We start from the raw sequence: 72,089 nt of genomic DNA, 5'->3' as shown, positions 1-72,089 counted from the left end.
AAATAAAATTCAGTTTCATGGCGCAAACACATGGAGTAGAAATGCCTAGGGCTTCTCCTGTCTTCCAGCAGTCCCAGAGGGGCTGTAAACAGCAGGATATCCCTTCAACCAGATGGGCTGCTGAGCTTGGAGAGCCAGGCAGATGCAGAGAATAGAGAAATCAGTTGCAGAAACGAGGAAAGTCTGGTTGCTGTGTTGTTGGTTTATTCTCTAGGCTGAATATAGCCAGCCTGGAGGCCACGGAGAAGAGGAAGAAGATCAATCATGCTGAGAGGCTCTCTAACAGGAGCTGGTAGGCTGTGACGTGCCGAGTCACAGTTCAGGGTCTGATGGGAAAATGGCCCATTGAGCTAACTTTGGATGCAAGACCTTGAGAGCCGGGCTAGCTTCAGGGCACACTAGGACAGGGCAGGGTTAGCTGGTACTCCATCCCCCTTTGGTGGCTTTGCCTCATTTTTCTTGGTGCTGGGAACAGCCTTGGCTATCCAGGGTTTCTTGCTGCCTCCAGAGCCCTTCCCACCATGCCTTACCTAAGACAGCCTTGATTTATTCAGTGACACTCTTGCTTTCAATGTTTTTTCCTGCCCCCTTCCTTTCACTGTCAATTTTATTAAAATTTTCCTTGGGGGATAGCATGGTGGAGTAGAAAGAGTCATGGATTCAGTCTTGGATGGTGAGCTTGGTCCTTTTGTTCATAACAATGGAAGCTTGGGTGAGTTACTTGATTTCCTTCAGCCTCAGTTTTCTCACCTTTGAGATGGGTATAGTAATATGTAACGTATAGCATGGTTGGGAGAATTAAATGAAACACAAATGTTACCTCAAAAACAAAAACAAAAACACCCCAAACACCAAACCACAAGAAATGTTATTTCTTCCTTTGTATTCCATCTTATACTTCCTGCACATTAGACTCTGCAGAATTAAAAAAATATACTGATGTCGGAGATCCACCCCATCCTCCATGGGGAATCAGTGCTCTTTAAGAGCTCCTCAGATGACGGTGTGCAGCCTGGGGTGAGACCCACAGCCCTCCGGCACTGCTGATTAAGGGTTTGCTACTCTATACTCAGTGCTGCTTCTATTCCTGTCCCATTGGACCTGACTCCTGACCCACCTGGAGGTTATCTGCATACAATTCCCATACAGCCCAAATCTTTCTGCATTTTTCTGCCTGAGGGTGTTCTCGGGCCATGGGAGCTTGGCCCTCACTTGGTGGCAAGATGGATGTATTGGGAAATTAATGGCTTTGGGGACACGTTCCCATGAAAGGATGCAGTTCGTGGATGAATGCCCCATCCTCCCTGCCCTTTGGTGGGACAGTCCTGAAGCATGTTCTGCACAGTTTCTCAGAAGGTCTGCTGTGTGACCGAGTCCCAGATGCCCAGTGACAACACCCTCATCACGAATCCTTTGCTGGCCTTCCTCCCTTTCCCATCTCACTTTCCCACTCCCTCCTTGTCCTTCCTGGGATCACTTCACAAATAAGCTACTTGCACCCCCTTCTTTGTCTCAGGGTCTGATTCTATGGGAAAATATGTATCTTTTGTCAGCCTTTTCTTATTCACGGGAGTTTTACATCTCTGTTCACACATCTGTCTGGTGAGATGGATGGGTTAATATTCTCTGGAGAGACATTATAGAGCTCACCACTTTACGCCTTCACTGTTTCACACGTCTTTCCTTCTGGAGTCTTCCTGGATAGGGAGAGGAAGGAAATCATGGCAAGGGCAGTCCTTTTCAATCTGCAGGTTCTGACCCATAAGGTACTTATAAAATCCATTTTTTAAAAATGAAAGGAAATGAGTGTGACCTATCAGACTCTACTACACATTGTAAGGGCAGATACTGTTATATGAAAATTTCATTTCCGTCATATGTGCATACACTTACATGTTGGTGAAATAGATATTTTAACATGGATTATGGTAAAAAATTTTGGAAGTCATTGCATTAGTGAGCATCTATGTTATTTTTAGTCTTCCCAGGATCAATTCTTCCCATTTCCCTCCAGTAATAGCACCTGATATTCCATTCAACAAGGAAAGGAGACTATGCCCCTAATTGGACATAGTCTTGGTGGGGCTGTGAATGAAGGTTCCCTCATTCCTTGGTCAAAAGACGTTCACATGACCTACGATGGGTCAACCAGATGGTTGCTCCAGGAACTTGAACCTAGAGAGAGCACAAGCAAGGGCTGAAAATTGTTGAAGATGTTTCATTCAAAGGGGGTGTCTGGAAGTTAACATCTCTGTTTTTCCTGCTAGCTAGACCTTTGTACTTCCTTGACTTTTTTCCTTCCAAGATATGGTGGTTCAGCCATAGGGTTGATTCTGTGAAATACCTGTGGACCCCTTCTCTGTTTTTTTACCACTTAGGTAGATTGAACTGTTTCCTGTTGCTAGAAACCAAAGAACCCTCCCATACCTGAGGGCTTTAGAGAACCCCAACTCTACTACTTCCTGCCTGTGTGACTGGAAAATTGCTTAACTTTTCTAAGCTTCAGGTTCCTCTTCTAGGAAACAAGGGTGGTAATGCCAGATTGGAGGGTATAGATAATATTTACATGGCCACTGGCCTAGACCCTCAATTAGTGGCAGCTACGATTGTGGACCAAATTGTAATCATCTTTGTTTTACTGGTGATGACTTTCCACTTATTAAATGTCTGTGGAGTGAATGAGTGAATGATTACACAGAACAATGGGGATTTCCACAACTAAAACCCACAGCTGAACTTCTTTATATAGGTACAACTCCTTGGGTGTTAAATGTGTGATTTATGGTTCAAGAACTTAACATGAGAAAATGTCCATGACCTGGAGTTAGGCAAAAGAGTTCTTACTAATGTTAACAAAAGTGTAATTTTATCAAAGTGACTTACACTTTGATAAAAAAATTGATAAATTGGACATCATCAAAACTTTTACTCTGTGAAAGACAATGTTAAGAAAATGGAAAAAAACCTAGAGACTGGGAGAAAATATTTTGCATATCACATATCCGACAAAGGACTTGTATCTAGAATATATAAAACTTTTAAAACATACAATCTAATTTAAAAACAGGCAAAAGATTTAAACAGACATATAACCAAAGAAGACATAGGGAAGGCAAAGAAGCACATTAAAAGATGCTCGGCATCATTAATCGTTAGGGAAAAACAAATTAAAAGTATAATGAGATACAACTACATATGTATCAGAATAGCTAAATAAAAATACTGACAATACCAAGTGCTGATAAGGATGCACAACAACTGGAACCCTTCCACATTGTTGGTGGGAATAAAAAATGGTTCAACTCCTCTGGAAGACATTTTGATAGTTTCTTATGAAGCTAAACATTCGCTTACCACGTGACCCAACAAGCTCACTCCTGAGAAATGAAATGAAAACTGGTTCACATAAAACCTCTACACGTGTTTATAACAACTCTCATCATAATCATCCCAAACTAGAAACAAGTCAAAGGTATTTCAGCAGTTGAATGGATATACAAACTGTGGTACATCCATACAATGTAATAAAACAACAGTAAATAGGAATGAACTATTGATGCACGTAACAAATTTGGATGAGTCTCAAAGGCATTATGCTGAGTAAAAGAAGCCAATGTTAGAAGGTTACATACTATATGATTCCATTTGCGCAAACATTAGGGGAGGGTGGACAGTGTGATAGTAGAGAGATAGCACCAAGGAGTCCTTTGGGGGTGATGGAAGAGCTCTGTAGTCCAATTATGGTGGTGGTTACATTAATCTATACATGTGTTAAAATTCATAGAACTGTTGTACATCAAAAAAATCCATGATAATGAAAAAAAGCCTTTTCATCTTGTAGACTGAGGTGTTATTCATTTGGATATTTTGGTATCCTATCCAATACAGTAGCCACCAGCCACGTGTGACTAGGCTGGTCCAAATGGCGGTGTGGAGCAAGCATAAAGTGCATCTGGATTTCAAAGACTTAGTACGAAAAGAAAGAACATATGCTATCTCAATAATCTTTTATGTTGATTATATATTGAAACAATACTATTTTAGATGGCTGGGTTGAATAAAACATATTAACTTCAGCTCTTTGTTTTTACTTTTAAAACTGTGGTTACTAGAAAGTTGTAATTACGAGATGTACCTGGGGCTATGTTTTTATTGAAGAGTACTGCTCTGCATGACATACTTAGGGAGGAATGGGGAGGTCTGGATTGTTCTCTCTCCATCTGGATGGGCAGGTGTAAGATTGCCCCACGCAAGGCTGAACAAGACCCACCCAGTCTCCTGCATTTGGGCCCAGGCTGTCTGAGAGGTGCATGCCGCTCTCCACATCTGCTTTGTGTCCTGTCTCTCTGGTTTTTCCTAACCTCTGGAGGAGAAGAAGGAGAGGGCAGGGTGAGGCACACTGTCCCAGGGGAGGGCTAGGGCGATGGATTAGACGTGCATGAGATTCGGCTCTTGTCAGACTTGAGCTTGAATTCCATTGTAACCACTAGTTAGCTGTGTAGCTCTCCATGTCTCTTTACCCCAGTTTCAGTTTCTTCATGTGCCAGAGAGAACAATAGTTCCCCCAGAGGTTTCCTTACCCCAGAGGGCTGTGATGAGGGCAAAGAGGGAGCCGTGGAAAGCACTCAGTGGGCCTTCCGAGGATGAGAATTCTGCTATTGCTCGTACTGCTTCGTGCTGTGTTCGCTGCCCCACCTCAGGCTCTGTTTTTTCTCTCTCAGTTGAACCCCGTAGGCGTTCTGCCCGACTTTTCTCCCTGATTCAGCACCGAGAAATGCCGAGGCAAGCTTTCCCATGAAGCTGCTTGTCAGCAAACGCCCACTCCTGTCTCTGCACTCCCCCCTGTGTCAGAGATGGGCCTGAACTCCACGCGAGGCCCAGGGTCCTGCCAGCTCCGGGGTTGACTGACACACACCCTGCTTCCCAGGCTTCAGGGCTCTGTTCCCACCCTGGGGGAGTAGCAATTGGAGGCTCCCAAACAGTTCAGCAGTGAAGAGGGAAAAGTCCTCCAACTGGCTACAGGGGCTACAGCAATTTTCCTGGATTCCGTTTCAAAAGCATCAAAGCCTTGGTTTCAAACATTGAGTCGTTGCGCCGTCTGCCTTTTCCACTTTCTCCCCTTTGCCTTTAAGTTTCCGTCGAGCGTTTACTATGTTATTCTTGCTGCTTGCCCCCCTGTCGCTCGGTGTTACCATCAAACATTAGGTAGGTACAGAATAACTTGATCAGCTCCATAGATTTTCTTTTTTTTGTTTTGTTTGTTTGTGTTTGCGGTACGCGGGCCTCTCACCGTTGTGGCCTCTCCCGTTGCGGAGCACAGGCTCCGGACGCGCAGGCTCAGCGGCCATGGCTCACGGGCCCAGCCGCTCCGCGGCATGTGGGATCTTCCCGGACAGGGACACAAACCCGCGTCCCCTGCATCGGCAGGCGGACGCTCAACCACTGCGCCACCACGGAAGACCAGCTACATAGATTTTCATCAAAAGAGCTTGTTAAATTCCTGTCTGGGCGTGGCAAGGGATGAGGCTCAGTGGAAGGGAAGTTAAACAGACATGAGTGGTCTCTTGGGCCTCATGCAGGATGGTGGTCACGGTTGCTACCTGGTAGGGCTGCCTTGATCACTGCCAGGACTTTGAGAGCTGTGAGGTCCTGACAGATCCCAAGTTCACAGGGCCGTGGTTTAAAAACCTCAGACGCAGGCCTGGGGTGGGACCTCGAGCCACCAAAAGAGGCCCTGTTTCAGGAGTGGCAGTGGTCAACCACCTGGGTTTTGGAATCTGGCAGCTGTAGGTTTACGTATGGCCTCTCCCGCTCAGGAGCATCCAGGGTGCAGGGCCTAGTCTGCTTCTGTGGCCTGGGATCACAGTACCAGTCTCCCAGCTGGTTGTAAGAATGTAACATCTGCCATTTATTGAGCTGCTGCTGTGTGTCAGGCACCGTGCTAAATGCTCTACAAGGATCTTCACATTTAATTCTTAATTCTATGAAACAGGCATTGTTTTTACCTTCATTTTACAGATGAGGATATGGAAGCTTAGAGGGGTTAAACAATACGCCCATTATAACATTTGCCGACTGTATATGATTATACAGTCGGCCAATGTAGGGGAGGCATTTCAGTTCTAGCACTCTGCCCCACGTACCGCCCCTGCCCTGACCTCCATGCCTGTGCTCAGGAGGGGACAGGGAAGGGGGTCTGGAGCAGGCGCTTTGCCGAGAGTCCTTGGGAAGCAGGGGATGGCAGGAGTTGGGGCTGTGTGTGGGGTAAGGCTCTAGGCCTCTGAAGCAAGATCCACTGTCCCTTCTGGCTTCACTTACAAAACACAAATGCTAAGGGAAAGTTTGATAATTTCAAGGTGGTGACTTCAGAGCCTGAGACCCCAAGTATGGGGCCTTCTGAGTGCCCAGCCCTGTGTGACTACACTGGTCAGACGCTCATGAGGCTGACACTATTTAAAATGCTTTTAATGGCATAAACTTTTCTAAAGTGAGAAATAAATGCTTCCTGCTTTTGGTTTTTGTTTTTTTTGGCTTTTGCTCTTGGGAGTGGATGCGTCTGCATGGATGTGTATTTTAAATTTTAAAACGCCCGGCACCCGCTCAGCCTGTGTCACTCGGGGAAGATGTGTCTGGGCAGTCTGCTTTATGTAGTATCTCTGCTGTCCCTTGGGTGGTCATAGTAAGGACTCCTGGGTTTGCAGTGCTCCTCCCTGCCCAGTTCAAAGAGTGTTTAATTCACACCTTCCGTGGGAGGTAGAATAGAGCTGTGGCTAATGGCTTTGATTCCAAATACTTGCATTTAATATTCCCAAAGGAGTCCAAATACTTGGGGTTATTGACTAAGCTCCTCCACTTTCTAGCGATTTGACCTTGGGCCAGTTACTTAACCCTTTTGAACCTCAGTTTTGCTCTCTGTAAAATAGGCATATGGTACCCATCTCCTGTGACTCTTTGAGAATTATAAGTGACAATGGTGTGACAAGCACCCAGCACAGTGCCTGGCATGTATTGACCATTCAGTAGCTGTTGACAACTGTAATTATTCCTGAGCTTAAGAACAGCAACAGAACTCAAGAATTGTGTTCATGTGTTAATTGTCTCAGGTACTAGGACAGTACCTGAGAATGAATTCTGAATGAATGGTTTATCATCCAATAATAATGCTTGAGATGTGTTAATCATTTTATGGTTCACAACCACTTTCTTACACATAATTCCATTCTAGCCCCCTAAGAGCCTGGAAAAGTAAAAGAGCAAGAAATTTATTATCCTGTTTCACAGATTGGGCAAATAGAGGCTCAGAGATTAATGACTGATCATTTCTTCAACAGTCATTTATGAGCACTTACTTTGTGCAAGACACTATGTTAGGATAAAAATGAATGAGATTTTTTCCCTGACCTTTTGAAGACATTATTGTGCGTCAGGGTATCTGGAGCAGGCTGGATGCAGGTGATGTTGGAGAAACAACGACAAATTTCAGTGGCTTAAAAAAACACAGATTCATTTCTCATTCGTGCTATTGGTTCCTCATGGGTCAGTTAGTGGCTCTGCTCTACCCAGTTTTCACTCCAAACCAGACAGATGGAACAGCTGCAGGTTGGAACATCACTGATTTTTGTGATGGGAGGAAGCAGATCTGAGACTGGGAGGGTCTCCCACCAGCAATCAAATTCTGCTCTCATGAACCAGACTTTTAATATGGTCCCACCCAACCACAGGGGGCAGGGCAGGAAATAAAATTCTACTATGTACCTACAAGGCAGAGAGCTGGGCATATTTGGTGAACAGATTAATGACTATTCCAGCTGGGCAGGTTCTGAAGGATGGGTAGGAATCCGGTGGGGTGGGATTGTGTGGGGAGAGTGGAAGAAGGATGACAATGAAGAGGAGACTTAAAGAGATGGAGGATGGGGGATGGGAAACAATGGGAGAGACAGGAGGCAGAAATGTGCGAGACACTGGGGAGAGGAAGAGTGAGTCTGCCAGTCTGTCTGGAAGAGTTTGATTCAACAGTTTAACAAATACTGACTCAGCACCTATTGTGTATTAAGTGCTGGGGATTCAAAGAAGACTAAAACATGGTACCTACCTTGCAGTCCAGTGAGAGAGTTAGATTTTGCACAGAGAACAAAGGGAATCAAAATATAAGCAATAGTAGACAATGCTTATGTTTGCAAGGCACTCTTCCAAGATCTGCACATACTTAACTCATTTAATCATCATTGTAGCTCCATGGGGTAATTGCTGTTATTCTTACCCATTTTACAGGTGGAAAAACTGAGGCATGGCATGGCTGTGCATAACAGAGGTGGGCTTCAAATCTGGGCACTCTGAGTCCAGGGTCTGTGCTTTTGATTATCACTATAGTGCTTTTTGCTTGATAATTTCTGAGTTGGGGCTGTGCCTATGATCTTGGATGGCAAGTAGTTTTGCCTTGAGATCCAAAATGATAGATTGTTATTGGTTGCGTGGAGCTCCATATTGGGAAGGTTTCCAAGACCAAGCTGGGACTAGGGAGGAAAGAATGATGTGAGTAATTAGTAATGCCTGCCATGGGCATTGGAGGTGGTATTGTTAGCACAGTATATTTGGCAACCCTGGTCTATTTAATGCCTACAGGAAAGTGGATTTTTATCAATTTATGAACAAACAAAGAAGTCAAAACCAAACAACTCATTCATTGACTGTTTTCCTCACTTTTCAATCTCTTTTTTTTTTTTTTTTTAACTTTAAGGCTTTATCACCTTTATAGCAGCGTAGGTACTCCTTGTTTGAAAAGCTACATTTCCTTTCTGGATATTAATGTTTAAAATAACAAAATTGCAGCTCCCTCAGGCAAGTATACACCTTAGTTGTCAAAACAATAAAAATATCAGCCATGGCACATGCTCATTCCATTGCACCCCTGGTGCAGTCATCAGCTGGGATGCTATGGCAATGATAATAATAAAAAAGGATTCTAATTGCGGAATCCAAGTACTGTACAAGGAAGACTCCATCAGCTGACTTGGGGAATTTAGCTGTAAGAGAATCCAGCTGTAGCATGTATCATTAGTGGAATTTCCTGTCCTGAAATGTTGTAGGCTTTCCTCTACAGGGAAGGTTCTACATTTTCTCCCCCACTCCCTTCTACAGTCTCTTTCCTTGTCTTTTCTTTCCTGGGTACCACTTCTCCCTATGCTCAGACTTTTGTTTCTTTCATATTCTTTCCCATACATTTCTAGGAATGGAGCCCAAATTTAGTCGCATAGAGAAATAGATACCAACTAGGAGCTTAGAGCTTAGGTGATAGATAGTCGTCCTCTCCTGAGTCAGCTCTGATCAATTGCTTGTGGCTACTGAAATGCTGAGTCAAGAAGGTTTGCAGTGCACTCAGGCTGAAAGCATTTGGGATTGATTAGTGATGTCTGCCATAGGTATATGCTAGGGACAATTATTTGTGTAGGCTCCCACTGGCTCTGTCATGGCGGAAAGCCTGCACTGCTCTTACAGCTGTGATGTTAGTGAATCAACTTGGGGTTTGGTCCTAGGAGATGCTAGTTCAAGTCCCATCTTTTCTCTTTGTGAATCTTGGCTGTGTTGCTTATCTTCTCTCTGTCTTAGCAAAACTTGTATAAAACTAATCCTCCTTGTGGAGTCGTTGTAAATATTGTAGAGATGATGCACATTCATTCATTCATTCATTCAACAAATATTGGGTTGGCCAAAAAGTTCATTTGGGTTTTTCCATAATGGAACTTTTTGGCCAACCCAATATTTGTTGAGCACAGTGTGAGGTGCTGGGGATACAATGGGGGATACACTATGGATGTGGTTTCTGCCCACACAGAGCTTACAGTCTACTGGGGGGATTTGTTAGTTTTCTATTGCTGTGTAACAAAGTACTGTGAATTTAGAGGCTTAAGACAACCCACATTTTGATGTCACACTTTCTGTGGGTCAGAAGTCCAGGCATGGCTTAGCTGGCTCCCTGCTCAGAGTCTTATAAGGTTGTAGTCAAGAGGTTCACTGAGCTGTGTTCTCATCTGGAAAATGACTGGGGGGAAAGCTGCTTGCAGTCTCATTGAGTTTGTTGGAAGAATTCACTTTCTTACCATGGTGAGACTGTGGGCCCTGGTTCTGGCTGGCTGTTGGCTGGATTCCACCTGCAGGTCCTAGAGGCCGCCTGCAGTTCCTCGTCTCATGGGCTTTCTCATGGCCAGTTACTTTATCAAGTCAGTGAGGAAGGTCTCTCACTCCAGTGTGCTGAGTTGGAGTCTTATGTAACCATGGAGGTGGCACCCCATCACTTTGCTGTATTCTATTGATTAGAAGCAAGTCACAGGTCCCGCCCATACTCAAGGGGAGGGGGTTATACCAAGGCTTTCTTTTGTTCTACTATGGTATGATGTGCAAGTTATATTCTTTGGGGGAAAATGGCAAGTTACCAGGACAATTTTTTATACTCTGCTACTATTTGTGTAAAAAAATATATGGGTATGGATTATTTCTGGAATAATACATAAAAAAGTGGTAAGTCACTATTGTTGGCTCCAGAGAGGGAAACTGGGTGGCTGGGGAACAGTGGAAAATTTTTACTTAATACCCTATATTAGCTTTCACATTTTAAAACATGTGGGTGCTCCAATTCAATGGGAAGTAAGTGCTGCCTGTTGCTTACCTGGGAAACTCCACATCCTTGAGCCTGATCTGGCCTCAGCCTTCATTTTCAGGCTTATTATTCTCTCCTCCTATTTTACATTAAAAACTAGTGTGGTAAGCAGAATGATACCCCCCCTCCCACCCTCAAGATGTGCATGTCGTAATCCCTGGAACCTGTGCGTATTACCTAATATGGCAAAAGGGACTTTGCTGATGTGATTCAGTGAGGATCTTGAAATGGGGAGGTTATCCTGGATTATTTGTGGAACTAATGCAATCAGTCCCAAGAGTCCTGTGAGTGAAAGAGGGAAATAGAAGTGTCAGAGTCAGATTAGGAGATTTGAGGATGAAAGTATAGGTTGGAGTGATGTGATTGCTGACTCTGAAGATGAAAGGGGCCGTGAGCCTCTGGAAGCTGGAAAAGGCAAGGAAACAGCTTCTTTCCTGGAGCCTTCAGAAAGCACACAGCCCTGCCACACCTTGATTTTAGCCAAGTGAGACCCATTTCAGACTTGTGACCTCCAGAAACTGTAGGAGAATAAATTTATGTTATTTTTAGCCATTACATTTGTGGTAATTTGTTACAGTGGCCATAGGAAGCTAACGTGGTGGTGCTTCTCAGATGGTGTTTCAAGAGATGAGCCTGGGCTTCCCTGGTGGCGTGGTGGTTGGGAGTCCGCCTGCTGATGCAGGGGATGCAGGTTCGTGCCCCGGTCCGGGAAGATCCCACATGCTGTGGAGCGGCTGGGCCCGTGAGCCATGGCCACTGAGCCTGCGCGTCCGGAGCCTGTGCTCCGCAACGGGAGAGGCCACAGCAGTGAGAGGCCCACATACCGCAAAGGAGAAAAAAAAAAAAAAAAATGAGCCTTTGGGATATTAATGAAAAAAATTCTCCAAAGTCAAATAAAAATCAAATTATTATAATTACTAATTACATTAAATGAGGTATAATTTACACACAACAAAATATACATTATGTGTACTGTCCAACGAATTTTTATTTTTTATATCTTTATTGGAGTATAATTGATTTACAATGTTGTGTTAGTTTCTGTACAACAAAGTGAATGAGCTATATGGATACATATATCCCCATATCCCATCCCTCTTGAGCCTCCCTCCCACCCTCCCTATCCCACCCCTCTAGGTCATCACAAAGCATCGAGCTGATCTCCCTGCGCTATGCAGCAGCTTCCCACTAGCCATCCATTTTACTGTCCAATGAATTCGGACATATGTATACATCCATGTTTCCCACTATCCCAATCAACGTATAGAATATGTCCATTACCCCAGAATATTTCCCTGTGCCCCTTCGCAGTCAATCCTCCTATCTCTACCTCCAGCCCCAGGCAGCCACAGATTTGCTTTGTGTCACTATACAAATTATTTTAAGCTGCAGGCCTTCTCAGGACCTTTATGATACTTAGAGTATTGTGAATGACCAAGGGGAGGTGCTATATAGCAGGTTGCACCTCCAGGTTTACCTGACCATGGGTCCTTTAATGCCAGAGCATCTCACAGTACGAGGGGCTCTCAGAGCACACCTGAGTCATACTCTCCTGCTCACCTGTCTCAGCTCAGGCATACGCCCCTCTTGGAGTGCCCATCTCTACCCTTGAAAAATGTGCTCACCCTTTAAGACCCAGCTCAAAAATGAGCTCCTCCATGAAGTAGAGCCTTTCCTCTGCTAAGTCTCATATTCTTTGTTTTATATCTCTTGCAGCCCATAAATTGCACAATGGTTAACATTATAGCAATACATGCCCTATTTGCATTATAGATACATAGTCTTGATGTCTTTTCTGAGAACAATGAGTGACTATTTGCTTTGCTATTACATGATTGCCAGGAAATGCTCAAGTGTTCCTCAGGGAGTTAAAGAAAATATACTTCAAGGTAACTTTTGAGCTGCCCTAGACTTGGGGACCTCTCGTGCTAAAACATTTTAAATCTCCACCGTAGCAGTCCACAGCTGTGTGAGTTTACTAGGCTGATAGTGAATGAACCTGTCATCTTCCTACCCCGCATCCAGCCTGACACACCACTTAGTCCTGTGGATTTTACTTCTGAGCCACCTTGCCCATCTGTAGTTTTCTTTCTATCCCCTCTGCCAATACCCTTGTTCAGGTTCTTATGACGTCTCACGTGCATTATTACAACAGCCTCTTAAGTGGTCTCCCCCCTCTTCAGTCTTGTGCCTCTTCCGACCTGCTTCCCATTCTAATGCCAAGATCCTGACCCTGTTGTTCTTCTGCCTAAAAACCTGAACACCACTGCCCACTGCTCATAAGATCAAGTTGGAAGGGCTGGCATGCCAAATGTGCCCTCCCCACAGGGGACCCTGTGTCTCTCAAGCTTCACCTCCTTTCTGCTTTTCTCTGCAACCCCTGTTCCAATCGCTGTGGTTCCCTGAAGTTTCATGGGCACACCCCACCTTTCAAGGCGCCATGTTGTTCCTTCACCCTGGGACATCCTTCCCCGTCTCCATTTGGCAAATTCCTAGTCATTGGAAGACCTTTTCAAATATCACCCTAGGAAACCTTCTCATCTTCCTAGGGCATGATAAACTCCTTCACTTTGTCACGTTCCAGTAGTGTTTATATAAATTTCTTTGGAATAGCTCTTGTCTAATTGCATTACAATCATAATGTTTAATTGTTTTTTATCATTGTATCCCCAGCACTTAGCACAGCACCTGGCAAAACATATTTGTGATTAATAATGACTAACATTTATTGAACTCTTACTATGTGCTGGTCACTGAACTACATACCGTGTGGGTTAGCCCGATTATTTTATTATTCCTCACACAGCCCTATGAAAAATGTTTTGTTAATGTCTATGTTTGCAGGAGAGAAAACCAAGCCTTGGCTAGGTTAAGGGAATTTCTAAGGACATACCACTGGTAAGTGGTGGAACTTGTATTTAAACCCTCGTTTATCCAATTTGTTCTCTTAATATTAGTTATTAGTATTTCTTGAAAAAAATGAATGAATACATGAAGGAATGCATGAACACAGTCAGTTATTTGAATAGTTAAAGTGTGTATCGTCAAGCAGCAGACCACAGTCATCCCCTTGGCTTGGAAAAGGGAGAGGAGACTTCTAGGTAGAGGTCATAGTATAAAAGATAAGTAGGAAAGCCTGAAGATAGGGGGCTGGAGACTCAGAGAAGTGAAAAGACTTGCCCCAGGGTGCAGGGTTGTAAGTGACAGAGTCATGATTTGAACTCAGATAGGTTTCTACTGCAGGGGCCCTGAAGCTTGGTTCCTGCTTCCAGCAGCCTCCTTTTCCAGAGAAGTTCCAACACTCAGGTTTCTAGTTGCAGGTTTAAGAAGTCAAGAGGGTTGGGAATTCCCTGGTGGTCCAGTAGTTAGGACTCAGTTCTTTCACTGCCAGGGCCCGGGTTCAATCCCTGGTCAGGGTACTAAGATCTCACAAGCCACAGGGCACAGCCGAAAAGGGGGGAGAAAGAGGGAGCTCCACATTCTCTGGGGAAGGCCACCCTTCCCAGGCCTCCTCCCCTACTGCCAGCAACCAAGAGGTGCCCAACCTCTGGGTCCTTTCCTGGCCTCCATATGACCTGAGGAGGAAGTGAAGGGGATATTCCAGAATTCTTTGTGCTCCTGGCAAGAGCCCTCTTTCTCCTTCAACACTCACAGTTTCTCCCATTTATTGCTTTGGGGCCAACAGGATCAATCTCGCTGTGTTATCGCTGTTTACACCAGTCCCCACACACAGCCCAGGTTCCCAGGACACCCGTCATCTCTCTGACCTTCATCCCCATACAGCTCTGCACTTCCCCTTCCACGAGCTTATCGCATACAGCTCCCTGTCTCCTGAAACTCTTTTGTTATCACTCTGGGACCCGTGGTCAGCCACCAGCACAATCTCTTGTATCCTCAACCATCTTCTTTGAATATTCTCTTCACCTTCTCCCTCCTACAGACTGGATCTCACCTGAGGGCATGGTTTTCCCTGTAGCCCTTTCCCATGGTCCTCTGGGCACACTAGTCTAGATATGGGGTAGGTACCCTGTTTGCTCCCTTATGGCCCTTCTAGACAATTTTACTGTTTCCTCGTTAAAAGAGCAAAACAAAATTTCCCCAGTAACACTTGGGGGGACCCTACTCTCTCTAACACTTTGAAGATTTTAGCTCCTGGCTCATTGTCACTCTCTCCAAAATGACCCCTGTCCCAGTTCTTGGTGATTTCAGTATCTGTGTAGATGGTCCAGGACTCTCCAATAGTCTTGCCCATCATCTTATCTTAGCCATGAACTCCCATGGTCACGCCCTAGAACAGTACTGCCCGATAGAATTGTCTGGGTTGATGGAAATACTCTTTATCTGTCCTGTCTGATAAGCCACTAGCCACACGTGGCCATTGGGTACTTGAAATGTAGCTAGTGCAATTAAAGAACTGGATTTTAAGCTTTAATTTTAATAATTAAAATTTAAATAGCCACGTGTAGTTAGTGGCTACCATATTGGATAACACAACCTGGACCATGGAATCAGCACTAATTGTACCCCCTTCATAAACCCAGTTGCAAGAACCCCATTCTCTATTACCATCTAACTTACCAGTTTAATTCTTCTAGTTTCTGACCCTAATGCTTGCTTGACTTTACTGGAACCTGCAATCCAGTGATCCTATTACTTTTTCACAGTCCCTTATTTTTTTGTGTGTGTCCTCATGTCCTTTTAATCGAGCTTAAATTCCATGATCCTTCATTATCGTCACTCTCTTGCATATGGCCTCAGCAAATTTGGCCCTTTCTCCTTCATTGTAGGTGCCTGGCTAAACCTTATCTCTTGTTAAATCCAACTCTCTGCTCTCTCCTTGAATCTGAACTTGACGCTGAATGTGACTGGGGAAGAAGAAAAGGATGCTGATGTGTCACACAGGTGGAATCAATGCTGCTTAACAAGCATCTCTTTTCTAGACAGCTATTTCAGACCTTATTCTCTCTCCTCATATCTCTAAGACTCTCCTTCCCCTCTCTTTCAATGGATAAACGTGATTCATATTTAAAGGAGAAATCTTAAACAAAACAAGAGGAATCTTCCAAAACTTCCACCACTTTTTCTAGCAGTTTACTCACATCTGGGCACATATGATCCACTTTCCTTAATATTATTGGTTGAACTGTTCATGCTCCTCTTTTGGGCTGACTTCTCTTGTGTGCTAGATTTCATCTCCTTCCACTTATCAAGGACATTATCACAATTCTTTCCTCTCCCTCAAGCAACCATCAACTCATTCTCATCAGTGTACACACGTGCTATAATTTCCCCTCCTCAGGGCTTAGCATTTGCTGTTCCCTTCACCTACCATGCTGTTCCAGTCAATATTCACAAAACTTGTCTCTTCATTTCCTTTGGGTCTTTGAGCAAATATCACCTGCTGAGTATACTATTTAAAATTGCAAAAACTTTCCCTTCCATATCTCATTTTAAATTTTCTTCATGGTACTTACTGCCACCTGACATGCTATAGACTATTCATTTGATCCTCAAGAGCAGTGATTTTTCATTTCTTTTTTTTTTTCATTGTTGTATATCAGCACCTGGAATAGTATCTGGCACATAATGGGTCCTGATGAATGTCTGTAGAAAGAACTATACAGTGACTTACCATTTCTGACATTCCTACTGGTTTGTAGAGATGGTGGGACATTTATTCAGAATGCTGTTACCACCCACTGCTCTCACTCAGAAGTTTTTAGGGCTGAGCTTCTCAAACTTTAATGTGCATTTGAATTTCCTAGGGATCTTCTTAAAATATGGCTTCTGATTCAGCAGGTCTGGGGTGGGGCCCGAGATTCTGCATTTCTGCCAAGTTCCCAGGTCATATAGATGCTGCTGATCGAGACCACAGTTTGGGTAGAAGCCTGCTTGAATCATCTTAAGCCTTGTTCTTCTTTCTTTTTTAATAAAATAGAGCGAGCATAAATATTTACATGGCACATTTACATACTTACAGTGTAAACATGACCCTGAGTTCAAGCAGTTCTGTGGTTAGCGCCTCTGTAGCTGCAGGTTACAACGTTTGGATGGAGAGCTTCATCCATCATTATATATGCCAGGGGAGGAAATATTGGCTGGTTAAGCTGTTACATGATGACCGTCCATTTTTCTAGGAAGAATTTATATGTGTGTGTGTGTGTGTGTGTGTGTGTGTGTGTGTGAGTAAGAATATTATTATTGATGCTAATAAGTTTCTTAGCAATTGTCTAATGCAATTTGCCATGTTTTGGCATGAAATCAATACAAAGACAAGTCCTACCTTTCTGTTCAGGTTATCATTACATCACTCTGCTTCTGTCTAGAAAACAATGTGGAGTGTTTTATACGATAATTGCCATCATCAGTTAGTTTTAAAATCATAGTCAGGGACTTCCTGTATAGTTTGCACATGACATGAAGTGGCCCATCTTGGGGAGGGGGGCAAGAAGAGACTGGAAACTAGCTAGCACCTCTTTGCCAAGCTGGGTGCTCTGGCTGGGGTTGTGCTGCTGGGGGTGTGTGTAACCTTGGGGGAGGCTGTTTTGCAAATTGAATAAAGGTATCTGATGTTTGAAGGCTCTGGTCATAAAGCTAGGGAGAGCTGCAAAGGAAATTAGAGAGCACTGAGTACAGCACTTTGATTTTAGGGTTGTAGAGATACTGAAGGTAGAGCTCTTCTCCCGGTTCTCATCAGCATCCTCATCATCATCTAACATTTGCTGAGGACTTAAGATGCACAAGGCATTGGGCCAATTTCTTTACATATATTGTCTCATTTGTTCCCTACAAGAATAACCCCCAAAAGTCAAGTATTATTATTATTATTATCATTATTATTTTTTGCGGTATGTGGGCCTCTCACTGTTGTGGCCTCTCCCGTTGCGGAGCACAAGCTCCGGACGCGCAGGTTCAAGGGCCACGGTTCACAGGCCCAGCCACTCCGTGGCATGCGGGATCTTCCCAGACCGGGGCATGAACCCGCATCCCCTGAATCGGCAGGCGGACTCTCAACCACTGCGCCACCAGGGAAGACGAGTTAAGTATTATTTTCATCCTCATTTGTAGACATGTAAACTGAGACTTGGAGAGGTTAAGGAACTTGCTTGGGGTCACAGAGCTATGCTGAGTGTACTTTTCAAAACTGTAAATCATGACTCTCCGGCAAATATTAAATGATCCTATGTCAAAGATTTTATTTAACTCACTAATTAGTGAGGGAACAAGTAAGATGTTAAAACTTATTCAAAGAGCATTAGAGAATTTAGGTGTATGCTTGTGATTTAACAAATAAATATAAGGAAAGTGTGGTAGGCTGAATAAGTCTCCCCAAAGATATCCATGTCTGGATCCCAGGAACTTGTGAATATGTGACCTTACATGTGAGTAAGACTTTGCAGGTGTGATTAAGAATTTTTAGATGGAGAGATTATTCTGGGTTATCTGGGTAGGTCTCATGTAATCACAAGCATTTTTATGAGAGGGAGGCAGAAATGCTAGAGTGAGAGGGATGCAGAGGGAAGCAGAGGTTGGAGTGATGTGCTCTGAATATGGAAGAAGGGGCCACAAGCTACAGAATGTAGGTGACCCTGGAGCTGGAAATATCAAGGAAACAGATTCTCTTCTAGAGCCTCCAGAAGGACCCAGACCTGCTGACACCCAATTTTAGCCCAGTGAGACTGATTTTGGACTTCTGACTTCTAGAACTATAAGATAAACTTATGTTGTCTTGAGCCCTAAGATGTGATCACTGTTACAGCAGCAGTAGGAAATTAAAACAGAAAGTTACTGGATTAGATAGAAAGCTGGTTAATGTCCAACAGAGCCATAAACTATAACCCTTGGAACTAACTCTTCTACCAGAGTTAAATTATTTTCATCTTTACTGGACCAAAATTTACAAGTTAACCTCTGGCCCTACAGAGATGAAAATTGCCCAGCCAGTAGAAAGTCAAGTCCAGCACTGCACTGAAAGAACATCCAGTAATGTCTTCTGCATAGTCTCAAGTTTAGGATACTCTTTTGGACAGCAAGGAAGTAGAGAAGCTGGGATTTGAACCAGGCTTTTCCAAGCGCAGAACTTCTCCTAACTCTTAAGGGACATACCTTCTCACTAGCATTAGTTGGTAAACTACCAAGGCAATCCGGGATAAAGAAGACAAAGTTCTCATGGAAACTGAGAACACAGCTCAAAAATTGTCAGGATGATCCCCTAGATAGGGGACTAAAGAAAAAGCCGTGTCCCTTCTTAATGCCAGCAGTGGAAATTACTGCTCTAGCTCTTTGAAAAACTGAGTCAAGTTTTTAATAGGTTGTTTAGATAGGTTCTTAGTTGGTGTAACTGGAGAGCTTGGATAGGAAGTTGAAACACCCATTTTCCTCCTCCCCGCCTCACTTAGGAGCAAAGGTCCCCAAAAGTCCCTTCTTTAAAAATATAGTACTTGGTTTGGCATCGTAATACCTTATCTAGTAAATGCTTGATAAAGTTTTGAATGGCGTGTGGTTTGGTGGAAGGGAAGTTGAAGACTTTGGGGCTGGAAAATAGCCAGCAGGAGTAAATGAGTGGTGGCAAGAACTAGCATGGCATTCTTTTTTTTAACATCTATATTGGATTATAATTGCTTTACAGTGGTGTGTTACTTTCTGCTTTATAACAAAGTGAATCAGCTATACATATACACATGTCCCCATATCCCCTCCCTCTTGCCTCTCCCTCCCTCCCACCCTCCCTATCCACACCTCTAGGTGGTCACAAATCACCAAGCTGATCTCCCTGTGCTATGCAGCTGCTTCCCACTAGCTATCTATTTTACATTTGGTAGTGTATACATGTCCATGCTCTTCTCTCACTTCGTCCCAGCTTACCCTTCCCTCTCCCCCTGTCCTCAAGTCCATTCTCTACATCTGCGACTTTATTCCTGTCCTGCCCCTAGGTTCTTCAGAACCTTTTTTTAAGATTCCATATATATGTGTTAGCATATGGTATTTTTTTTCTCTTTCTGGCTTACTTCACTCTGTGTGACATACTCTAGGTCCATCTACCTCACTACAAATAACTCAATTTCATTTCTTTTCATGGCTGAATAATATTCCATTGAATATATGTGCCACATCTTCTTTATCCATTCATCTGTCAATGGACACTTAGGTTGCTTCCGTGTCCTGGCTATTGTAAATAGAGCTGCAATGAACATTGTGGTACATGACTCTTTTTTTTTTTTTTGCGGTATGCGGGCCTCTCACTGTTGTGACCTCTCCCGTTGCGGAGCACAGGCTCTGGACGTGCAGGCTCAGTGGCCATGGCTCACGGGCCCAGCCGCTCCGTGGCATGTGGGATCTTCCCGGACCAGGGCACGAACCCGTGTCCCCTGCATCGGCAGGCGGACTCTCAACCCCTGCGCCACCAGGGAAGCCCTCGTTGTAGTTTTGATTTGCATTTCTCTAATGATTAGTGAAGTTGAGCATCCTTTCATGTGTTTGTTGGCAATCTGTATATCTTCTTTGGAAAAACATGTATTTAGGTCTTCTGCCAATTTTTGGATTGGGTTGTTTGTTTTCTTGACATTGAGCTGCAAGAGCTGCTTGTAAATTTTGGAGATTAATCCTTTGTCAGTTGCTTCATTTGCAAATATTTTCTCCCATTCTGAGTGTTGTCTTTTCATCTTGTTTATGGTTTCCTTTGCTGTGCAAAAGCTTTTAAGATTCATTAGGTCCCATTTGTTTATTTTTGTTTTTATTTCCATTTCTCTGGGAGGTGGGTCAAAAAGGATCTTGCTGTGACTTATGTCATACAGTGTTCTGCCTATGTTTTCCTCTAAGAGTTTTATAGTGTCTGGCCTTACATTTAGGTCTTTAATCCATTGTGAGTTTATTTTTGTGTATGGTGTTAGGGAGTGTTCTAATTTCATTCTTTTACATGTAGCTGTCCAGTTTTCCCAGCACCACTTATTGAAGAGGCTGTCTTTCTCCATTGTATATTCTTGCCTCCTTTATCAAAGATAAGTTGACCATATGTGTGTTGGTTTATCTGTGGGCTTTCTATCCTGTTCCATTGATCTATATTTCTGTTTTTGTGCCAGTACCATACTTTCTTGAATACTTTAGCTTTTTAGTATAGTCTGAATTCTGGGAGCCTGATTCCTCCAGTTCTGTTTTTCTTTCTCAAGATTATTTTGGCTATTCAGGGTCTTTTGTGTTTCCATACAAATTGTGAAATTTTTTGTTCTAGTTCTGTGAAAAATGCCAGTGGTAGTTTGATAGGGATTGCATTGAATCTGTAGATTGCTTTGGGTAGTATAGTCATTTTCACAATGTTGATTCCTCCAATCCAAGAACATGGTATACCTCTCCATCTGTTTGTATCATCTTTAATTTCTTTCATCAGTGTCTTATAGTTTTCTGTATACAGGTCTTTTGTCTCCTTAGGTAGGTTTTAGCATGGCATTGTTAAGAGATGGTGACATGATGCTCCTGACTATAGCTGGGGACTTTTATAGGGAAGTGGGATCTGTGGTTGGACAGGCAGAGTGTGGCCAGAGTGTTGGATGAGAGCTGGGGAATGTAAGTTCACCTTACAGGGAAATCATTCTTGAAACTGATTGAGCATTAAAATAGCTGGCGAGAGTTAAGAACTACTAATGCACAGATTTTGTATTGGTTTGCTAGGGCGGCCATAACAAAGTACCATAGACTAGGTGACTTAAACAATAGAAACTTATTTCCCACAATTCCAAAGCCCAGAAGTTCAAGATCAAGTTGTCATCAGGGTTGATTCCTTCTGAAGCCTTTCTCCTTGGTTTGTGTATGGCCATCTTCTCTCTGTGCCTTCACGCTGTCTTCCTTCTGTAACTGTGTCCAAATTTCCTCTTGTTATAAAGATAACAGTCAAACTGGATTAAGGTCCATCCTAAACAACTTATTTTAATTTATTTACCTCTTTAAAGACCCTATCTCCAAATACAGTCACATTCTGAGGTACTGGGGGTTAGGACTTCAACCTATGAACATTGCAGGGGGAACACAATTCAGCCCATAACAGACCCCCCCTCCCCAGAGATTGATTCGAGTGATCAGGAATGGGGCTGAGGCTTTGGTAAGGAAAACTCTGTTTTAATGCATGCCCAGGAATGAGAATCATGGCTGTGGTGTCTACAGTGTAGGCAACTGGGGCAAAAGCTGGGGATGACGTGAGCAGAGTTGTCCACTGGTGACAGCCTTGCACTCCCCTACTCTCACCAGTGGATGTGTTACCGACCAGGGCTCTTGGCCTTCCCCAGTCAATAGAAATTGACAAGAGGCCAGACAAGAAATTCAGGCAACGCTTTACTGGGGCCCCTGCTGCCACAGTGGGGAGAAAGAACAAACAACAGGTTCCCTCCCTTGCTTGCTCGCTCCCTGAGGGGGGGCAAGCTTGTTCCTTATATGGGGCAAGGCTATGGGTGTGTCCAGGGGTCAGGCCAGAGGAGTGGCTTAGGTCATTTGCCCACCCCTATGGTGGTCTTTTATGCAGGGGGCATGCGTAGTACCCTGCTTTTTCTCCTGACACCCTGTTTTTGCTCCAGGCTCTTCAAAAGTGGCCGTTGGGTATTTTTGGTCTCTTTGAATCTTTTGGGTCTAGAATTTGCCCCAGCACGCACACAGTTATTTTTAGTCCCATGTAGTTTCTTTGTATTTTGGTGCTCAAGGAGAGGTGTGTCCATGTGCAAGCACTGCAGCAAAGGGTCCCAGGTCCCAGCAAAGGCTTCCAGGTCCCAGCCTATCTCAGATGGATTTGGGAAAATTACTCAGATACGTTGAGCTTCAGTGGTTTCATCTGTGAGTAAAGACAACACTCTGCCTGCCTTCAAGCTTGAGGCTTCATCAAGTTCTAAGTCTTCTTATTCTGGAAGCAGTTGCAAGGTCAGTTGATGGTGGTGATGATGGTTGGAGGAGATAGGAAAAGGGACAATTTTAATGTGCTATGACCACCACTGCAGTGACTCCAAACCCCTGCCACCATTATTACCACTAGCAACTTCACCAACATCCCTGGGCCACCTCCATTATCATAAGCATTATCACCACCTCCACTGCTCTCTCTTTGCCTGCTCTCATCATCCCTCCCCCACTGTCATCAGGAGTGGCAACTATAAAAGCTGCTGCAGCAGCAGCCATGGCTTCCATGTCAATAGAAACACAGGCAGTCACATTTTAGAACTGGATCACTTAGACCAAGTTATTAATTTCGAATTGGATGAAACTAAGGTCCAGAGAGGTTAATTGACTTATTCCAGGCCACAGAACTGTTAAACAGAAAAGCTAAGTCCAGGATCCTACCTTTGGACCTCACATAAACAGTCCTTTCTACTGGCCCACAGGACCTCGTCACAGCTCAACAGTGGGAAGGCGGGGCTCGTGGAGACCCCACTGTCAGCGGTTCCTGTTCCTTCCAGTCAGGAGCACAACATCACGGAAAGCAGCCCCCTTAACCGCAGGTCTCCTGTGCCTGTGCTCCATATTTCCCTTTCCAAGGGGCTGAAATGCTCTGATTTAAAGGTGGGGCACGATCCTTCTTTTAATTTTTTCAGTTAGGACTTGGTCAGTAAACAGTGACATAAACCCAACCCAACAAGGACTAAGCAAAACAAAAACTTATTGGCTCCTATAACTAGGAAGCCCAAGGGCAGCTCTGGCTTCAGGCCAGGCTACATTCAGGGCTCGCAAGATGTAATCAGTGTCTCTCCTTCCGGTGCTCCTAGCGTCCTCCTGACTCAGTCTCAGGCTGGCCACGTGTTATGGCAAGTTGGCAGCTCCAGCCGCTGAATCCTCTAGGTTTCTGGTACAGGAGGAAAGACGTAGTCCGTTTCTCAATGGCTCAAACCAAAGCCATCGAATGAAATAATTCAAAACATATTTATTGAGGGCTCACTATGCACCAGACACTCTTCTATATGCTGGGGGTACAGAGAGGAAGGGACGGAAGAGCTGCTGGTGTTCGGGGAGCTTTCACACCAGGGCCTTTGTGGGCTCTGATTGGACAGTCTTTGAACGTGTGCCCTCTTTGAACCAATCACTGTAGCCTGGAGATGGGATGTCCTGATTGGCTTGGGCTGGGTCATGTGCCCTGCGTAAAGAATGCAAGCTGTTTCTTTTTGATTGCAGGCACTGTCATAGTTAATGCTCGCGGTGTGTCCCCAGGGCATAACCCTGGGACTTGCCCATAATAAGCAAATGAGAAATGACGTCAAATGAGTGAGTGAACTCAATAAATACGCAAAAGAGAGAAAGTGCTTGATAGGCAATTGTATAAAGACACATTCAAAGGGACGAAACCAAACAAATCAAACCATAAAATGATGCCAATCAGAAGAGGGATATAATAGTCACTGTAGATGGTTTGCTAAAAAAAATTTGCATGGTGTGTTTCTTAGCAGGACAAGAAAAATCCTGCTCATTATTCAGAGGAGCATTAGAAAGGAAACTGAAGTTGTAGTTACTTTCAGAGTTGTCCCTGGGGTCGACATACCCAGGGGTCACCCTGGGCCTCACACTTTGAGGAGATTGTGAAAGAAGAAATGGAGACAGCCAACAGCCGGCAGATAAAATATGTTGATGTCATTATGTAAGTGTCTGCCACCTTCACCTTTCCACGTTCACTGTCTCAGCCTGCTATGGCAGCTGGGAAACATTTCTCCCCATTGTCTGATGTTCTGGGCACAGCTTCTTAGTTCCTTTGATAGAGCCTGCCCTTGATGTTCATTTTATGCAGATTTCAACTGGTAAAAAAGTACAAGGCAAGAAAGAAGTCTAGAAGAAAAATGTACACCTCAAAAACTTGTTAGCAGATGAAAGAGCCTTTTATTGGTCCTAAATTCTAAAAGTTTGTTTCTGTCTATCTTGTACAGAACCAAGGTGGGTCAGCACTTGCAGGAATGTGTGTAATTTTTGTCATTCCACTACTCAAGAAACGACATGTAGAGAACACATCAGAAGAGGCAAACTAAATTATTAAGAGAGACCTACATTTGAGCAAAGAGCTCAGAGGAGATGGACTCCAGCTTTAAAGAAATGAGCAAATGCTATGAATTCATGCAGGGCATAGAAAAAGATGCCTATACGTAAACTTGTTCATCAAATTCCAATAGTCCCAAATAAGAGGGGCGCCCATGAATTCTCAAAAGGCTAGAAGAGTTACAAATGTTAAGTGTGAGTGATTTCACAAACAATGATGGCAAACACATGGAATTCATTACCTTTAGATGTAGGGATATATCCCTGTGTTTTTAATTTGCATTTCCCTCATGGCTACTGATATTCAATAACTTTTCTTTTGCTTATTTGCCATCTGTATCTTCACTTTGGTGAAATATCTGTTTGTGTCTTTTGACCATTTTCTAACTGGATTGTTTGTTTGCTTTTTTCCTGTTGGGTTTTGAGAGGCCTTTCTGTAGTTTTGATACAAGGCATTTGTCAGATATGTGACTTGCAAATATTTTCTCCTAGTCTGCAGCTTGTCTTTTCATTCTCTAAACAGGGTCTTTCACAGGACAAAACAAGTGGAGGTTTTAAATTCCCATTTAGAAAAGCCTGACTTCTACTTGAGAGTGCTGAACAGGGCCACTCCATTGGTTATGGCTCATGAGGGCAGATCACGGGTCTAATTCCTGTTTGGCTGTGCTCACTCAGCTTTACAATAGCTCACCCACCATGGGCTTAACTCTATTCAGTGGCCACAGGTCAGTGTTTTTCAGGACATCACAAAAGGATGAGCTGAGAAAGAGTGGTCCACTGCTGAGAGAACAACTTGAAGTCAAGTCCCCAATGATCCAGAAAGTGGTTTGTAGCATCACCCCCTTCTTAGAAAATTGGAAAATGCACCATCATCAGTAGAGAGTGAAAGCCAGCATTCAAAATGCCGGGAGACCTCTTGGGCCATTTCATCACAACATAAAGCAACAAGCAGATGTGAATTCATTGGGTGAATTTAACCAATACAGAGAGCCAAAACACACATGGAATTCCAAACCAGAAATAATCTCAAGTTGGAGGCATCTAGTGCCCTTGTCTACAATGATTGCTTTCACCACGTAAAAGTCAAATCCACTCCATGAGGCAAATCCTGCCTGGGCTCAGATTGAGGGCTGCTGCCATGGAGACCACAAGAGGGGAGATTTTCTGACAGGCTGCAGGCATGAAAGGAATGGATTACAGCTCCATCTTATGTAAATTTCCACTGGGGAGAAAAAGATTAAAAGGAAAATAATCATGCTTTAGTCATTCTCATTTAGGGTAATAAGATCCTTTAATTCCTTCTTGGAAAAAGAGGCAACAGCTGCCCTGTCATAAACGCTAAGACACTTTGCTCGACATTTTTCAGGAACCCAATCTTTAGCTGAAACTTTGACCTAATGGTTGCACTGAGTTTATGTTTTTAAGAGGAAGATAGATTTTCTTTAAACATATGACATAAGCCCATTGGCCCCAGACATGAAGAATTAAGAACAAATTGTACCGACCTCAGTTTCTGAAGTGGACAGAGAAATTTTATACTTCTTGCCTCACCATGTCCAGGCCAAGTGGGTCTGGAGGAGGGTGAACTATTAGGTAAACACTATTTCACAGGGTCATCAAGTGAACGTTGTATGTTTTCTCCTACAGACTTTATTCTCTTTTCACTTTGGCTGCGATGCCCAACTTTCTTGTGGGATGCACCTCACCCCAGCTCTCAGCCCACGTGGTCACTTTAAGTTACTTTAATGAATGACCGTATCTCATTTACACAGCTTATTGTTGTAGTTGCTTTATTATTATCATTATTATTATGGAACTGCTTCTCAGGCAGGGTAATCTGCTCAAGGCATCAAAGCTGATAAGTGGGAACCCCAGGACTGGAACCCTGCTGGTCTTATTCCAGAATCCATATACTCAAGTGTTCCTGCTCTGTGCTTCTGCCAGGTTGAATGTCCCTCTCTGATCTCCACTTATTATTATCCCAGAATAATAGCTCCTCTTAATTGTTTTTTCGCAAGGGCACAGAAGTATGGAGTGTTTCTTAAGTGAATCATCTAGAGATGTTTATCTTATTTTGGGAATTCTACCGGCAGCTTAGGGTAGGGGAAATTTTGTTTTTCCCTGACCCCCTCTAGGTTCTATAAGGAAGAGAAAAAGATGGTGAGGGGATGAGATAGAAATGGTTGTATTCTCTCTTTGCTCATGTAATGGGGAAGCAGCTTGCAAGCTGTGAAGTTTAGAGTAATTCAGGGGACTGAACTTGCAGCTGCCAGAGATGGTGCCCAGTGTCTAGGTACACCAGCCTGTGGGCCCAGAAAGAGCTGGAAGTCAAATGCGTAGCTCAGATCCCCAGGAAGGTGGTAGAGCCAGGACTCACGTATCAGAGGCATTTAATACCCACGAGAGCAGGGGTTGTGTCAGTTTTGTTCACGGGCTGGATCAGCTGGATTGGTTCCTGGCCAACGTCCATAAACACGTTGAATGAACAAATGAATGAATGAATGCCAGCAGATGCTGGCAGGACTTCTATTTCTTCAGTCATCATGAAGGTGAAGAACATCAAAAATAGGAGGATTTAGACACTCCTCACGAGTTTTCAGCTGCCATATATCCTGACTTCATATTCCTAATAATTATGTTATTTAATTCAATCTTTCTTTTTAAAAAGTAACTCCCTTTTCTTTCTTTATCTTCAGATTTCCATCCCACCTGCTAGCTCAAGTCCTTTATGGCCTAAAATATCTTACCTTGATCCTGTATCTTTGTCTATAACCTCTCTATTTCTACTTCTCCTTTTAGCCAAATTCCTTCGGTCATTTATAGTTTTGTTTCCTCCTCTTTTTCTATGCACTTCCTCAAACCCGTTGCTGACCACTCCCATCCCCCCACCCCCAGTCCCCACAACCCCACCAAAGTATTATCATCAATGTCCAACATTTTACCAACCTAGTGAAGACATTGCAGTTCTTTATATTAATGAAATACATAATACTTTAGTTGCATTTGAAAGAGCTGCCCATTCAGGGTGAAAATGATAGTTGTGACATCATTTGATTCTGATTCTACTCCTAATTCTCTGACTACTCTTTGTTTGCAAGGTTTCTCTTCCTTTGTTTATGTGGTAGGTGGGGTCCTATGCAGTTCTGTCTTCTGACCACTGTTTGTCTTGCTTGCTTCCTTACCTAGGCCCGGTGTTTTATCTCACGAATGGTCACATGATCCAGCCAGGCCAATCAAAGTCTTCCCTGGGAGTTTTGTTAGAATTATCAGGAAGCCAAATTCTCCTTTCTTGGAGACAATTGGCTTTAAAAATCACATCAGTCTGGAGCTGCCAATGACTATTTTCTCTAGGAGCAGAGAGCTAGTCTGAGAATACAGTCAAAACATGGGAAAGCAGCATGGAGAAACATGTTGTCATCATGTTGCTCCTGGATCTAGCCATATATGAAGCTGAAATTAATCCTGGATTCTAAAGTTATATGAACAAATATATCCGTTTTTAAGAGCAGGTTTGAGTTGTGTTTCTGACACTTGCAACCAAGAGTTTTGAAAAATATACCTTCCACCATCTTCCTATTTCCAGTGTGGTCCTCACATCTACAACTTCTCCACTCTGCGGCCAGAGGGATTAATATAAGATGTACAACTGGCAGTGCTATTCCCCTGTTTAATATCTTTTAATGGCTCCCCAGAGCCTACTCAGGGGAGGCAAACTCAAAAGTCTTGAGGGAACAGGCAGATGATGTAAATAAGGGAAGCAGGCCAGGTGGAATACAGTAGAAAGAGGTTCATCTGGAGATAAGTGCCCTGCCTCCAGCCAGGGCATTTATCAGTGTATTCAGAATGCAAACACTGTGTGCCTGTCAAACACAACACATCTGAAGGTTGGGTTTGGCCTCTGAGCTCTAAGTTTGCAATGTCTGGCCTATGTTGCAAGTTCAAGCTCCTGCACACAGTCCAGGAGGCATTTGCAGTCAAGCCGCTGACAATTCCGCAGTCAAGCCACTGACAATTCCCAGGACATGTTTCCTGCCATTAGATGCTCTGGTAATACTAAACTGGTACCAACATTTTTTTCACTGACCCATGCTTTTGCTTATGCTGTTCCTTTCACTGGATCCTCATTCCACCCCCTCCTTCTATCATCATCTTCATCTTGCTAAATCCAACTTTTTCTTCAATATTCATCTCATGTGTTATCAGCTCCAGGGATCCTCCTCTTGACAAGACATTTGTCCTTCCTCCATGCTTTTACAGCTGGCCATATTCTTCTGTCACTGCATCCGATATGTATGCCAGACCTTGTTGATTGCTTCCTCACAACCATTGCTTCTCCCGTTTACTTGCTGGCAGAATTTGCCTCTTTCAACAAAGTCTGAAAAAACCTGATACTCTTTCCCAGTTTGCCTTGCAGCTAAGGTCTGGGATGTGATCCAGTCCTGCTCAGAGGGCTTGGATGGGAAATCAACTAATGGACTCTTGGGAAAAATTTACTTCCATGGCAACGAAGAAGCGATGCAGAGAACGCCCTTCCTTTTCATTTCTTCCATTTATTATAGTTCTATGAGGAATGATGTTTGGAGCTGCAGCAGCCATCTTGCGACTATGAGGATAAAGCCAAGAGAGTCACGGAGAGGGTGAAGCAGATCCCTGCAATCCCTGAGCTGCTGAACCAACTTGGGAACTTATCTTTCAGACTTTTTGGTATGTGAGATATAGTAATAACAAACTGTTGCCTAAGTCACATTTTAGGGGCTATTCTGTCACCTGCAGGTGAAAACATTCTAAATGAGTCAACATATTATGTTCACATTGCCTTTGTGCTTTTCTTTTCTATTATTCTGTAAGTTATTTGTGGAGAAGGATGATCTCACACTCATATTTTTATCACTGATATCTAACACAGAGTAGGAACTCAGTAAATTAAAAAAATTTTTTTATTGAAGTATAGCTGATTTACAATGTTGGGTGACTCAGTTACACATATATATATTCTTTTTCATATTCTTTTCCATTATGATTTATCACAGGATATTGAATATAGTTCCCTGTGCTATACAGTAGGACCTTGTTGTTTATATATCCTATGTATAATGGTTTGCATCTGCTAATCCCAAACTCCCAATCCTTCCCTCCTCCAGTATCCGCCCCCCACCGACCTTGGCAACTACAAGTCTGTTCTCTATGCCTGTGAGTCTGTTACTGTTTCGTAAATATGTTCATTTGTGTCATATGTTAGATTCCAAATATAAGTGATATTATACAGTGTTTGTCTTTCTCTTTCTGACTTACTTTGCTTAGTGTGATAATCTCTAGGTCCATCGATGTGTGATGTTCATCAAAGTATTTATTTTTCCATAATTTTCCCACTAGGAACTGCAGTAAACAGTGTGTGCCAATGTCTGTCCCATTTAGGAGATAGCCCCTGAGTGTTGGGAAGTGGAAATGTCAGTGAATCATATATGGGTAATCCCCTGGGGATTTAAGGGAATGAAGGATCTGTTACAAGTATAAGGTCATCTCAGTGGAATTGACTAGTACTATTCAAATTGTTTATTCAGACCTTATGAAAGCTTACTGCAAAGCCTAACACGTATATCAGATGAAAGTTGCATTGGTTGGAGGAGGGAAGAGGTGCTGGGTGCTTGCATCCCCCTCCTCCATGCTGGGCCTCTCTCATGTCCTGTTGTTGTCCCTAAGGCCCCTTTTCTGACCCTGTCCCCAGGGCTCAGTGAGACAGAAGTGAAAGCCACTTTCATAATCAAATCCATCAAACGCCTTGGACTTCTCTTGATCCTTAGCAACTGCCTAAACTCTGTCACTAAAAGTTGAAGGTTGCCCTTAGCTACTTGGAGGCTTGTGAGATTCCATTTTTATTAAAATGTTTAGAGCATTACACTAGCTTTGGCTAAAAATGGCGCCGCAAATCAAAAAGGCACAATTACTTTGGAGAATCCATTTGGCAGCCCCAGTTCTCTAAGTACATACATTTAATTTTATGGTTTGTTATACAAATCATTTAAACTCATTGTATCAGAGGGAGCCCATGTATTTTGGAAACTCCTGTAAACTAAGAGCAGACATTCTTTGGGCTGTTTTGTTCTTACTTGTAAGGGAGAAATGTCACTTTAGATTTCAACGTTGACTCACAGAGAAGCCATTTCCCGTTTCTCATTTCCACATCCATCCATGCTAACTTAAGTCCTAATTACTTCAGATCTTCTTGGCTCTGAATTTTAGATAGTGGAGTCAGATCTTCTTGTAGTCCAGAGTCTCAGAGTCTGCAACTTCTGCAGCCAGGAAAGTGCCTTATGTAACAGTGTGGTTAAGGTGGAGAGTTTGAGTGAGGGTGAGCGTGGAGGCTGCTATGGTGATGACATTATTCCTAGATCATTAATGACCCCGACACACAAGAAGCCGTGTCTGAGTATGTGTGGGTGTGTGTATTTTCTAAGGAGAGGAGGTTAGATTATATTTCCATTTTTTTTCATGGTCACCAGTTTTTTACCATTTGGTTTGAGAAAAGTTAAGTCTTCAGCTTTGATGAATTACAACCCGTGGCCAACAAACTCCCCTATATCCTCAAACTCTTGGCTGAGTTCCCCTCAGTTTTCCCTGAATCGTGTCTCTTCTCCAAGGAAACAATATTCTTGAAGCCCCCTCGATTTCAGTCTGCTTTTTCTCCCATACCCCATGTAATTCAGGGCGGAAAGATACTTTTTGTTTCCTCTTTCATTAACAACAGGACTTTGAGATCTTTATACTATTCCCTTCATGTTATAGCTCCTTTGCAGCCCATGTCATCTGTCCATCCATCCATCTACTGACCCACCCACACATCCATCCATTCAACACATATTTGTTGAGCACTTTCTACCAGGAATTTTTCTGAGGATACAGTGGTGAACAAGCCGAGCATGTCCCTGGTGTCACAGAGATGACAACAATAGCCAAATAAATACTAAATACAATATCAGAAAGTGATAGTGCTATGAAGAAAAATTGCAGTGGCCATGAGACTGGGCCTTTCAGATCTCCTTCTGCAGGGTGTGTGAGTGACTGAGAGCTCCAGCAGCCACGTTCTGAAATCCACTGCTGTGCTGCCTGGGACCCTGCTTCACAGGGTCTGCTCTCTGCCAATAACCGAGCATGGCAGGGACATTAAGATGGATGCAGGGCTCATTGATGGGGAGCTTTAGCTTGAGTACTCTCTGAAGGTCTTGTGGAAATTTTCTTAGAAGTGTGTTGTAGTCTAAGACCCTCCCCCCTCCCCTCCCTCCCTTCCCCCTCCCTTCCTTCCTTCCTTCCCTCTCTCCTTCACTCAGGAGCAGACCTTCATTGCAGCTCTTCCAGCCCATCCCAGTTACAGTAAGTCCCCTACATATGAACCTTCAAGCTGCAAACTTTCAAAGATGCGATCATGTGGGCTTCCCTGGTGGCGCAGTGGTTGAGAGTCCGCCTGCCGATGCAGGGGACACGGGTTCGTGCCCCGGTCTGGGAAGATCCCACATGCCGCAGAGCGGCTGGGCCCGTGAGCCATGGCCGCTGGGCCTGCGTGTCCGGAGCCTGTGCTCCACAATGGGAGAGGCCACAACAGTGCGAGGCCCGCATACCGCAAAAAAAAAAAAAAGAAAAGAAAAAAAAAAGCTGCAATCATGTGTTCCATCAGCGTCAGGCATGGGTGAAATTGCAGCTTGCCCTCCATCTCCTATTGCTGAGGATCCTTCAGCTCTACCATCTCCCACCTCCTCTCCCTCCTCCAGTCCATAACTCTTCTTGCCTCTTCACTCAATGCCAGCCCCGTATGCCAGCTGTTGTACTGTACTACTGTACTTTTCAAGGTACTCTACTGTAAGATTAAAAATGTTTTATTTTTTGTGTGTGTTTGTTTTTTATGTATTATTTGTGTGAAAAGTATTATAAACCTACTACAGTACAGTACCATATAGCCGATTGTGTTAGTTGGGTACCTAGGCTAAATTTGTTGGACTTACGAGCAAATTGGGCTTACAAACGCGCTCGGAATGAAAATCGTTCGTGTACAGGGGACTTACTGTGCCTCCTTTCACTTTCTCATGTTTTCCCTGATAAAATTGTGCATTTCTTGTCCCATCTTGGCATCTTTTTCCTAGAGGACCTGGACTAACATAAGACTAAGGCAGCCTGAAAGAAGACTTGGGGGGGTACTTTAGATAAGTGACCAGTAAAGGCCCCTCATGACAAGTGGCATTTGTTTAGGAACTTGATTGGAGTGAGGGGATGATCCATGCAAACACCTGGGGGACGCAGCCTTCTGGCAGAAGGAAGAAGGAAGAGCACATGTGGAGACTTTGAGCCTTGGCTTTCTGGGGGGTCCCTTAAAACTGCTGAGGCGTGGGGAGCAAGATTAGGCAGATCTCTAGGTTCCCTCTAAACTCACTCCCATTTCGAGTGGCTCTACCTTTATCTGCTTTGCATATTTGGCTTCCCCGAAAATTTTAGACGAAAAAAAAGTTCAGGTTTAAAAAAAAATACTCTGAAAACCAGTGTTCTGGATGAACTCTGTGATCTCTGCCCTATTTTATGACTCTATCAGTCCATTGGCTATGGGAAGAATGGGCAGTGGAAGAAATTGCCTCTATTTGGAAGCCTAATTGTTCCACAGAGATACTGGATTAGTGTGAGGCAGGTGTAGATAAGGGGAATTAGAGTAAGTGATTAAAGGACTTGATGCATGGAGTCCGGTGGAGGGAGTGGGGCTTGATAACGTGGGGGAATTTCATGTTAAGCTCTGAAGGCCTACAGTTGGATGGCAGCCAGAGGAGACTGGTATATATCAAGTAAGCAGAAGTGGACAAAGGATGGTCGGGCGGGGGTGAGGGTTAAAGGGTTGTCCTCCATGTGCACTGGAGAGGTGCTTAGAGAAACAGTGGAGGACAACAGCTGTGCTCAAGGACTTTGGTTTCAAAAGGTAAAATATTAATATTGCCCGGAAGAAAGGTGACAGAATTTACCTCTTTCCAGGGGGGGTTGATAACTGAACTTATAAAAATTTCCTGGCACTTTTTTAGTGTTAAAACTATATTTTTTCCTCCTGATTTTTCAGTAGAAAGAGCAGCTGGCAGTGGTAATACAAAGACTGAGATGGCTGTGAGAGGCTTTTTTTCCCCTCCAGCCCTGTTTTTTTTTGTTTTTTAGTTGAAGTATAGTTAATTTACAGTGTTGTGTTAGTTTTGAGTGTATGGCAGAGTGATTCATATATATATATACACACACACATATATATATATTTTTCAGATTCTTTTCCTTTATAGGTTATTACAAGATATTGAGTATAGTTTCGTGTACTATGCAGTAGGTCCTTGTTTACCTATTTACTATATAGTAGAGTGTATATGTTAATCCCAAACTTCTAATTTATCTCCCCTCCCCCCACTCTCTGCTATCCCCTTTGGTAGCCATAAGTTTGTTTCCTATGTCTTTGAGTCTATTTCTGTTTTGTAAATAAGTTCATTTATATCATTTTTTTAAGATTCCACCTATAAGTGATATCATATGATATTTGTCTTTCTCTGACTTACTTCACTTAATATGATAATCTCTAGGTCCACCCATGTTGCTGCAAATGGCATTATTTAATATGATAATCTCTAGGTCCACCCATGTTGCTGCAAATGGCATTATTTCATTCTTTATTATGGCTGAGTAATATTTCATTGTATATATACTACATCTTCTTTATCCATTCTTCTGTTGATGGACATTCAGTTTACTTCCATGTCTTGGCTATTGTGAGCAGTGCTGCAGTGAACATTGGGGTGCATGTATCTTTTTGAATTAGAATTTTCTCCAGATATTTGCCCAGGAGTGGGATTGCAGGATCATATGGTAACTCTATTTTTTTGTTTTTTAAGGAACCTCCATACTGTTCTCCATAGTGGCTGTACCAATTTATATTCCCACCAACAGTGTAGGAGGGTTCCTTTTTCTCCACACCCTCTCCAGCATTTATTATTTGTAGACTTATTAACGATGGCCATTCTGACTGGTGTGAGGTAATACCTCATCATAGTTTTGGCTTGTATTTCTCTAATAATTAGCGATATTGAACATTTTTTATGTGCCTATTGGCCATCTGTATGTCTTCTTTGGGGAAATATCTATTTAGGTCTTCTACCCATTTTTTGATTGGGTTGTTAGGTTTTTGATATTAAGCTGTATGAGCTGTTTGTATATTTTGGAAATTAATCCCTTGTTGGTAGCATTGCTTGCAAATATTTTCTCTCAGTCCATAGGTTGTCTTTTCATGTTGTTTACCGTTTCCTTTGCTGTGCAAAACGTTTTAAGTTTAATTAGGTCCATTTGCTTATTTTTGTTTGTATTTCCATTACTTAGGAAATGGATCCAAAAAAATATTGCTGTGATTTATATCAGAGTGTTCTGCCTATATTTTCCTCTAGGAGTTTTATAGACTCTGGTCTTACATTTAGGTCTTGAATCCATTTTGAGTTTATTTTTGTATATGGTGTTAGAGAATGTTCTAATTTCATTCTTTTACATGTAGCTGTCCAGTTTTCCCAGCACCACTTACTGGGGAGACCGTCTTTTCTCCACTGTATATTCTTGCTTCCTTTGGTGTAGATTAATTGACCCTAATTGTATGGGCTTATTTTTGTGCTTTCATTTTTTAATTTATTTTTTAAACATCTTTATTGGGTATAATTGTTTTATAGTGGTGTGTTAGTTTCTGCTATATAACAAAATGAATCAGCTGTATGTATACATATATACCCATATCTCCTCCCTCTTACATCTCCCTCCCACCCTGCCTATCCCACCCCTCTAGTTGGGCACAAAGCACTGAGCTAATCTCCCTGTGTTATGCGGCTGCTTCCCACTAGCTATCTATTTTTTTTTTTTTTTTAAGTTTATTTATTTATTTTTTTAATTAGTTTCTGCTTTATAACAAAGTGAATCAGTCATACATATACATCTGTTCCCACATCCCTTCCCTCATGCATCTCCCTCCCTCCCACCCTCCCCATCCCACCCCTCCAGGCGGTCACAAAGCACCGAGCTGATCTCCCTGTGCTATGCGGCTGCTTCCCACTATCTATCTACCTTACGTTTGGTAGTGTATACACGTCCATGCCTCTCTTTCGCCTTGTATGGACTTGAGGATATGGGGAGGGGGAAGGGTGGACTGTGACTAGCTATCTATTTTACATTTGGTAGTGTAAATGTCACTCTCTCACTTCGTCCCAGCTTACTCTTCCCCCTCCCTGTGTCCTCAAGTCCATTCTCTACATCTGCATCTTTATTCCTGTCCTGCCCCTAGGTTCTTCAGAACCATTTTTTTTTTTTAGATTCCATATATATGTGTTAGCGTACCATATTTGTTTTTCTCTTTCTGACTTACTTCACTCTGTATGACAGACTCTAGGTCCATCTACCTCATTACAAATAACTGAATTTCGTTTCTTTTTATGGTTGAGTAATATTTCATTATATATATGTGTGCCACGTCTTCTATATTCATTCATCTGTCGATGGACACTTAGGTTGCTTCCATGTCCTGGCTATTGTAAATAGAGCTGCAATGAACATTGTGGTATGTGACTCTTTTTGAATTATGGTTTTCTCAGGGTATATGCCCAGTAGTGGGATTGCTGGGTCGTATGGTAGTTCTATTTTTAGTTTTTTAAGGAACCTCCATACTGTTCTCCATAGTGGCTGTATCAATTTACATTCCCACCAACAATGCAGGAGGGTTCCCTTTTCTCCACACCCTCTCCAGCATTTATTGTTTGTAGATTTTTTTGATGATGGCCATTCTGACCAGTGTGAGGTGATACCTCATTGTAGTTTTGATTTGCATTTCTCTAATGATTGGTGATGTTGAGCATCCTTTCATGTGTTTGTTGGCAGTCTGTATATCTTCTTTGGAGAAATGTCTATTTAGGTCTTCTTCCCATTTTTGGATTGAGTTGATTTTTTTTTTGATATTGAGCTGCTTATAAATTTTGGAGATTAATCCTTTTTCAGTTGCTTCATTTGCAAATATTTTCTCCCATTCTGAGGGTTGTCTTTTTGTCTTATGTTTTCCTTTGCTGTGAAAAAGCTTTTAAGTTTCATTAGGTCCCATTTGTTTATTTTTCTTTTTATTTTCATTACTCTAGGAGGTAGGTCAGAAAACATCTTGCTGTGGTTTACGTCAAAGAGTGTTTTTCCTCTAAGAGTTGTATAGTGTCTGGCCTTACATTTAGGTCTTTAATCCATTGTGAGTCTATTTTTGTGTATGGTGTTAAGGAATGTTCTAATTTCATTCTTTTTACATGTAGCTGTCCAGTTTTCCCAGCCCACTTATTGAAGAGGCTGTCTTCTCTCCATTGTATATTCTTACCTCCTTTATCAAAGATAAGGTGACCATATGTGTGTGGGTTTATCTGTGGGCTTTCTATCCTGTTCCATTGATCTATATTTCTGTTTTTGTGCCAGTACCATACTGTCTTGATTCCTGTAGCTTTGTAGTATAGTCTGAAGTCCAGGAGCCTGATTCCTCCAGCTCTGTTTTTCTTTCTCAAGATTGCTTTGGTTATTCGGGGTCTTTTGTGTTTCCATACAAATTGTGAAATTTTTTGTTCTAGTTCTGTGAAAAATGCCATTGGTAGTTTGATAGGGATTGCATGGAATCTGTAGATTGCTTTGGGTAGTAGAGTCATTTTCACAATGTTGATTCCTCCAATCCAAGAACATGGTATACCTCTCCATCTGTTTTTATCATCTTTAATTTCTTTCATCAGTGTCTTATAGTTTTCTGCATACAGGTCTTTTGTCTCCTTAGGTAGGTTTATTCCTAGGTATTTTATTCTTTTTGTTGCAATGGTAAATGGGAGTGTTTCCTTCATTTCTCTTTCAGATTTTTCATCATTAGTGTATAGGAATGCAAGAGATTTCTGTGCAATAATTTTGTATCCTGGTACTTTACCAAATTCATAGATTAGCTCTAGTAGTTTTCTGGTAACACCTTTAGGATTCTCTATGTATAGTATCATGTCATCTGCAAACAGTGATGGTTTTACTTCTTTTCTGATTTGTATTCCTTTTATTTCTTTTTCTTCTCTTATTGCTGTGGCTAAAACTTCCAATACTATGTTGAATAATAGTGGTGAGAGGGGGCAACCTTGTCTTGTTCCTGATCTTAGCGGAAATGGTTTCAGTTTTTCACCATTGAGAATGATGTTGGCTCTGGGTTTGTTATATATGGCCTTTATTATGTTTTTATTTTTATACTTTATTTTATTTTTTGAAGACACAAAACTTAATTTAATAGAAATTTCGTTTGTAGTTCTTACATTCTCAGTATGAGCCTCAGCATATGCCTCATTGTTGGTGATGAGGAAGTTGTCAAAGATGGTGCAAGACTTGACCTGCCAGAGATCCAAGCCCAGTACAGCAAAGTTTTCATAGGCATAGATGTTGCTATCAGTGGAATACTCAGGGTTGTCGATCTCTGGGTGGATCCAAATGCCCTAGTAATCTGGGTTGTCAATCTGCTGGGACTTCCACTCACCCTTGTACTCTGGGTTCTGATTCACTGTTGGTTCCCATTCTCCATCCATCTCTTCATCCCAGTCCTTGGGCTTCTTAGCATCAGGGTCAGGAATGTGCTCAGGCTTGTCCCAGTCCTCAGGCTTGGAGTCTGTAGGGTCATCAATCTTGGCTGACTCGTCCCAGTCTTCAGGCTTTGCAGCATCAGGATCCTTTATCTTCTTGGCGGGCAAGAAATCCCAATCATCCTCCAAGGAGCCTGACTCAACCTGGCTGTTGTCAATCTTTATCTCATAGGTATTATCAGGCCACACAATCAGCATGTAAAGGTGTGTGAATTCATCGTCTTTGCAATGGATATCCTTGTTGATCAGCACGTTCTTGCCCTTGTAGTTGAAGATGACATGAACCTTCTTGGTGCCAGGGCCACAGATGTCCGGGCCAAACATGATGTTGTATTTGGAGTCTCCACGCATGTCTGTCTGGTCCAGACCATCTGGAAATAGCTTCATGTAGCCACCCCCACAATCGATGTTCCGTTCGCATTTCATGGTGAACTGCACCACCAGTGTATGACCCTTATTGCTGAAGGGCTCGAATCTGGCCGACAGAGTGTAAAACCAGGCACCCTGGCTTGTCTGCAGCCCTTTATCTTTCTCCAGGTCACCATAGAACTTACCGGAACTGAGAACGAATTTGCCAAAATCGATTTGTGTTTGGATTTGATCCAGCGCTCAGTCCACCCATTTCCATCCAGAAACTGCTCCTTGAAGTAAATGGCGGGTTCAGCGGTGGCCGGGCCAAGAAGGTGGAACAGCAGCAGCACAGGTAACAGCATGGCGGGCCAAGGGGGCTGTGGCACGTGGGCCCTTTAAGTCGCTTTTCTAGCAGTAGCTCTGCAGTAGGGACTGGCCTTTATTATGTTGAGGTAAGTTCCCTCTATGCCTACTGTCTGGAGGGTTTTTTAATCATAAATGGGTGTTGAATTTTGATGAAAGCTTTTTCTGCATCTGTTGAGATGATCATATGGTTTTTATACTTCAATTTGTTAGTATGGTGTATCACATTGATTGATTTACATATATTGAAGAATCCTTGCATTCCTGGGGTAAACGCCACTTGATCATGCTGTATGATCCTTTCAATGTGCTGTTGGATTCTGTTTGCTAGTATTTTGTTGAGGATATTTCCATCTATGTTCATCAGTGACACTGGCCTGTAGTTTTCTTTTTTTGTGACATCTTTGTCTGGTTTTGGTATCAGGGTGATGGTGGCCTCGTAGAATGAGTTTGAGAGTGTTCTTCCCTCTGCTTTATTTTGGAAGAGTTTGAGAAGGATAGGTGATAGCTCTTCTCTAAGTGTTTGAAAGAATTTGCCCGTGAAGCCCTCTGGTCCTGGGCTTTTGTTTGCTGGAAGGTTTTTAATCACAATTTCAATCTCAGTGCTTGTGATTGGTCTGTTTATATTCTCTATTTCTTCCTGGTTCAGTCTCAGAAGGTTGTGCTTTTCTAAGAATCTGTCCATTTCTTCCAGGTTGTCTATTTTATTGGCCTATAGTTGCTTGTAGTAATCTCTCATGATCCTTTGTATTTCTGCAGTGTCAGTTATTACTTCTCCTTTTTCATTTCTAATTCTATTGATCTGTCTTCTCCCTTTTTTTCTTGATGAGTTTGGCTAGTGGTTTAACAATTTTGTTTATCTTCTCAAAGAACAAGCTTTTAGTTTTATTGATCTTTGTTATCATTTCCTTCATTTCTTTTTCATTTTTTCTGATCTGATCTTTATGATTTCTTTCCTTCTGCTAACTTTGCGTTTTTTGTGTTCTTCTTTCTCTAATTGCTTTAAGTGTAAGGTTAGGTTGTTTATTTGAGATGTTTCTTGTTTCTTGAGTTAGGATTGTATTGCTATAAACTTCCCTCTTAGAACTGCTTTTGCTGCATCCCGTAAGTTTTGGGTCATCGTTTTTTCATTATTATTTGTTTCTAGGTATTTTTTGATTTCCTGTTTGATTTCTTCAGTGATCTCTTGGTTATTTAGTAGTGTATTGTTTAGCCTCCATGCGTTTGTATTTTTTATAGATTTTTTTTCCTGTAATTGATATGTAGTCTCATAGCATTGTGGTCGGAAAAGATGCTTGATACGATTTCAATTTTCTTAAATTTATCAAGGCTTGATTTGTGACCCAGGATATGATCTATCCTGGAGAATGTTCCATGATCACATAAGAAGAAGTGTATTCTGTTGTTTTGGATGGAATGTCCTATAAATATAAATTAAGTCCATTTTGTTTAATGTGTCATTTAAAGCTTGTGTTTCCTTATTTATTTTCATTTTGGATGATCTGTCCATTGGTGAAAGTGGGGTGTTAAAGTCCACTACTATGATTGTGTTACTGTTGATTTCCCTTTTTATGGCTGTTAACATTTGCCTTATGTATTGAGGTGCTCCTATGTTGGATGCATAAATATTTACAGTTGTTATATCTTCTTCTTGGATTGATCCCATGATCATTATGTCATGTCCTTCTTTGTCTCTTGTAATAGTCTTTATTTTAAAGCCTATTTTGTCTGATACAAGAATTGCTACTCCAGCTTTCTTATGATTTCCATTTGCATGGCATATGTTTTGCCATCCCCTCACTTTCAATCTGTATGTGTCCCTAGGTCTGAAGTGGGTCTCTTGCAGACAGCATACATATGGGTCTTGTTTCTGTATCTATTCAGTCAGTCTATGTCTTTTGGTTGGAGCATTTAATCCATTTACATTCAAGGTAATTATCGATATGTATGTTCCTATTACCATTTTCTTAATTGTTTTTTGTTTGTTATTGTAGGTCTTTTCCTTCTCTTGTGTTTCCTATCTAGAGAAATTCCTTAGCATTTGTTGTAAAGCTGGTTTGGTGGTGCTGAATTCTCTTAGCTTTTGCTTCTTTGTAAAGGTTTTAATTTCTCTGTCAAATCTGAATGGGATCCTTGCTGGGTAGAGTAATCTTGGTTGTAAGTTTTTCCCTTTCATCACTTTAAATATGTTCTGCCACACCCTTCTGGCTTGTAGAGTTTCTGCTGAGAAATCATCTGTTAACCTTATGGGGATTCCCTTGTATGTTATTTGTTGCTTTTCCCTTGCTGCTTTTAATACTTTTTCTTTGTATTTAATTGTTGATAGTTTGATTAATATGTCTTGACATGCTTCTCCTTGGATTTATCCTGTATGTGAGTGTCTGAGCTTCCTGGACTTGATTGACTTATTTCCTTTCCCATGTTAGGGAAGTTTTCAACTATAATCTCTTCAAATATTTTCTCAGTCCCTTTCTTTTTCTCTTCTTCTTCTGGGACCCCTATAATTCGAATGTTGATGCATTTAATGTTGTCGCAGTTGTCTCTGAGACTGTCCTCAATTCTTTTCATTCTTTTTTCTTTATTCTTCTCTGTGTTAGTTATTTCCAGTATTTTATCTTCAAGTCACTTATTGTTCTTCTGTCTCAGTTATTCTGCTATTGATTTCTTCTAGAGAATTTTAAATTTCATTTGTTGTGTTGTTCATCATTGCTTGTTTGCTCTTTAGTTCTTCTAGGTCCTTATTAAACATTTCTTGTATTTTCTCCATTGTATTTCCAAGATTTTGGATCATCAGGTAGACTGTCTATTTCCTCTTCATTTGTTTGGTCTGGTGGGTTTTTACTTTGCTCCTTCATCTTCTGTATATTTCTCTGTCTTCTCATTCTGCTTAACTTACTGCCTTTGAGGTATCCTTTTCAGGTTCGTAGTTCCCATAGTTTTTGATGTCTGCCCCCAGTGGGTAAGGTTGGTTCAGTGGGTTGTGCATGCTTCCTAGTGGAGGGGACTGGTGCCTGTGTTCTGGTGAATGAGGTTGGATCTTATCTTTCTGGTGGGGAGGACCACATCCAGTGGTGTGTTTTGGGGTGTCTGTGAACTTATTATGACTTTAGGCAGCTTCTCTGCTAATGGGTGGGTTTGTGTTCCTGTCTTGCTAGTTGTTTGGCATGGGTTGTCCAGCACTGTTGCTTGCTGGGTTTTGAGTGGAGCTGGGCCTTAGCATTGAGATGGAGATCTCTGAGAGAGCTTTCGCCATTTGATATTACATGTGGCCAGGAGGTCTCTGGTGGACCAATGTCCTGAACTTGGCTCTCCCACCTAAGAGGCTCAGGCCTGATACCTGGCCACAGCACCAAGACCCTGTCAGCCACATGGCTCAGAAGAAAAGGGAGGAAAAAAAAAGTAATAAAATAAAATAATTAAAATAAAAAATTAAAAAATATTTTATTAAAGATAAAAAAGTAATAAAAAAAAGAAAGAAGAGAGCAATGAAACCAATGAACAAATCCACCAATGATAACAAGAGCCAAAAACTATACTAAAAAAATACAAACAAACAAACCCCAAAACTCCCCCAAAACAGACTGACAGACAGAACCGTAAGACAAGTGGTAAAAGCAAAGCTATACAGACAAAATCACACAAAGACACATACACATACATACTCACAAAAAGAAAAAAAGGAAAAAAACACATATATATATATGAAAAAAAAGGAAGAGATGGGCTTCCCTGGTGGCGCAGTGGTTGGGAGTCCTCCTGCCGATGCAGGGGACACAGGTTCGTGCCCTGGTCCAGGAGGATCCCACATGCCACGGAGTGGCTGGGCCCGTGAGCCATGGCCGCTGGGCCTGCGTGTCCAGAGCCTGTGCTCTGCAACGGGAGAGGCCACAACAGTGAGAGGCCCACATACTGCAAAAAAAAAAAAAAAAAAAAAAAAAGGAAGAGAGCAACCAAATCAATAAACAAATCTACCAATGATAATAAGCTCTAAATACTAAACTAAGATAAACATAAAACCAGAAACAAATTAGATGCAGAAAGCAAACCCCAAGTCTACAGTTGCTCCCAAAGTCCACTGCCTCAATTTTGGGATGATTCATTGTCTGTTCAGGTATTCCACAGATACAGGCTACATCAAGTTGATTGTGGAGATTTAATCCTCTGGTCCTGAGGCTGCTGGGAGAAATTTCCCTTTCTCTTCTTTGTTTGCACAGATCCTGGGGTTCAGCTTTAGATTTGGCCCTGCCCTGTATATAGGTCACCTGAGGGCGTCTGTCCCCTTTTGGGAAGTCTGAGGTCTTCTGCCAGCATTCAGTAGGTGTTCTGTAGGAGTTGTTCCACATGTAGATATATTTTTGATGTATTTGTGGGGAGGAAGGTGATCTCCATGGCTTAACCCTCCGCCATCTTGAAGGCCCTATTTTTGTGCTTTCTATCCAGTTCCATTGCTCTATGTGTCTGTTTTTTTATGCCAGTACCATACTGTTTTGACTACTGTAGCTTTGTAGTATAATCTGAAGTCAGGGAGCATGATTCCTCCAGCTCCATTCTTCTTTCTCAAGATTATTTTGCTATTCGCGGTCCCCTCCAGTCCTTAAAAGACTGTGTAGGGAATGCCAAAACCACTGATAGGGAAGTGAATGTATAACACATTGAGAGGAAGATGTGTTCACCTTGTGAGGACTCAGGGAGACCTTGAAATATACTTTAGAATTGTTTGTTTGTAAAAAAAAAAGAGGCTCAAATACAGTTGCTAAAACATACAAGTGTTTATTGTCTCATGTAATGTAATTTTGGAGGTAAGTAGTGTGGGACTGCTAAGGAAGCTCCATGAATTAGAGACCTACAAGCTTTCTATCTTTCTGCTCTGTCATGTGCACCTACCATCCTCATGGTCCAAGATGGCTGCTAAAGGTTTTGCCATTATATCTGGATTTTAGGCAGTGGGAAGGAGGAATGGAAGAGGTCTGTCCTGTCTCTGTTAAGATGCCACTCAGAACGTTCCATACAACATTTCTGCTTATATATTATTGTCTAGAACTTAATTTCATGGGCACACCTTGCTGCAAAGAAGGTTGAGAAATGAATGACAATGTTCTCAGTTTAAAATTTAGGCTTTAGTTCATAAGGAAGAAGGGGAGAATAGCTTTTGGGAGGCAACTAGTTGTCTGAGTAAACTAAGGAGAAGTATATACATACCTGAAATGGAACACAAATTTCAGTCGTTTATTTGCTGAATCATTCATTCATTTACTGATTCAATAATTCAACAAATATTAGTACTTAGGTACTGGGGACCTGAGCATGAATAGGACACTGTTTTTGTCCTCAGAGTGCTCCTTAATTGTTCAGAGATAAGGGCAATGGCTTATGAGGAGTGATCTTACAGATGATTTTCTGTTTACAGTGATAGCTAAAGCAAAAATTCAGTTCTGGTTGGGTTGGGGAGCTTTGCAGAAAAGGAGACACATGAACTGGGACTTAGAGAATGAGAGGAATTCTTCAAGAGCAGATGGGACTTAGAGAATGAGAAGAATTCTTCAAGAGCAGATGGGGAAAAGACATTTCAGGGTGGCAGCATCTGCAGAGTCCTGTTGGTGTGAAATAGTATGAAGAACCCATTTGGGAACTGCAAGTCCAGCCACAGCAGAGCTGAAGAGATGGCATGAAGAGATGGCAGAGATGGATAATGAGGCCCTTTTGTGTTTCTGCTAAAGACTTAAACAGATGTTTATCTGTTATAGTCTATTTGGTTCCAAAACAGGATTGAAGGCAGTCTAAGGCATTTAGACTTTATCCTCTAGCTAACAGAGAGCCACAAATGGGTTTTGGGCCATGAAATGTGGGCTGAAGTGACCATGTGTCAGTTCTGAGCCTTAGGAGACATCATTGTTTCTGCTTGTCCCACTGGGATCTTCCACCATGGGAAGAACATGCCCATTTCTTGGTGTTCCTTCAGCCCAGGCTCCAGAATAAAATGCATGGGGCAGACCTGAGCTTGACCCACAGCTTGAAGCTAACTATTCCAGCCATCCCTCAAAGCCATGAGAAGCAAGTCAATGCTTATTTTGTTTGCCTCACAGATTTGTAATTGTTCATTAGGCAGCATTATTGTAGTAAAAACCTACTAATACACCTGGTAATTAGATTCCTCTCTATCATTTCACACTGTGAATGCTAGACAGGTGGCATGGCCAAGACTACCTGTTGGTATACCAGCTGGTCTTGGAGTTAGTGGAAGGGAAATGCCTCACAAAAGTGGCATTTCACAAAACAGGGATGTGGGGCTCATTGGGATGTGAGCGCTGGCTCTCAGGTGAATGCCAGTGTTGGTTTAGCTCAGGGCTTTTCAACCTCTGCAATACTGATATTTTGTTCTGTGTGTGTGGGCTGTTCTGCGCATAGTTTAGAAGCATCCCTCATCACTAGATTCTGGTGGCACCCTTCCCCCTAATTTGTGACGACCAAAGATATCTCCAGACCCTGCCAAATATCTCTTGGGTGGCAAAAATCACTCCCAGCTAAGAACCACTGATTTAGCTGACCTGGCTTCAGTTTTTCTGTTAAAGATAAGCACAGAAAATGACAACAAATGACACCATTTATCAAGAAATTACTGAATTCCAGACATTTTGTTAAGAACCTTCAGGAATTAATCTAATTTGGAAAGGGTCTTAGTTAGCTAGGGCTGCCATCACAAAGTACCACAGACTAGAGTGGCTTAGACAACATAAATTTATTTTCTCACACTTCTGGAGGCTGGAAGTCTGACATCATGGTGTCAGCTGGGTTGGTTTCTCCTAAGACCTCTCCCTTTGGCGTGGAGATGGCGTCTGCTCAGATGGTCCTTCCTCTTCCTGTGTCTGTATCCTAAGCTTCTCTTCTTATAAGGACTGTGGTCATATGGGATGAGGGCCCACTCTAATGACCTGGTTTGAACTTCATTACCTCTTCAAAAACTAATGCTCCACATACAGTCACATTCTGAGGCACTGAGGGTTTAGACTTCAACGTATGAATTTTGGGGGACGCAGTACAGCCATAGCAGAGAGTTAACAAATGAGGAAACAGGATACAGAGGTGAAGTACCACTTGCTTCAAGAACACACTTAGAATGTGGAAGAAGCAAGGCTGACCAGTCTAACTCCAGAATCAGTGCTCTTGACCATGCTTCATACTGCCTCCCCAAGAAATCAATCCTGTGAGGGACTCAGGAACCTAGGCACTATACAAGAGTTATGTAAAGAGTTTCTCTCACTCTCTCTGTGTTTTATAGTGGGCTTGTTCAGGTGTGATGCTCCCTCCCCTTAAAACCTGTGCATGGGAAGAACCTCCTCAATAGTAGCTTCTCTCACATGAGAGAAGCTATTTCGATTGTATGAGATTCTCAGCCACTGCAGGGCTGGTCTGGACAACTCAGTTCACTTCCTAAAAATATGTTTCTAGACCCTATGCCTCTTTGATGAGCAAGAGAAAAAATCTTGAAAATGTCTACCCATTAATCTAGCAATTGCACTCTTGGAATTTATCCTTAGCAAGGAATCAAATATGTATACAAAGATTTATGCATGGTATATTTGATTTTAGAGTGATTTGCAAGAGCAAACATTGGATAGATATTGGATAAATAAATGACGGCGTGTCCATATGGTGGAATGTTCAACTTGTAGATGAATATTTTCTTCCAGGGGAAAAACTTCATAATATATTATTCTTTGAGAAACAAAGATTGGAATGCCATATAGAGTATGATCCCGATTTCTGAAAATGTATATGCATGTCACTATCATAGTGGACTAGTGGGGACTCGTAGGATGCAGTGGAAATGAACTGTATCCTTAGTCTCCCACTGTCCTGTCAAGCTTTTCTGTAGTTATCATCTTGCTTTTGATAAAATTGGACTTCTTTTCACTTTGTCACTCTTATCTGTGAAACAGTCATCCAGTTACTTCTTTCACAAAAACCCAGGCTCTATTTAGTAATTAATAGGTCCACTCCAGTGTAAAGATTCAACCACTCAATCTTCGATGACAATTTCCCTCCCCCAGCTCAGCTGGCCCCCGGAGTGAGAAGGGGTGTGGGCTGTTGTGTCTCTTTTTCTTCACTTGGCTCCTCTGTTTTCCTCCCATCTCCTCTGAGCTTCCTCTGCTTCCTCCAGAATTGGGAAGGGGGAGAGAGGAGGAAAGGGGCTGGAAAAGACTTACTGGATTGGTGTTGTTCTAGCCCTTGGGGTCTGACAGTTGATTGATCTCGAATGTTCCTTCCTGGGTTCTTTGCAACCAATTCCTCTCTGTTCCTGTTGGGTACCTGCCGTTTGCTTGACTGGGAGTTGTGTGTCTTCTGTTGGTTCCTACATGACTTCTTCATCTCCCAGCATCTGGCGGCACACCTCCTGAGGGGCCAGCTCTGGTTCACAGGAAACTCCCCCACACCCTTGGTCATGACAACTTGGGGAGAGCAGGCCACCAACACAACCTCTCCTCACTGTGCCCTCAGAGCAGCTAGCCGGCCATGGCCCTTTAGATTTCTCAGGGTGAGTCAGACACCAGTCAACCAAGTCCCTCATGTTCTAGGAACATGCATGCAGCCTTCCAAGAGGTCACTGCAGGCCCTTTGCCTCGACTTTCAGTGAGATGATGGAGCCCCTCCCCAATGGGGAGCATGGATGTCTAGACTTGACAACTCTCTCCCCAAATCCTCATCTGACAACAATCCCTCTCTCTGCCTCTCCAACTTCTTCAAGTTTCTGGAGATGGATGGGTTGGGCTCTTAAAACCTGACTACGTTCTCCCCAAGTCTTGATGGTCTTACCCTCACTTTGAAACAGGAAGCAGCTGGCTCTTATTGTCTTTGGGTATCAGCCGATATCGAAACAGAAAGAACCCGTTTTTTAACATCCTGTTTTGCACACAATAAAGAGGCAGACGGCATGCACACCAGTCTTGCAGAGGTGTCTGGGGGAGAAAGAGGACGGGGGTCTGGCTAGAATAATCTTCAGGGTTCCTTCCAATCCAGAGACCGTATGGTGGGCTGGCAGGGAACAAAAGAAAGTATCAAACAAATTCCCTGTTGTGTTGAAGGGACCAGGCACTCACAAAGCATCATAGTCGTAAACCATCGCACATGTTCTTGAGAGTGATACATGTAGTAACAGGAAGTGTAAATAATCAAGCATTAAAGTTTGGAACTAACTTTATGTCTCAGAATAGAGAAGAGTTAGCTCACTGCTGCAGAAAGTTTCCGGCAGGAAGAACGTATAAACTAGACAGAACAGAAAGAGAAGATGCGCCTCAGTTTCAGCCTCTCCTCCCAGGATCCGGGCTTCCTTGTTCCCCCAAATGCCACCCTGCTAGGAAGTCATTCCCAATCTCTGTACCTGGAGGTACACTTGTCGTCTCTCACCCCCACTTGATGTACACGCCTGTTTTGCTCTGGCACCTGGAGGGAAACACACACACATTATTATTATTGCTGTTGTTGTTATTGCTATTTCCAAGGCACTGAGTTCGTTGTTGGCTGAGTCAGGATTAGAGCTGGGTTTCTGGGTTTCGACTACCAGGCTCTCCCCACCCCTCCTTCTGGCTTCTCAGGTCTTTCTCAGGCACCAGAAGCCTGGAAAGCACTTTGCAGGATATTCCAATCCTGCTGGCATTTGTGTTGGGGATCTGTGCCCAAATCCATCTCGTATGTTTCCAACTCGGAGCCTCCTGGAAGGCAGTGCTCCCCAGAGGCAAGGAGAGAGGCCACAGAAAGCTGAACTCCCAGCGTTGGTCCTGCTGATGGGGGGCTGGCACTCTCGTCCCGGTCAGCCTCCCTTCCGTGTATCTTTGTATAAGCGTTTGGCCTGCGTTTCAAGCAGACCTGGGCTTGGGCGCTGGGCATGGTAATGAACTCCTGAGTTAGCTCTTGGAGAAGAGTAAAGGCCTGGCCTTGGGCCTGATTGGAGCCCCGCTTCTCTGCCAATGCTATGTAGAGAAAAGAACAGTTGTATTGAATAACTGCATTTTTAAGCAGAGTCTGTTTGAACCGCCTTTTTTACAAGATGGAAAGGAAGTCTTGGAGAGGGGCAATCATGCCCAAGTTCATACATCTGGTTTAGTAGAGCCACTGTATAGGCCAGCTGGAGAGAGGTCTGAATCTCCTCCAGCTTCGCCCCCATGCCCCCTCATCTGGGGAGAGTTCCCTGCTCCCCACCGGGCTGAGTTAGATGCCCCTGCATGTACCACTGCTCTTATCCTTGACTGTGGAAACCGTCAACACAAAGCCATGTGTTCCTAAAGGGCCGGGACCAAGTGTTTATCATCCCTGGGTCTCCAGGAGAGGGTCCACCATGGGCCTGTAGGGATCCCGTTCCTGGGGTAGGTATGGGGAGGGTACTGGCGTGGGGCTGACTTCCCCATGGGAGGTCAGACCCAGTTCTACCTGGTGATACTCCTTCAGTCCTCTTTCACCAGGCTGAGTGGTTTCTTCTGAGGATACAACGCTGTTAATGCCAGGAGGGCAACGCTGCCTGGGACGGCTGGAGTTTCCGGCCAGTTTCCAATGCAAAGGGAAATTGGAAGAGGGTCTAGAAAAGTGCTGTCTGCTAGAAAAATACAGTTGACCCTTGAACAGCATGGGGGACTAGGGGCCTCAACCCTCTGAGCGGTGGAAAATTCGAGTCTAATTTATGGTTGGCCCTCTGTATCCATGGTATCTCTGTCTCTGTGGTTCCACCTCTTTGGATTTCACCAACTGCAGATTGTGTAGCTCTGTAGTGTTTAAAAATACACATGTCAATGGACCCACGCAGTTCATCCCGGGTTGTTCAAGGGTCAACTGTAAAGTGAAAACAGGAAAAAGAAACAGGTAAAATTAACTTTAATAATATAGTTTATTTAACCCAAGATATCCAAAATATTTTCACATGTAATCAATATAAACCATATGAATGTGATATTTTTGCTTTTTTTTTGTAGTAAGCGCTCCAAATCTATTATGTATTTTATACCAACAGCGCATCTCATCTGGACTCTAAGTTTTCATTGAAAGTACTTGATATGTATTTCGATTTTATAAAATTTACAGTTGAAAAAATAGATTCCTCTGCCCTCGTTGTTCCAAACAGGAAGTTTTCCAATAACTGAATTAAGTATTTGTCTTTAAATCTGGATGAATTAAAATAAAATAAAACGTTCAACTACTCATCACACTAGTCACTTCTCAAGGACTCTGTAGTCAGGCCCAGGCTCTAGAAAGCGGGGTGGGAGCTTAGGGAACTGGTGACTGAGTCTGAGAAGAAAGCCCAAGGGCTCTTAGGGGTCATGGCAGCTTCACTCATCATTTCTATGTGTCCAAATATGCATTTCATTTATTTTCCTTAGGACTTCAGGGGCTGAAGGCAGGTGGCAGTCACGATAGGAAAAATACTCTTGGGTGCCAGCTCCCAATACAGTCTTCGTTTTGCTGCAATTTCAGCAGCGTTGGGAAGTTTGGACAGTACTGCCACTGCTGAGGGGACAAGGAGGATTGAAACTCTGGGGAGAGTCTCCTAGGTCCACAGACCCTGGAGAATAGCTGGAGGCTGGAGAGGTCCCTGGAGCTGACGGAGGGAACAGCCTCTCCCCCTACTGGGAGCCAGAGGCACAGCAGTCCTGCTGCTGGGTGGAGTGTCGAGGGAGTTACAGGACTCAATCAACAAGGTTTTTTCTAGACTTGCCCTTTGTGTGCAGGAGGCAGTGATAGGAGTCTGGTGGAGCATGGTGGGCAGGGGCCAAGGAAAGACTGCATCCTCTGGGTTTCCAAGTCTCAGAACCCAGAGGCCCTTGACTTTGGAAGCATAGAAACGTTAGTGCAGAAAGAAATCTTAGAAAGTGAGGGTAAGATTATTTAATAAAACTGTAGTTTCCAAACAACACAAAAACTCTTTGTTTTTCTCTAGACTTAGTCAGACAACAATTACTAATCTACAATCGTCATATGCAGAAAGACCTCACATGTGAAATATACATTTTCAAAAATGACATATCAAATCCCTTCAGCGTTCTCTTCTAACATATTTATAAACTGAAGGCAAAAATGTAAAAATAATTCCAACTGTACCAAAGGTTATACAATGGAAAGCACAAGTCTCATCTTACCCTTGACTGTCTTTTTAAAATGCTCAAAGCATGTGGCTTATAGTAGCTGCTCAATAAATTTTACTTAGCTACTGATGAAGGTGGACCAGAAAACTAACAGCAGCAAAAGCAGGATTATTAAATCACGAACCACCTGGGCAGTGTGTGAGGGGCAGGGTCAGAGGGCCATAGATAGAGGTGTGGTAGCCAGGTTCAGAAAGATTGCTTTTGAATTTGATAGTTTAAAAATTTTAATCCAGACAATCTACCAAACCTTTAGAGAAAGTACACTAATTGACTTACTCTGGGAGGTCTGGAAGCAGAGGACCTGGACAGACAGGGACACTGTTTTTCAGGTGAAGGGCACATGGGGTGTAGGGGCTGGAGTTGGCTGTGACAGACTTGCCCCCAGAAAAGGAAGCTTTGAGCTGGGTTCTCTCCTTAGCAGAAGGGTTGAGTGACTTTGGATCAAGTCAGTGGATATTCAGGCTAGTGGGTGAGGATTAAAAGGGACTAAAAGACAGTCTTTTAAAATTTATTTTTATTTTCTGTTGATTTATAATGTTAAATAGGTTTCACGTGTACAGCATTATATTTCTACTTCTGTGTACACTACAGTGTGTTCACCACCAAAAATTTTGCTTTCATCTCTCACCATACAGTTGATCTCTGTTACCCATCCCCTCCAATCTAGTAACTACTACTCTGTTCTCTGTATTTACATGTTTGTTTTCATTTAATTTGGTTTGTTCATTTATTTTGTTGTTGTTTTTAGTTTTTTATATTCTACATATGAGTGAAATCATGCAGTATATGTTTTTCTCTGACTTATTTCACTAAGCCTAATACCCTCAAGGTCCATCCATGTTGCTGCAAATGGGAAGATTTCACCTTTTTTATGGCTGAGTAATATTCCATTGTGTGTGTGTGTGTGTGTGTGTGTGTATAAAATATACCACATCTTCTTTATTCATTTATCTTTTGATGGGCACTTAGTTGCTTCCATATCTTGGTTATTGTAAATAATACCATGATGAACACAGGTATGCATATACCTCTTTGAATTAATGTTTTTGTGTTCTTTGGGTATATACCCAGAAGTGGAATAGCTGGATCATATGGTAGTACTCTTCTTATTTTTTTAAGGAATTTCCGTACTGTTTTCCATAGCAGCTGCACCAATTTATATTCCCACCATTAGCATATGAGGGTCCCCTTTCCTCTACATCCTTGCCAACACTTTTTATTTCTTGCCTTTTTGATAACTGCCATTCTGACAGGTGAGAGGTATCTCACTGTAGTTTTAATTTGCAGTTCCCTGATGATTAGTGATATTGAACATCTTGTCATGTGCCTGTTGGCATCTGTATGTCTTTGGAAAAATGTAAAAGGCAGTCCTTATCCTCAAGGAGTTTGCATCTAGGGGAAGATAGAAGGGTAGGTAAACCCCTAATGGATAATGTAATGCAGAGCATGATGCTAGTAGATGGCAAATTTCCTTGGGGTCCAAAGGAGGGGGTCAGCAAAGTACCAACATGCCCCAAAGGCTAAATCCAGCCCACCACCTGTTTTGGTAAATGAAATTGGATGGGAGCAAGGCTTGCTCATTTGTTTGTGTTGTCTATGGCTGCTTTCGCCCCCTAATGGCAGAGTTGAGTATTTGCAGGAGACAGACCAGATGACCCTCAGAGCCTAAAATATTTACTGCAGTATTCAGCTCTTAAAAGGAAAGTTTTGTGAACCCCTGGTTTAAAAGAAGGAACAGCTATTTTCAATAGAGAGGGCATGTTAGAGTGGCTTCTGGGCATAAGGAGAAGAAGAAAGGGAATTCTGGGTACAGGCAATAGCCTGGGTAAAGGCACAGTGGCCTGATACCAGGATGGAGGAGCCCGCCAGCCTGGGAGACTTAGATTTCAAGCCGTGCATCCGTGCATCCGTGCATCACCTCTGAGGTGAAAGGAACTGGATCCATTTTTCCACACCTTGTAAAAGAGAGAGAGAGAGAGAGAGAGAGAATGAATGAATGAACTGATGTCTGTAAATGCTTTGAAAATAATATGATAGAAACAGCCATTAATCAAGACATTATTTCTATGGTAATGTTAAATGGATGCTAATTTTCTCTGTTTCTTTCTTTTTTTCTTCCCAGTCCTGGCAGCCAATTTCTTCCTTCCTGTTGTTCTGCCTTGAAAAACAAAACAAAAACAAACAAACAAACAAAACCCCAGGCAAAAAAACCACCACAAACCACAAATGTATTTACCTCAAGAAATGTATTTTTATTCTTTTTCAGATAGGTTCATAAGATCTAAATAGGTCCAAATAGGTTTCACTAGGTCCAGAATTTAAAAGGTTTAAAGGGTGTGCAAACGCCTCCCATCCATCCGCTAGGTTCTCTGTTCTCACGCTGGAGGCAGCTAATAGCACCAGTTTCTTGCAAAATGTATATTCTTCCTGAGATATTTTAGGCAGGTACAAATATTTACACGTATATTATTTTTTCTTCCTTTTAACACAAATGATTATCTCCTTCCTATATATACTGTTTTGCACTTTGCTTTTTCCCCCTTACTAATGCCTTTTGGAAGGTGTTTCATATCAGGACATACAGAATTTACCCATTCTCTTTTATTGCTGTAGAGCATCCCATCATGTAGATGTACCATACCATATTTACGTGTTTCAGTGGCAAATAGGGATGGCTGTTGCTCTCCCTTCTTTCCTGCCAGCAACAAGCCCTGGGTAGCATTGCCGGATTCAGCAGATGGGATCAATAAGAGTGACTAGGTAGAAGTTCATGGTGCTGATGGCTTTAAAGACAGCTGTTCTTTTTTTTTTTTTTAACCTCTTTATTGGAGTATAATTGCTTTACAATGGTGTGTTAGTTTCTGCTTTATAACAAAGTGAATCAGCTATGCATACACATATATCCCCATATCTACTCCCTCTTGCGTCTCCCTCCCACCCTCCCTATCCCACCCCTCTAGGTGGTCACAAAGCACCGAGCTGATCTCCCTGTGCTATGCGGCTGCTTCCCACTAGCTGTTTTACAGTTGGTAGTGTATATACATCCATGCCACTCTCTCACTTCATCTCAGCTTACCCTTCCCCCTCCCGGTGTCCTTAAGTTCATTCTCTATGTCTGCGACTTTATTCCTGTCCTTCCCCTAGGTTCTTCAGAACCATTTTTTTGTTTGTTTTCAGATTCCATATATATGTGTTAACATACGGTATTTGTTTTTCTCTTTCTGACTTACTTCACTCTGTATGACAGACTCTGGGTCCATCCACCTCGCTACAAATAACTCAATTTCATTTCTTTCTATTTTTTATTTTATTTTATTTTTAAAATCTTTATTGGAGTATAATGCTTTACAATATTGTGTTAATTTCTGCTGTATAACAAAGTGAATCAGCAATATGTATACATATATCCCCATATCCCCTCCCTCTTGCATCTCCCTCTCACCCTCCCTATCCCACCCTTCTAGGTGGTCACAAAGCTCCGAGCTGATCTCCGTGTGTTATGCGGCTGCTTCCCACTAGCTATCTATTTTACGTTTGGTAGTGTATATATGTCCATGCCACTCTCTCGCTTTGTCCCAGCTTACCCTTCCCCCTCCCCGTACCCTTAAGTCCATTCTCTAGTAGGTCTGTGTCTTTATTCCCGTCTTGCCCCTAGGTTCTTCATGACCTTTTTTTTTTCTTTTAGATTCCATATATATGTGTTAGCATACAGTATTTGTTTTTCTCTTTCTGACTTACTTCACTCTGTATGACAGACTCTAGGTCTGTCCACCTCACTACAAATAACTCAATTTTGTTTCTTTTTATGGCTGAGTAATATTCCATTGTATATATGCGCCACATCTTCTTTATCCATTCATCTGACAGATGTTCTTTAGTAGCTAGATTCCAGCAATCATGCTGGCAGGGGCCACCTGTCTGCCTGGGCTGCCTGCGGGATTAACTCAGTCCCTGTGATTGTCCTACCTCAGGCTGCAGTGGGAAAAGCACCCATTATAACCGGAAATTGAAGTCAAGATTATTCTGATTGAGTTGGATTGGGTGTTGGTGGTGGCATTTGGCCGGTGTATCGGTCATGGCTTTTTTTCTTAAAAGTTGCAAACATCTACCTCAAACTGGCTTAAGCAAAAAAGGAGGATGTGTGGACTTATATAGGTCAACAAGGCAAATTAGGAGTTGTGGCAGACACTGCCCATTGCCTTCCCAATGTGCATCCCTTTTATCTTCTCATTGTGCCCAACTAAAAACAGCTCTCCAGACTCCCTTGCAGCTAGGTGTTGGGGGAGGGGGCACAAGACCCTTTTTTTAACATTGAAATGTAAGGGTCAGGATGGGACTTGTGGGAGGCCTGACAAAAGAGGACACACTTAGCTGGCATATGCTTTTTGTCCTTCTTGTCTGGTATGTGGATATGATACCCAGAGAGGCAGCATAAGAGGTGAGAAGGAGAGGTGATGAGAATGGTGGGGCAAGAGGGCGGGAGGATGTTGGTCTTTGCTATTGTCACGGAGCCAGGATTTCAGATCTTGCCTTCTGGCCTTTTGACCACTTGTTACCTGAGAAAAATAAACTCCTCTTTGGTTAAGTCCCAGAGCTGGGCTCTTGTTACATGCAGTTAAATATAGGCCTGGCCGTGAGTCAGCGTAACTGCGTTCTGGGATTGGCATCGTGTCACATTTCTCTGCCTCTTTCTCTCCAGTTTATCCTCTCAGAATCCTCAAAGGGGGTAAGGGACTTGGCACCAGCAGCTTTGGGATCATGCTGATAGCTTCTAATCTAGGGAAAGAGGGAGCTAGGCCTCTGACTCCAACGGGAGGGCAAAAAACTCCAGAGAAGAGATCTGATTGGTTTGGAGGATGCTCTTTGAACCAGTTACCATGGACAAAGGGAAGAGGTAATATGATTGGCCAGGCCTGTGTCACCTATACCCACCGGGAAGGGGGAGTAGGGAGCAGTTTCCAAAGGAGGAGGGAGTACTTTTTCCAAGAGGGGAGAAAGGTAGGCAGGCAGATGAAAACAATAGATGGCTCTCCAGGAGACGCTAAAAGCTTAAACATGTGGGGAGGAGAGAAAAAGTCATTTCAGAGGGATTGTCACAGCCTCCAGGAAGCCTTCTCTGATAGCCTGATGAGCCACTTCTCTTTCCATCCCATTAACTCCCTTGCTTACCCTCAGTATAGCACATGTCACTGTGTCTTGCTGTCTGTCTCCTCCTGGTAGCTCCTCAAAGGTGGGCATTTCATCTTATCGAGCCTGTATACTTCCTTCCCATTACTAGCATGTAGAGGCCACACTGTGTTTGTGTTTAGATGAATGAATGAAGGGAAAGCAGGAACAAAGAGAGGAGAGAAGTCACCTTTGGTTTGGTTGGAATCTTGGGTGTGTGATTAAAAAAAACAGTAAAGCCTAAGATTCTCAAGGTGGATTATGGCTGGGTTGTTGTAGGGCCTTGAATGTCAGGCTAAGGAGCTTGGGTTGTGCTATGGAAATAGGGAGCTATTGAAGGATTTTGAGCAGGGGAGTGGCATGAGCAGAGCTGCTGCGTTCCCGAGCCTAGATCCTTTTGACTCCTGGCTGCTTTGTGTCTTTATTTTCCAGCCTCTGGCTTGTCCATGATTCTTCTTGGCCTGGTGCTTCATCTGTCTCAGTTGCCTTTGGTGCAGGTGACCCACCAGTGCTTCTTCCCTTTTCCATCTCCTTCACCATTCAGTCCTGGGCTGATTCTGGCCTTCTTTGTGCAGGTGGAGAGGATGCTTTCTCCTGACTGGTGCCAACTGGGTGACCTTCTGTAGAAGAGTCCCCCTTAGTGGTTCTTGCCTGCCCTCTTCTGGGTACTGGTGGATACAGCTACCTGCTCTTCTGGAACTGGTTGTCAGCTGGTCCCAGCCTTGCCTCATGACATGACTTCTGCCTTCTTCTATCTGTCCCCAGATCTCCCTTAATTACTTACAAATACAATCAGAAGTTTCTTTTTGAGTGACTACTGTGTATGTAGGTTTGTCTGATGATAGCTAAGTAAGGAAAAGCCTTCTGACTTTCAGGGATCTAGATATTTTTCATTGTGGGATCTAAGTGCTACATAAATGTCAGAACATTGATTTTTTACTAATTTACATGTCTCTCCTATTTATTTGTCTGAACTGAAGTCACTTTATTTCAGCCATTGAAGAGGTAATGTGTTTGAACTTTATAAAAATGTGAGGCTTACATATGTATATTCCCTTGGAGAAAAATCTCCCCAATAAATCACACCCAGATGCTTTTATCAAAGTACAGAAGTCTGCAAACATATTTTTATTTTTCACAATAAAATCGAGGCAGTGCCCTAATTAATGATTTTGCTAAGAGGTAATTGCTGTTAACATGGAATTTGGGTCTGTAACATTGACCAGAAACCATCCCTGTGTTTGTTTTTTTAATCACATAAAAAGATGGATACACATCCTAGCAGAACACCTGATTGGATTCTTGGCCTCACTGTGGGTGACGGAATTATTTTTTTCTGAATAAGTGGTTTTCCTCCAGCCAGAGGCTAAAACTTTGCCTCTGCACTTTCTTTAGCAGACTCTCATTCAAATGCCTTGGCTCCAGACTCGGAAATTTCTTCATGATGCCAAGACCACATCCTGCTTTCCTGGATCCACATTTTGAATTCCTTCGTCTCCCCATCCCTTCAAGTGCAGCCCATCTTTCAAGACCTAATTCTCAACTCTTTCCTCTGAGATGCCTTCTCTGCATCATGATTTTTCTTTCTTCTAAACAATAACATTTCTGCAGTTTGCGGTATTTATTTAGTAAAAGTCCTGTGTTATCTTGTGACATCTTTTTACTTTTTGATGAAATATTATTTATAACTTGGTTGTTTAACTTTACAGAAATTTCTGCCCCATGTCTTTCTTAAGATCTTTAGTGCCAGAAACTATATCTTACACTTTTGGTTGTTTATCCCACAGAAGGTTGAATATCTGTTGCTATATATTCAATAGATGAGCAGCAAAGGCTGTTGATTGATGGCTTGCTGTATCATTTGCCTATCCTAGCTCTAATTAGTATACTTCCCTTAGAACTATTTACAAAAGACAGATTGGCCCAGGCCATGATTAACACTTCCTTGAAATATTTTCATGCATTTAGATGCTTTGCAAAATGTATTGCCCAAATGGTGCTATGTGTCTCTGTGTGCACACAACGAGGGAAGCCAAATTAAAATCGTCCTTTGAATTTATTGTTGATGCATGATCATTTCAAAATTTGGTTTTCATTTTCATCAAAGTTTTATACACATAATTTTAGGTGTTGTCTTAATCTGTTTGGGTTGCCATAACAAAATACTATAGGCTGGGTGGCTTAACAACAGACATTTTATTTCTCATAATTCTGGAGGCCGGGTAGTCCAAGATCAAGGCGCTGGCAGATTTGAAAGTTTCCTGGTGATGGCTCCTTTCTGGCTTGGCTTCTTGCTCTGTTCTCCCATGGTGAAGAGGGGGAGAGAGAGCGAGAGAGAGAGCGAGAGAGAGAGAGAGAGAGAGAGAGAGAGAGAGGTCTAGTCTTTCTTCTTCCTTTTTAAAGGAAACTGGGGGTTCACCCTCATGACCTGATCTAAACCAAATTACTTTTCAAAGGCGCCCCCTCCAAGTACCATGACCTTGAAGATTAAAGTTCAACATATGCATTTTGGAGAGACACAAACATTCAGTCCATAAGAGGGGTCAAATAATTTCACAAGGCACATTAAAAAAAGCAGCCCCCGCCTTGCTGCATTATTTTCCTGCTTTCTAGAATCAACATGTCCAACCCTTTTAGCTGATTATTTGATTACCTCCTTATCTCTTTAATATGCTTATAGTGATCTTTTCTTTTCTTCTTCCAGCTTTAGGCATTATTTATTAGCCTCTCACTATTTTAGCTCTCTGTCACCCCCTACCTCGTTCCATCATGCAAAATTCCTGAGCCCCCTAATCTCCCATTATCTCACTATTGTTATTTCATAATTTTGCTTAGGTTAATATTCCATATTTAGTGTGTATATTATCCTGCCTCTTTACAGACTCTTCACAGTTGAAATATGATTATTTTAACTTTCTTGTATGACCTTTAGGTTTTCCTGGAGTTGATAGTTATGTTGTTTTTTCTGCCTTTGTTTTGCTTTATATCACAAATTCATCCCAAACTCTCCCCTCAGTTGTTTAAATCTCCCTTCAGTATATTCACCCACATCAGATATTGCAACAGGGCCATCTGTTTGGCTTTCTCTCCTGTGCCCTTCTGAGCTGTTCCAATCTGGACTGTTTTCTTTCTAGGCTGAGTGCACAGCTGTCCTTCTTGGATCTCCCTTCATCTTCATCCCTGAGATTCTCTTGACTCTTTCTTGGACTGATGCTCATATTTCCCAGACCTGTGTCTTCTCTCTTGGTTTCCTTCCTAATTTAGGATGAACAACCTCTCTAGCAGCTTCTTGAGAAAGGGTGTTATGAGAGGTAAATGTTTTGAGACCTATCATGTCTGAAATGTTTGTATTCCACCCCGACATTTAATTGATAACTTTGATAGGTAGGAGATTCTAGTCTGGAAAGGATTTTTCTACAGAACTCTGAAGTCATTGCTCCAGTATCTTTTTGCTTCTAGTGTGGTTATTGAGATTATCCTGATTTTTTGAGTAACCTTTTTCACTTTTTTGGAAACTTAAGATTTTTTTTGTCCCCATTATTTTGAAAATTCATGATGATAAATTTTAGTATGGGCTTGTTTTTATCTATTGCACTGGGTACTTAACATGCCTTTTCAATCTAGAAACTGATTCCCTTCAGTATTGGGGAATCTCTTAAATTACTTCTGGTGTTTTCCTCTCTCCCATTTTCCATGTTCTCTTTTTCTGAAACTTTATGTGTTCAAATGATGAACTTCTAAAGTTTCTTTTCTATCCTATCCTCCAACTCTTTGACTTTTTACTCTGCTTTCTAGGAGATTTCCCTAACTTTATCTTCTAACCCTTCTATTAAAATTCTCATTTTTGCCAACATTTAGTTTGAATTTTTAAGAACTCTCTTTTGGTCTATGATTGTTTTCTTTTTGATAGAATATTATTTTTATTTAATAAGTACAATAACTTTACCTACTTCTCTGAGAATGTTAGCAATAGTTTCCTTTTAATTTTTTATCTTCCTGTATAGTCTTCTACAAGTTTTTTTCCCCCTTAATATTTTGGCCTCTATTTTTAAAGTTAGAGAATTTCCTTGGAGGTCTGGTGATCATTGGCTAATGCTCAAATTTTAAAATGGGACACTTAAAAGCTAACTAGAAGGTCTGTGTGTAAGGGTGGAACTTGTTAGCTGTGGACTTCACTAAGGTGATTTGTAAGGTGTAAGGTGGTTTAGTTGGTTTGATTCTTCAAGGAAATTCTGCTGTCAACATGTCTGTGACTTTTCTTAGAGTGGATAGATTTTTGGCATATTCAAGAAACAGCAACAATGAAAATGTATTAGTCAAGGTTCTCCAGAGAAATAGAATCAGTATTTTGATTTTGGAGGCTGAGATGTCCCACAATCTGCTGTCTGTAAGCTGGAGACCCAGGAAAGCCTATGTGTAATTCAGTCTGAGTCCAAAGGCCTGAGACTCAAGAGAGCAAATGATGTAAATCCCAGTTCGAGAGCAGGTGACCCATGTCCCAGTTCAATCAGTCAGGGAGAGAAGGACAAATTCTCCCTTCTCCCACCTTTTCTTTGTTCCATTCAGTCTTGAATCAATTGGATGAGGCCCACGCACATTGGGAAGGAAAATCTACTTTACCCAGTCAACTGTTTTAAATGCTAATCTGAAAACACCTTCAGAGATACACCCAGATTTAACATTTAGCCAAATATCTGGGCATCCTGTGAAACAGTCAAGTTGACACATAAAATCAACCATCACAGCTGGTGTGGAGAGAGAGGAGTGAGCAAGAGGAAGATGGGCAAGAGATGCTGTCAGAGTGATGGGCAGGGACTCAACAGAAGGGGCTTATAGAACACAATGAGGAGGCTGGATATTAGTCTCAGTTAAGTGGGAAGCCTTTGGAGGATTTTGAGTGGGGATATGACGTGATCTGATTTACCCTTTCAAAATGTCCCTGTGTCTACTATGTGGAGAGTTTACTGGCTAAGTGGTGGGGGAGGGCAGTGACATGGAAGTAGGGAGTCAAGTTGGTAAGTGTATTAGTCAGAATGGGCCGAGCGATGCCACAGTAACAATGCTTCATGTTTGGCAGCTCTCCTCCACATCGTCTCCACTCTAGAATATGGGTTGATGGAGTGGCTATATCTGGAACATTGTTGGTCTCATGGCAGAAACCAAAAGGATCATGGAGACTCACATGCAGATTCTGAACTCTTCTGCCTGAAAGTGACACACATCACTTCCTTCACAGTTCCTTGACTGAATGAAGTCATGTGACCAACCCTGGCATCAGTGGGGGTGGGGAAGTATAATCCTCCACCAAGAGGAGCAGTGAATACTCGGAAACCATGGTGCAATCTACCCCAGGAGGCTCTTGCAATAATCAAGGCAAAAATGAAGCTAGCTAGAGTGGTAGCAGTCAAGGTGGTAAAAAGAGGTCAGATTTGGAATAGAGGTGGGAGGATTTGCTGATGAGTAAATGTAGGAAACTAAGTAGGAATGAATGAAGAGTTAAGAAAGATGCCAGGGTTTTCATCTGAACACCTTGGGGAATGGTAGTATCATTTGCTGACTTGGAGAAGACTGAAAGAGGGGTAGGTTTAAGGGGAAAAATTAGGAATGCCATTTTGGACATGTTGGGTTTGAGATTCCTAATAAGAAATATGTTGGGTTTGAAAGTAAAATTTGGGAGTCATCAGTATATAGGCTGCCTTCGAAGCCTTGGGACTGGATGAGATCACATAGAGGAGACAAAAAGGCTGGGATTGAGTTGTGGGGTATCCCAACACGCAAAGGTCAGGAAGAAGAGAACCCAGCAAAGGAGAGAGGGAAGAGGCAGATTGGGAGAAGAGAAACAAAATGTGTGGCCCAGAAACCAAGGGAAAAAGTGTTTCATGAAGAGAAGGCTTGACTGTGTCACTTGCTGCTGAGATACTGAGTAAGATGTGAACTGAAATCCATTGTTGGATTTGGCCAGATGCAGGCACTGGTGACCTTGACAAGCCATTGGTGACCTGGGGGTGAAGGTCTTATTGGAATGGGTGGAGAGGAGCACATGTATCCTTGTGATTCAAAGTCCAGTGCTGCCCTTGGTTTGCTACACTGCAAGGAAAGTTCTCATGTACAGAATGGAGTTGTTGAAAATGTTATGGAATCAAAGAACTTGTACCTTATTCTTTGAATCACTCAACCTGGGAGAACAACCCCCTAAAACCTTGAAGAAACCCACTTGAGCATAACTAGGTCACTGTCTTTTCCTCTGTGAATGTGTGGAGTAAAGTGTGTGTAGAAATCTCTGTTTCTCTCGAGGCAAGCTCTAGGCCAAGTCTCCATAAATGATGGGGAATGTTATAAATGTGTTAGCCCTCTTAACCACAGAGACACAAGGGGAGGCAGGGATGGAGGGCTGGGAGAAAGAGAAGCATTACTGTCCAGATTCAAGTACAGGAAATAAAACCTGCTTCTGAGAGCAATGCATTGAGTTAAATGTGGTAATTTTACTCCCGAATAATCCTCCAAGGGGCATTCCAAAGTAATAAACCCGACAGCAAAAATGATGAAATAAAGTGAAAAAGAGGTGAGACATAGAAAGGAAGAGGAAATGTGTGCCTGTTACTGTGTGCATTTTTATTTGGCCTGTGGGGCATGCCTGGTGACAACTGTTTCTGGTTGTGTATGACATTTGCATGGAGGTGTGGGTAGACCAGATGTCACTTCTGTGCCTTGGCCTCAGGAACTGATACATCCAAAGTGAGCCAGGCTGGTAAGACCAGGAAAGCAAGGCTGGGAGGTGCTTTCTATAAACGTGAAACACTTCCACATATTTTCTAAAGGTGGTTGTGATTCTTGCCTCTTATAATTGTGTTCTCCCAGTCTAGGGCAGTATTTCAAATATTTAATAACTAATAAAGAATAGGCCCAGATTATTCTTTTTTGTTTTTGTTATTATTTATTTTTTAATGGAGCAAGAAGGAGAAATTGCTTGGAAGAAGCAATGGGGAGCCAAGAGGATACCTGCTCCACTCTCACATCCTGAGGCTTAAGGATTATGAGAAAAAAAAATCGTCTCTGTTTAGGAGGGCTGTGGAAGACTCAGTGTCCCCAAGAACGGGCTACATTTTAGTTAGTAGAAGAAGGTGGCAGGAATGTACAGAGAAGAGGTTGAGAATGAAGGGGAGTTTGCTGGGGAAAGCCTGAGTTCCAGAGGGCTCTGTGGAAAGGTTTCAAGGGGGAGAGAAAGGGTGGGAGATGGTTTTGATGAGGAGATGTACAGGCAGTGTGAATAGAAGTGTCACATGATGCTGGGACTTGCCATGGTGTCTGAGGTGACTCAAATTTTTTTTTTGCCATATTAAAGTCTTTTTGCCTTTTAAAAAATTTATTTTTTATACAATTTTAAAAGGTTACACTCCACTTGCAGTTATTACAAAATTTTGGCTATATTCTCCATGTTGTACAATACATATTTGTAGCCTATTTTACACCCAATAGTTTGTACCTCCCTCTCCCCCACCCCTATATACCTCCTCCCTCCCCACTGGTAACCACTAGTTTGTTCTCTATCTGCGAGTTTGCTTCTTTTTTTGTTGTTATTTTCACTAGTTTATTATATTTTTTAGATTCCACATATGAGTGATATCCTACTGTATTTGTTTTTCTCTTTCTTAGCATAATGTCCTCCATCCATGTTGCTGCAAATGGCAAAATTTCATTCTTCTTTATGGCTGAGTAGTACTCCACTGTGTGTGTGTGTGTGTGTGTGTGTGTGTATGTGTATCACATCTTCTTTATCCATTCATCTGTTGATGGACACTTAGGTTGTTTCTGTGTTTTGGCTACTGCCAATAGTGCTGCTATGAACATTGGGGTGCATGTATTGTTATGAATTAATGTTTTTATTTTATTTTATTTTTGGATATATTCTCAGGAGTGGAATTGCTGGGTCATATGGTAGTTCTATTTTTAGTTTTTTGAGAAACTTCCATACTATCTTGCATAGTGGCTGCACCAACTTACATTTCCACCAACACTGTATGAGGGTTCCCTTTTCTCCACACCCTAGCCAACATTTGCTATTTGTGTTTTTTTTTTTTTTTTTTTTCGGTATGCGGGCCTCTCACTGTTGTGGCCTCTCCCGTTGTGGAGCACAGGCTCTGGACGCGCAGGCTCAGCAGCCATGGCTCACGGGCCCAGCCGCTCTGCAGCACGTGGGATCTTCCCGGACCGGGGCAGGAACCCATGTCCCCTGCATCGGCAGACGGACTCCCAACCACTGTGCCACCAGGGAAGCCCTATTTGTGTTCTTTTTAATGATAGTCATTCTGACAGGTGTGAGAAGATACTAAGATGATGGAACTGATCCTGAATGTCTCGTGGAAGAGGATGGATAATCAGCTAAGAATATGGTCCAGTGTTTAGCTGGGGCCATGGGACAGGTGCTTGGTCCTTGGCTCACAGAGTCAGGATGAGAAGCAGGCAGGTGGACATGATTAGGTAGCTTATGACTTGGGGATGGCCTGTCTCTCCCTTAGGTGGCAGTGTCAGGGCACCTGGGAGCTGCAGCAAGGTGAATATTGTGTAGCAGCATATTTTTCCTCTGGTGGAAAGGGGATTGAAGGTTTGGGGGTCACTCTCATGGTTGGAGTGTGGTGTGGAAGAGTTCAGAATGGAAGCAACGGTTGTCTAAGGCCATGTAGTTAATAAATGTCAGACCTGGAGTTCAGACGCAGGTTTTCTCAGTTAGCTCATTTCACTCTGCACTACACTCCTCAGGGCGGGGGCGGTGGGGAGGGGTGGGTGAGATGTCCCGAAGGCAGGGAAGAAAAGCAGCTGAGGAAGGGCAGGGGATCAAGCAGTTGGCACGTTTGCTAGGAACTCCAGATAAGTTTCTAGGCATCTCAGTAGCAGAAATAACTCTCTCAGGCATCCCAGGATGTGCCCTGCAGGACCACAAACCTTACAGAGAAGTCCAGCCTTATCATGGCGCCTGGCGGTTAGTGGGAAACAGCTGAGGAAGGTGTCTTAATAGATACGAGTTCTCTGCAGCCTGTGAATGTGGGCGAGGGGAGTAAGGGAGTCACTAGCTCCCAGGTAGCCCTTGGAAAGTATAAGGGGTTGAATTGTGGCCCCCAAAGGTATGTCCAAGTCTTAACTCCTGCATTTGTGAACAGAACGTTATTTAGAAATAGGGTCTTTGCAGACACAGTTGAGCTAAGGATCTAGAGATTCGGTCATAGTGGATTGAGTGTGAGCCCTGTGTCCGATGACTGGCATCCTTACAAGGGAGAGGAAGGGGAGGCTTGAGACACAGGACAGGGAGAAGAAGGCCATGTGAAGACGGAGGCAGAGAAAGGACTGGTGCCATCACAGGCCCAGGGAGACCAGAGCTGCCTGAAGCTGGAAGAGGCAGGGAAGGAATCTTCCTTCCCTGCGAGCCTAGAGCTTTGGGAGGAGTGTGCTTCTGCTGACACCTTGATTTTGGACTCTGGCTTCCAGATCAGTGAGAGAATAAATTTCTGTCGTTTTAGGCCACCCAGTTTGTGGTAATTTGCTACGGCAGCCCTAGGAAACGAATACAGTGGTGGAGATGTGGAACCTGAAATAAATAACTGCTGGGCCAGCAGCGGCCTGGCTTCGGGACCAATTATCTGGAGACTTTTCAGCGGGAGGCAGAGGGCCATGACCAGACTTCAGGAGGTGGTGGCGGCTTAATGCCTCAAAGGATGGGAAGGGATTCCCTGCACCCGAGGAGACATCCGTGCTGGGCTCTCGGGTTCAGAGCAGCCCAGCTGCCTTCCAGGGAAGACTCGCCTGCTCCTCTGCAGTCACCGTGAGATGAGAGCTGTGCTGTGCACCCAGCAGGGAGGAAAGCCTGGCAGCCTGAACATTTCCCTCCCAGTGACTCAGCTTGAAAGACGCTGTTTTCCACTGGAAGGGACTGAGAAGCCTTCAGTTGGTGAGTTCCTGCTCGCCTGTGGAAGGCAGCTCGTGAATAAGTTTAGATGAGGTGTGGAAAATAAAATGATGGCCATCTTGGGGGGCACAACTTAATTATATTATATATTTACATAGTATTTACCATTTATATAAAGTATAGGTAATTATTTAATCATATATTATCACTATTTATTATGAATATTTAATTATTAACACATAATTATCATTAACACTTAATTATTTATTATCATTCAATTATTCATAATTATATAGCATTATATATTATTACATATTATTTAATTATATTATTTAATTATAGAAATTAATTATTTATATATTATTTATATAGACTATGTTAAATTATATATGAAATTTATATACATAATGATATAATAATGTGTATACAGTATATAGTGACATTATAGTGTGCATATCTATCTACTGCTATAGCTATATATCTGAAAATCTCAGCCCCCTTAACATGGTAATGAGAAGCAAAAGGAATTTTGTTTTGGAGCCACGTTTGCAGTCTCCCAGCACCTGAAGAAAGCATCCTCAGTTGCCAAAAGGTTACGTGTGGGCTTAGTTGCTAGGCTGTGGGATTACTTTCCTGGGCTTGCTAGGGAAAAGGACGAAAGGGAAGACGTGAACTAGCAGAGGCAGGTGGCATTTCTGTGCTGGGACTTAGGCGAATTATGTAAGTGTCCTTTGCATTCAAGTCTGCTCCACTTCCACCTGATATTTTGCTGAGGGGACAAGTGAGATCCCAAAGTTCAGTCCTCCGCAGTGTGCAAAATGCTAATCAGCGTCGCAGCCAGCAAAGCCGAGGGGGCGTGGCTCTCGGGATCAGCGAAGAGGGGGAGGAGCCCCGGACTGGGAGCCAGGAGGAGTCCTGCTGACTCAGCCAGCCGGGTCCAAGGCGCGTTCCTTCTCACTCATCTACGCAGTGACCTCTTCTTGGTGGGCAAGGGGTGGGCCGCACACAACTGTGTTCAAGAGGCTCATTAGCAACAGGATGGAGGGTTTGGCTATGAGATGGCATCCGGATGGCATGTGGGAAATGCTGATTTGGGGACATGCTTCCACATCTCTACAGATGTGCCGTTCCAAGTCCCCAGTGAGATTTGAAAAAGCCCTTGGAGATCGGCTAAGCCCCTTCCGCTCGCCTGCACAGTGGCTCTGAGTCTGGCTCCTAGCAGGTGCTCAGCAAATATTCGTTAAATGAATGAACGAATGAATAGAGTCGAAGTGCTTGGTTTATAAGCAAGAGAATCAGGGCTCAGAGGAATCAAGAGATTGGTCAGGGTCATGCATCAAGTGTGCGGGAGATTCAGGCCCCTGAGTTCCAATACACTGATCACTCAAAGGGGAATTTTCTTTCTGTTCCATCTTGCTGCTAGGACAACTGTAGCCACCAAAAGGATGCTTCAATACTCTTGAAAGTTGGGCTGGATGTTGCTATGATACAGACTTGCAAAGAGCTGATTGCTCAGTTGCAAGGGCAAGTGCTATTTATGTTGGCTAAGTTAGAAGGAAAGGCTGCCTTGCAGATACCATTTTTTAACTACCTCTTTAATATTTTTGAGGGGGCTGCCTCAGTAACATTTTGTGTGTATATGCTGGTAAATTTTACCTTTTAAGGGCTGTGATACCCTATTGCTATTTCATTGAAAAATCTTTCCTTTCCTTCATATTTACCTACATGAAGAAAAAAAAACAGCAAGGGGGCAGGAATGAACATACATACATACATACATATATGGTTGTCCCTCAGTATCTGTGGGGGATTGGTTCCAGGACCAACCAGCAGATACCAACATATGATGATTCTCAAGTCCCTTAGTTGGCCCTCCCATATCTGCGCGTTCCACATCTGTGGATTCAACCAACCACGGATTGTGTAGTACTGTATGTATTTATTGGAAAAAAAATCTGTGTATAAGCAGACCTGTGCAATTCAACCTGTGGCGTTCAAGGATCAACTGTATAGAGGTAGGAGGTGACCATTTGTGGAATCCTTGCTCTCCTCCAGGCCGTGTGCTAAAACTGTTGACATGTGAAATCTTATTTAATCTTCCCGATAACCCTGAAGTGTGTATTATCACCACCTGATAGTTTAGCAAATTATGTCTCTGCCCCACCCATACGCTGTCACCCACTCAGGTGACCAGAGAAGCTTTAGTGGACAGTTTCTATCCATGGCAAGGGCATCTTAACTCTGGCATCTTTGTTTCTTTGACTGGGGGTGTTCTCTGGCTGAAGAAGCATGCTGGGACTATTTGTTAGAGGTGAGGAAGCAGGTCAGAATTGCCAGAGAATTAATTCCCAGGAGCAACCTTGAAACAAAGAGGGAAGGTAGTTGGTGGATAGGCAACATTTTTTTTTTAATCCCTGATTGGGACTCTTCTGAGGTGTAGTTGATGGAGACTTTCAGAGGGTACCCAGGAGGATCTGGGCCCCGTGGCCCACAGCTGTCGCTCTCTCATTAATGCACTCTTCATTGGCATTCTTCCCTTTCCTCTCTCTCTCTCCCACCTCTTCACCACGTGTCCTAGAAACAGAATCCACGTGCGTTCCCTGGAAACAGAATCTGAGGTAGAGATTTGTAAGCAGGAGGCTTATTGGAGAATACATGTATTCCAACACCTGTAAGAAAGTGGGAAAGCAGGGCCGGGCCGAGGGAAAAGTGCAACTTTGATGGAGCTGCAAAGGAGCACTCAGCCAATCTGTAGGGAGCTCTGGAGCTGAGAAGGCTTTTCAGAGGCAAGGGAACTGGGCTTCTGGACCCAAGTATGAACAGTCCTTCAATGTGGGCTGCCCCTTTGGAGAGGGTTTAACCTTGGGCTAGGCAACGCCGTTAGGCTGAAGGCAAGTCCCGGAGAGGGATGTTACTAGGAGCTCTGAGAAGTCAGCTCTCTGGAAGCTGGGGAGTGAGCACCTTGGTTTTGAACAGGGTTTCTGAACACTGCACCCCAGGATCCACTGAAGTTCACCCTTTACACTCCTCTAAGTCCACCTTACATCTAAGTTCATAGCAAGTGTGTCCCTGGGAGTGATTGTAAATGGGACTGTTCCCACTTCCATCCTTTGGTTCCTGAGCCCATGTATTCTATTTGTTGGGTACGGAGCACCATAAAATGGTCATTGATTTAGGGTGTGTATCACATCCTGAAGGATAGCACTCCATCCTTGCAGGATATTATCTCTAAAAAGCACCTTCGCGTTGCTCTACGAGGCTGGCTGTTTCTGGGTTGTGTGATATGAATTACACCTGGTGGGTCCAACAGCCATCTGCCCACTCCTGCACCTCTGTTGCTTTAAGGTCGAGTCCCTTGAACTGAAGCCATGTACTGTAGGATTCATTTCGGTGAATCTAAGACTCTGAAAGCCCTTGGATGCCGGTGTTGGCCACGACCCTGAGAGCTGTGATGGCAAACCTGCACCTGGAATGTGCGTTGATTTCATTCAGTGTGAATCCCTGCCCCTTCCACAGTGGAAGGGATGCGGTGTAATCAACTTGCCCACAAGTGGCTGGTTGGGAGCCTGAGGGGGTAGTGTCATATGGGGAGCTCAGCATTGGTACCTTCTGCTGGCAAGTCTGTTACTAGCCATAGCTAGATCAGCCTCAGTGAATGGGAGTCCAAACTGTTGAGTCCATGCACATTCCCCATCCCTGCCACCATGACCGCTCTGTTCGAAGCCCCATCCTGCTAACACTAGGATGGCTGATTACAGAGATCAGCTGGCTGCATCATTCTGTCTACTTGGCTCTATCATGCCTCTTCCATGGTGGATGCTCTCTGGTGGGCACTGACATGTGATATAAAGAAATTTACACTCCATGCCATTCCCATAGGTTCATCCACATGCCTCTTCCTGACCTTCTTTTCCCCAGCCTTCCAATCTTTTTCTTCCCAGGCCCCTGATCTATTAGGCAGGTCTTTCGCCACTGCTCATATGATTGCTTGGGCTCTTGACCCATACAAGTGGATGACCACCACCTGAAGCTCTGACCACCAGGAGGACTTGCCCTCACCACTGTCTTTCAGGGCCACATTTAAATGGGGCTGTAATTCAGCTGGGTCCCTCTTGGCTTGGATGCACATGTTGAGCCAACCCATGTGAGAACAAGCTTGGTCTTTTTTTCTGTTCCATCATTGGTCATAAGATAGTCTGCCTCCACTGGAACCATAGGTATGAGTTGAGGGAGAGGTATCAGTGCAACAATGGTGGATGGTAGGGGTTTGGGCCAACTGCTCGTACAACTTATTTGTGCTCTTTGACCTTGATAGTGGCCGATTATGGATGTATCTCCTCCACCTTGCAATGGATTGTTGCTGGGTTGCCTTACCTTATGACTTGGTGGGTCTGATAGAACCCAGTGTATGATAGGAATCTCTGACTGCAGCATCATTTGATGTCTATGGTTATATGCTCCATCTCTATTAGCATGTGACGAATTATTTTTCTGAATGGCATGTAGTTCTCTGCTATGAATGGCATGAAATTGCTACAGAACTACAAGGAGTCCATGTTGTAATTCTTCTATCTGAGCTCGTCATAGACCTCATATAGCATCTTTTCCTACTGCAGGTACCTCTAGAACCAACCGGGTGGGGAGGATGAATTAGGAGTATGGGATTAACAGATACATACTACTATACATAAAATAGATAAGCAACAAGGATTTACTTCATAGCACAGGGAACTATATTCAGCATCTTAGAATAGTTTATTCCTTCCCTCCTTTCCCCTTTGGTATCCATAAGTTTGTTTTCTATGTCTGTGAGTCTGTTTCCATTTTGTAAATAAAGTCGTTGTATTATTTTTTAGATTCCACATATAAGTGATGTCATATAATATTTGTCTTTGACTTACTTCATTTGGTATGATAAGCTCTAGGTCCGTCCATGTTGCTGCAAATGGCATTATTTTGTTCTTTTTTATGGCTGGGTAATATTCCTTTATGCATATATTGTAATAATATATACATAATTATATATATATCTATTACATCTTCTTTATCCATATTCATCTATTGATGGACACTTAGTTGCTTCCATGTCTTGGGTATTGTAATAAATTGCACTACTATGAACATTGGGGTACATGTATCTTTTCAAATTAGAGTTTTTGTCCTTCCACAGACACACTTCTTATTGTTTCAGTAAATGAGGTATCTTCTGGGTCCTCCTATGGGGCATCATTGGCTGGTGGGTTTTCCAGCCCTAGGTAGGGTGTTCGATATCTATTTCCTGTAACAATACCACAAACTGAGCGGCTTAAAACCACCTACATTTATTATCTCATAACTTCTGTGGGTCAGGAATCTAGACATGGCTTAACTGGGTCCTTGTTCAGGGTGTCCCAAGGCTGCAGTCAAGGTGGTGACCAGGCTGCATTCCTATCTGGAGCTCAGGGTCCTCTTCTAAGTTCATGCAGTTGTTAGCAGAATTCAGTTCTTTGTGTTGTAGGACCGAGGTCCTGATTTCCTTGCTGGCAGTCAGCTGGGGGCTTCTCTCAGTTCCTGAAGGTGGCCTGTAGTTCCTTGCTGCAAGGGCCTCTCACAACATGGCAGCTTATTTCTTCAAGCCAGCAGAAGAATCTCTCACTTCAAGATGTTAAGACAGAGTATTATATCACAGGGTGGAATCATGGGTGTGACTATCTCATTACCTTCGCCATCCACTATTGGCTAGAAGCAAGTCACAGTTTCTGTCTGGCTCAAGGGGAGGGGATTATACAGAGATGTGACTTATGGGGATCACCTTAGGGTGTGCCCACCTCAGGTAGCATAACCACTCCAACACTCCTGCTTCCCTAAGCCTTTGGTTCTTTCCTCCACTGTCTGCTGTGGCAGCTCTG

General features: G+C 42.9%; 1 pseudogene across 1 annotated transcript; it reads right to left on the bottom strand.

Annotated features, from left to right (window-relative positions):
* Nucleotides 1-30,892: 30,892 nt before the first annotated feature.
* LOC308630039 (calreticulin-like) lies at nt 30,893-39,011 on the bottom strand (annotated as a pseudogene). Its single transcript has 2 exons — nt 37,386-39,011; nt 30,893-30,933 (listed from the first exon to the last, which is right to left on the bottom strand). The product of its transcript is annotated as a calreticulin-like (transcript).
* Between the last annotated feature and the right edge of the window lie 33,078 nt (nt 39,012-72,089).

Source organism: Mesoplodon bidens (genome assembly GCF_964165515.1).
Source record: "Mesoplodon bidens genome assembly, chromosome: 16".
In the NCBI taxonomy this organism is placed as follows: Eukaryota; Metazoa; Chordata; class Mammalia; order Artiodactyla; family Ziphiidae; genus Mesoplodon; species Mesoplodon bidens.
The sequence above is the reverse complement of the archived record's forward strand: the minus strand, read 5'-3'. Positions and strand labels throughout refer to the sequence as shown.